Below are 72,089 nucleotides of genomic sequence, written 5' to 3' on the forward strand. Positions count from 1 at the left end.
AATATGCTATTCATTATTTATTTTTTCTTATTCAAATATATTAAAATGTTATAAAAAAATTTACTAATGTTATTCATATGTTCTGCATAACGATAAAAAAAAAAAAGAGAGAGGAGAAAAAAATAATGGAGAAAAGAAAAACTGTAGAAAAAATCAAATTATCAGGAGGATAAAATAGGAAATGCACTTAAAAAGTGCGTTCTTTGATAAATATCAAAGTAGCATATGTCTTTTGGTAAATTTAGATTTCTACATACGTCCTTTGGTAAATTACCGTTCTATGTGATGCAAATGGTGACAACGCTCAATTCGGATGCTTAAGACCTTATGGAAGGGAGGTAAATCACATTAGTGAGTAGCCTTCTAAATGGAATAAATTTATTTTCTAAGTAAATGAATCCTTGGGAATTCAAACCATGCTACTTCTTAGATACAAATCTACTATTCAAGTATCAATTTAATTACGCCAGGAAATGCAGGGTCTCTATGGCAAATGATGTGGTAGGCTCAGATTATGATCTCATCCCATGGGTATAACGAAAAAAAAAAATCTTCGAATGATCTCTTTTTTATATATGCTTTATCAATTTGCAAACTTTCCTTTTTTTTTTCGCACTTGTTATTACATCCACATGTATGGTTTTACATTAATTGGTCAGTTGTTTCACTTTTCGTAAAAAGTTTTTTTATGTCGACAAAAAAAAATTAAAATGGAATAAAAGTGGTTATGCATGTGAAGTTATTGCTCGTCATGGTTATTAAGAGTTAATTGTACTTTCCTGTTTCTCGAGATGAAGATCGTCGAAGTTGTTGAAGAAGATTATGAGTAAGGATGTGCGAGTTGAGATGCACCACGGGTGTAGTTGAGTAATTAGTACTCGGATAATAGATTTATATTATAAAGAAAAAAAATAATCAATCAGGCTAGGTAACGTTGAGTTTGTGGTGATCGGTCTGACCCTACGAAAATTTTCCATTGGTCACCAGGACAGATCGGGAAACGCTCGCATTGGGCAGTCCAGGAGTACAACATCCTTTAGTTGCGTGCCCCTGAGGTGACCGGTCCGGCCCTACGGAAGTTTCCCACCGACCACTAGGGTAAATCGGGAAGCGCTCGTAGCGGGCAGCCCATCATCCTTTAGTTGCGTGTCCCATTTGGAGAAAAAATTCTTACAAATTCGTCATAGCTGAGATTCGAACTGCGGATGTCTGGGTGATAACTTGAATACTCTACCGCTACACTATAGCCCCGGGGCCTGATTTATATCATAAAATGGCAAAAAGGTGATCCGCTCACCCCAGCGCCTCCGCCAGTCCGTCCCAGGACCAATACGAAGAAGGTAAATCATGATAACTGGAGAAGTTAGTGTGTAGTGAGAAAAGTACATAGAGACCAAAAAAATTATGTCCTGATTATCCCGAGATTCAAACTCATATTCTTAAATGGTAAATTTCTACGCACTAACCATTCTAGTTAAACCCGTAGGGCTTGATTTATATCATAAAGGTAAGCATGGCTAGTGGATCGAGATGTGTAGTCAAATATATAGAGTTCAATGATAGATCTATTATAAGTTTTTGGTGGTTTTCATTCATATCATAACGTATAAATTCTTTAAATCTATCCAACACATGTATTTTTGATCTAACATTTATTACGTGTCTGCTAAATTGATGACGTGAAATAGATTAATTTTATTATTTTTTTAAAACAGTATGTTTACAGACATGTATGTTATTTTATTACAATTTATTTATTTTATTTATTTTGCCCCCGTAATTTCTTCTCTCACTATTCAGAGTGGAAATAAAGATACTGTTAGGAGGTATTTTATTTTTGGTTTGTAAATAATAAAAGATAAATTATAATCTTTTCACAATCTGAGATAAAATAAAAAACCATAAAGGCGTGGATTAAACGTGATTATAATCAATGGCAATCCAAAGTGAAGTGGCTAAGACAACTTTTCAAACCAATGGAAATATAATTAAATAAATGTATTTAATTTTTTTTAATCAAAATAAAAGTATACGTTACAACTAAATAAAACGGATGCTATCGAATTTTTGACGATGCATGAGTACTAACTATATCAGGAGTTATCGCGCTATCTGAATTTACTTATGAATGAAATGCCAGATTAGATTAGACCATCTATATTGTAAAATCTAAATACCTAATATAAAAATGTATGAAATAGATTATTGGACAAACTACTGCAGGCAAATGATTCACAGAGAACACAATCATTTGAAGGCATGAATGAACCAATCTCAAACTCGGACGGACTATGAACGAAAAGCAATACATGAATGACTTGGAAAATACATCTTTACTTTAAACTTATCTTGCTCAAATTAGTAATAATGAAATATATGGAACAATTACTCGAATGACTAGAAAAGAGGAAGATAAAAAAAGAAAAAAGGAAAAAGGGTGTCACAGCATTTGCTAGTTCTCTCTCTTTCATTTTATTGATGGTGAAGGTTCTACCCATAAATGAATTCTGGCCGACCATTCTCTCTCTCTTCCCCTTTCTCTCTTCCTCACTCTCTTCTCTGTATGGTGTTCCTCAACCACCCAAAGAAATAAATGGATGCGTGAGTAGACTGCCAAAATGTGAAACAATATGTTAGAATAGAGATATCTACAACGAGGCAGCAGTCTTGGCCTATATAACGGAGACTCCTCTGGCTGTTTTTCTTCCTACAACGAAAAAAATGTATGCTCGACCCATTCCTTTAGCCTCTTAATCTTTGACTTCATCTCTGGGAGGGGGCGCTTGCTGACGTACGTATCAGCATTCAAAATCATCACTTCGGCATCATGCTTCAGTGCATCCACAGTGCGATAGTAGTTGTTTTCAAGTCTCCTCTTGATCGCTTCAAGAGAAAGTGGAACGGGGAATCTGCAAACAACACGATGGGGATGATTAAACTGTGTTTAAATATCCAAAACTTGATTATCAATCATGCCAGAAAATTTGAATGCATCATCACTCGGGTAAGAATGGTAACTTGAAAATTAATAGAAGATCAGTAACCATTACCCAGATAAGGATTTTGAATTAGATGGTCCCCACTTCAATTTGAAGTCATGTGAACCCTTTATCATCTTTCTCTCCAATTTATCATGTCTTACAAAATATGGATCACCAAGCTGAAGGGAGCAAGGTCCCAAACCTTATATTCCAAACATCTAAAACTTACAGACTTTTTAGTCCCAACTCTTTGAGATTAGATACATGAGCTACATCACTAGTAATTTTTAAATTATTTAAAATACCAATTAATTATCAACATCATCATTTCCCATTCTATTGTTTTAACATTTGTTGGAGCAATACATAATTATCTCTAGCTTTTCTAAAAATCTTATATATCCATTATAGCATTTTAATCTCCATGACAGCAGCTTTTTATGTACTTCCCTATTTATCAAACACCCAATCCATACATTATATCGGTCCTAATTGGATAAAACATTATTCTTTTAGCGAAAGTGACATCATGATGATTAGGAAATAAGCTAGAATCTTCTCTACAACATGACATGCTCATTTCTTCTTTTATTTTATTTTTTTGTTTTTTGTTTTTTGTTTGTAATGTAGGTTTTCAGCTATTCGAATCAACTAATCTTGAAGATGACCGACCAGTCCCACTTAAGTTTCCCACCAGCCATTGGGATAAATCGGGAAGTGCTTGCGGAGGTCCATCCAAGCAGTCGTTCTTAGAATCGTTATCCCAATGGAGGAAAATTCCTGTACATTACAGCTGAGATTCGACCTTAGATGCTTAGCTAGGAAGAGGGATTTAAAGATTTGTAAAAATTAGAAGGTTATCCTTGAAAAAAGCTTAACAATTTGTAATATTAGATATACGCCTCAATCATAATATCAATAGAAAGAAAGTATACATGACTCCTAGAATTAAGTGGTGGAAGTTAAAAGATGAAAAACAAAACATATTTAAGGAGAAGGTAGGAGTACATTAAGTGAAATAGACAGTAACTCTAATACAACATAGGATAAAATAATTTCAAAGTTAAAAATAATAGTCAAGAGTGTATTCGGTGAATCAAAGGGGCATATACCACCAAGGAATCTTAATAGTGAAATGAAAAAGTACATGTGAAGGAAAAATGAACCGTCTAGAAGTAATTATATATTTGTAAGAACGAAGAAAACTTAAAAAAGAATATCAAGAAATAGGCTAAAAAAGCAGTGAATTAAGCAAAGCATCAAACTTTTGAACGGTTATATCAAAAATTGAATACAAACTAAGGGAAAAGAGATATTTATAGAATAGTTAAAGTGATTGAGAGGAAGACAAAAGATCTTATCCAAATAAGATATATTAAAGATATATGCAATAGGAAACAAGTAAATAATGGAGAAATAAAAAAGCGGTTAAAGATGTATTTTCATCAACTTTTCAATAAAGGTTTAGGTAAACTTAACTTAGGTAATTTAAGTAAGTCAAATAAATATAGAAATTTAAATTTTTATCATAGAATTTAAACTTCAAAAGTAGAACAAGTTTTAAATGAGATGTAAAATAAAAAAGTCGTTGGAGTTATTGAAGTACCTAAAGAAACAAGGTATTGAATGACTTATAAAATAATATAACATAACATTGAAAACGAAAAAAAAATACATGATAAATGGGTAAGTACTCTAGTTCTCTTATATAAGAATAAAGGAAATGTACAAAAGTATGCAAAATAGGGATATTAAATTAACGAGTCATACTATGAAATTTTGTTAAAGAATAATTGAAAAAAGATTAAGGAGACTACGGTGACTGAAAATCAATGTGAATTTGAAAGGCTGACAATAGAATCTATACATCTTCTAACACAGCTAATTGAAAACTATTGGGAGTAAAAACAAGATCTATATATGATATTCATTGACTTAAAAAACCTTATGATAAAGTCCGAAATTATATGAAGAATTCTAAAAAAGAGAGGCGTTAACATAACATATATTGAACTAATTAAGGATATGTATATCTAACGACCAGAGTGAAAATTTTTGGCAGATTAACTAAAACATTTCCAATAAAAATAGGATTACATCAAGGATCATCTCTAAGTCTCTATCTTTTTACACTAATCATGGACGAACTCATTTGGCACATTAAAAACAAAGTACCATGGTACATGTTTGATTATAATATTTTGATAGACAAGATACGTGAAGGAGTAAATGCTAAACTAGAATCTTAGCGAAAAATACTAAAAGTGAAAGATTTTAGACTTAGTAGAGTAAAGATAAAATATATATAATTTAAGTTTAGCAATATTCAATGTTGTAAATGGCAGTAGACAGTGGCGGTGCGGTCAGTGACCGCTTACTGCCTCGATCGCCTAGGCGGTGGTTGAAATTTTTTATGCATAACTAAGTTTCATTCAATACAATACAATTTATATAAGGTACAAATAAATATATAAATGCAACTAATAAAATAAGTAATGAAAATTTATCAACATATTAATACTAAAAAGTAATATCGTTACTTATACCAAAACTCTTAAGTTTAAAATTAAAGTTTCAACCCAACATGACAACAAGCCAAAAAGTATTAGATTTAACATAACTAATCTTCTAAATCATCTACACATGCACCATCAACTACATCCATAATCCTCTCATCATTGGACTCAAAATCAACATCATCTTCATTTTTCTCCTCCGAGGTATCTAAATCTTCATCAAGTTCTCTAATGGAGATGTTCCTTGTGCCCCTCCTTGATTGTAGCACTTCATCCGCTCCCGAGGCCTCTGCCGCCATTCTCCAACTAAGTCCCGAACCCGACTCGACCTCATCTTCATCACCACTATCAACAAGCCAATATTGAGCTTCACTAGCTTGAGAGGATAGAAGCAAAGCTCCGCCCATTTCTCTTTTACTTTTCTTCTCTATAAGATTGGTATTGAATTTAATATATACAAGATCATTCAATCTTGATGTCTCGAGCATATCTTCTTCTTAGTATGTATCTAAATAATTAGAAAATTATTAAAAACTAATAAAAAGAAAGAATAGATAACATAATTTATGAATTACTACTTACCCCTTCAAATTGGCTCTAATTTCTTTCACATCCCGATGAACTACTTGTCAAAAAGAGAAATCTCATTGCCATTTTTTGTAAGTTTAGAATGCCACCACCATAATTGGACCACCATCCAACTTAAACAAATAAAGAGACAAAAAAAAAATCCAAAAATAGGTAAAAGAGACATGCATGTTAGTGAAATAGAAATAAAAGAAAGACTAAAGAGATGTACCCAGATCAAAGTCATGGTACACATCTACCTTCTCATATGCTGCGACCGTCATTTTTCTTCTAAAGTTTCCGAATTTACTCTTATACTTCAAATAGTGAATTGTATGTCCTCGTCGATAGGAAAAATTCTCTCAACACAATTCAAGAACTTATTCACATAGCATTGATGTCATTTTGTAGCTTGGATCTTTGAAGTAAAAAATCAGATCCAACAAGTAAGCAGCATAATGCAAAGGACTATCTACCCTTAGACTTCTCATCAATAATCTTCAAAATAGAAGTGACATTTTCTTCTTTTTTGAAAGTCTTTCTACTCTCTTCCTTGGCTTGTTTAAGAGCACCAAATAAAAAGACCATTGCAGGCTTTTTGTCACTGTCAACAAGGTATAAAGCTTTCACTAAAGGGGTGAAAACATTCAAAACCAAAGAAACATCATTCCAAAAAGAGATACTTGTTACGATCGCGTCCGCTGCTTTTCTCTTCACACTACTCCTTAATTTTGTGTTGCTCCACTCCTTAATTTTATCATGTACACAGATAAATATTGTTAGGGCCTTTGCTTTCTAACTATTCCTCTAAACTTAAGTAGCTTTCCAATTGATTCAAGAATAAGGTTGATTGTATAAGTCGCACAAGAGGTCTAAAAAATTTGAGGTTGTGTAACCTTAAACAACTTCGTCGTTGCCATATTGTTTGTCGCATTGTCCGTCACTACTTGAACAATATGTTGAGGGTCAACTTTATTTTTCCACATACTCAAAGATATAAGTCTCGGTATGTGCCTCCATGGATTCTTCAATAGAACCAAGAAATGAAGTGCCCAGTTTGCAATTAACACATAAATTCATAGTGTTTCTCCTCTTGCAATCCATCCATGCATCAGTCATAATTGAACATTCATTTTTCATCCACTCTTCTTTATGTTTTTTCAAAGATAATTTGGTTCTCTCAACTTCTTGTTTCAAAATTGGCTCCCTTATAAGATATTGACTTGGAGGTTTGTAGCCCGGACCGAATTTGACCAACCATCTCTACAAATTGTCTAAAACTTAGATTGTCAATTGCATGAAAAGGAATCCCTGCCTCGTAAATCCATCTTGCAACGTACTCATGCACATCATTTGTAAACTTTAACTTCAATGCATCATTAATGTTTTGTTGCCTTGCCTTTGTTAGATCGATTGCGGATGTCCACTTATCAACAGGCCCGAGGTGCTTTGACTTCCTTTTAGAAGAATCTCCCTCCACTTGATAATTTTCATCCTCTAAATCAACACCTATATTTACTCCCACCCTTTCTTCTTTTAGTTCTTCCAACCTTTCTCGCTTCTTATTCTTACTATTTTCAATATAAGCTCTTACTCTTTTTTTGTCTTCATCGGATGCTTTAATGCATGCTTCAACTTGTCCTACAATACCCGCAATATGAAGCTTCATCCGATAAACTCCTCCCTTAATAAGCCTCTTACACATTTTGCATGTGATCCAATCTCTTTTTTCTTTGCAATACAATACTCCATAATCCCAAACAATATCACTAGCCTTTCGTTTCAATTCCACAGCCGGTTGTTTTTCATTTTCCGCCATTAACCTTCAATACAATAAATCAATAATTAAATAAAAGATCAAAAATTTTAAAAAAAATACTTACTGAAAATCTGATTTAAAATTAAAACCTGATTTAAAATTGTATTTTTAACATATAAAATATATTAACAAAATAAATAAATAAAGATATATTAAAAATCTGATAAAAAGCTGATTTACCTTTTAAAAAATTGATTCCTCCTCAAAAGCTGATCCCATTTAAAATATATTAATTTAATTTAACATTTAAAAATATATATATTAAATTAATGGGATAAATATATTAGGCTTATACCTAGGAGTTGATTAATTTTATTAATAAAAAGTCCTAAATTTTTTTAAAAAGTATCGCCGCGCATCAGAGGCATCGCGCACGCGTCGGAGGCGTCGGCGTCGCACAATGCGTCGGAGGCTTCGCACAACACGTCGAAGGGCTCGGACGTCAAAGGCATCGGTGTCGCACAACGCGTCGGAGGCTTCGCGCAACGTGTCCAGGCCAATTGCAACTCGCAAGGCTCGGGAAATGCTTCTGGGCCCGTCGTCAGGCCCGGGCGACATGTCCGAGCCTGCGCAACGGATCCGAGCCCCTTGCCCGAGCCTCACGACTGGTCTAGACTAGTCGCCGAGCCCAGATGACGCCTTCAGAGGAGTCGCAACAAGCTGACGCCTCGCATATGCTATGTCGTTCATGGCTAGCGATACTCTAATCCAAAATATGTAAAAGTCTAATCCAAATGATGGCGGCAGGCGGCAATAGCACGCGGCGACGACGACAGCAGCCAGTGACAGTGACGACAACAATGAGCGTCGCGACAGCAACAGCGGCGGTTCGAGGCGGAAGGTGACGAGTGTTTTAAAATCAAAGTGAATGTTTTTTTTAACCTTAAAACGCCATTAATTTAGCCATTTAACCTACCTTTGACAAAAGCGGGGAGGAATTGGTCCGCCTCACGCCTAGGCGGCCGTCACATCTGCCTTTTAGAACACTAGCAATATTAAACGTAATGAGATAATTGTTAGGATAGGAGATGACGAGTTGTCAAGAACTGAGAGCTTTAAGTATTTATGATCATTTTTGTAAAATGATGGAGAGATTGAGAAATACGTTTTACATAGAATACAAGTAGAATGGTTAAAATGGAGGGGTTAGGTGTTTTATGTGATACCTTTAACACTTAGGCTGCGTTTGGTAGCCTATAATCTACCTTGTAATGTAATTCAGATTACATTACAAAGTCGATTATTTTGTTTGGTTTGATTTAAAAGTTGTAATGTAATGTAATCTGGATTACAAAAGGTAGTGAAGATTTGTAATCTGGATTACAAAGTAAATGCTATGTAATCCGATTACATTACGAGGTCATTGTTTGACCAAAGTTTAAATGCCGAATATACCCCTAGTCTGTTGTCGACCGCCGCCCGCCAGATAGAGGTCACCGGATATTTTTGTCATTTTATAATAATATGAATTACATTCCTTATAAAAAATAATGGACACCAAACAAAAGAATGTAATCACCTTTGTAATCAAAGATTACATACATTACATTACCAAACGTAGTAATGTAATCAAGATTACATTACATTACATTATAAATTTGATTACATTACAAGCTAGATTACATTACACCCAACCAAACGTAGCCTTAAAGGGAAGTTATACAAAACGACGATTAGACTTGTTATGTTATATGACGTTGAATGTTGGGCTATGACTCGAGCATATGAACAGAAGATGAAAGTTAGAAATGAGGATGCTATGGTGGATGTGTGAACATACAAGATGGACAAAGAGCATTAGAGAGAAAGTCGGAGTTGTATCTATTGAGAGAAAACTCCGAGAGATGTTTAAATTGATATGAACATGTACTTAGATGACTAATAAATGCTCTGGTTAGACGATGTAAAATTATAACAAATACACACATCAAACGAGGAAGACCAAAAAAGACTTTAAGCATAGATGATGATAAGGATAGAGCCCAATGACGTAGAACAATCCATATAGTCGACCCCATCTACTGGGATAAGACTTGGTTGTTGTTGTTGTTGTTGTTGTTGTTGAACATAAGCCAAGGGATTTTCTTTGGAGTAAAAAATTTCACTTAAAACAAGTGTTTATGCAAACACCTACAAGTTACAGGTCATAAAATATTATAACTTATGATCCTAAGTCATTTTAATTCAAGTTAAATCACTTCCAAAGAATGAAATATTTTTTTAATTTCTCATGTAGCACATGCACTAACCACCTAAAGGAGCGAAATGCGCCCAATAGGATATACAATCCCTTTTCAAATCCACCTATGAATAAATCTATGGAATCATGATTGGTTGCCTAATTACAACAATAAGCAATATAATAATAAGCTTTGTAAAGCTACCAACAGAATCTTCATCTGATCTGCTAATGGGTTGACGTTAACTGTGTGCCTGACAATCCCAAATTGCATTGTGATGGACCGGAATAAAAAAGAATATACACAAGTACCTTATTGCTCAAATTCATCAACTGAAATTGACCTGGTTGAGTAAAAGCTTAACGGCAGAGAATTTTTGGATTTGCACTATCAATTTCATCATGTGAACATAAGCAAGTAAAACAAGGGAATTGTAGATGGAAATGCCATACCTGTTCAAGAACTCAAATTTCTGAGCCTCCTGACTTAGCTTCTGAACACCATGATAATCCTGATTTAGGAACAAGGATTAATATAAAATGCTCAGAAGACAACATGATTAAATTACTAACCTACAGTTACATCTAGAAGCATGGTTCACCTGATTTCCTATTGACGCATGTTCTATCTTAGCAATAGAATTTAAAAGTTTGTCTCTGGTTGCATTTATAATACAAGGATGTTCCCAATGAGTATCAGCATCGTGAAGTTCCCAAGGACTATGTAAATGCTGTCCAGAAGAATCATCCTTGTACTGTACTACATATCTTTCCCATGGGCTATCTGGAAACTCAGAATCTTTAGGTTTTACAGTTAAGATCCGACCACTCCACCAAGTTCCACCAGATCCATCAGCATCCCTCCACCATACCTGGCACTTGTCTCTGTGGGTCCAGTTCCTTTCAATGGAAGCATCAAAGCGTACTCTTTCCACGAGAAAGTCAGGACCATTGATTTCAGGCAATGTGACTCGGAAAGTTTTCTTGAACCCACAAGATGAAGGATCATTGAATTCAAGGGTGAGTTTGCAACAGCTATCACCAGATCCAGGAAATGAAGCATATTCAAGTTTTTGTACTTTGCAAAACTCGACAGCTTTTAAGCCTTTGATTGATTTCCATGGACCTACTTCAGTTGTAGCATAGCTTTCAATGTACTCACGGTGGCCCTGATAACAGTTGAGCATAAATAAATACCTTATTTGTAACAATGAAAAATCATCAGATAAAAAAATTTACCTGTATCAGATAGGCAACTTTATCACCCTTTTGGGGAATATATCTATAGCACTCCTCATGCTCTAACAATAAAAGCCATGAAAGTTTTCGCAATGATTGATGGCTTTTCTTATCCAAACATCTGAAATCACTTGTAGTGTAGTTCTCCCTTCTGTTTCTTACAGATCTTAAACCAACAGGCATTTTTGATGTTGATTTCCATTCATCAACTAAAAATTGATTACGGGAACCAGATGTAGACTTTCCTCTGCTCGTGGACGCTCCAAGAGAACCATAATTTTTATCATCAAAATTATTCATGCTATAGCTTAGATCATGTTTAGGTGCCCTTCCACCTGTGGATCTTGTTCTGCGAGAACTTCCAATTTTACCACTAAATGGCAATGTTGCCTCATCATGGTCAACAGAATCTGAAGTAGTTTCTTGCTTGGCTTGGACATCAACAATAAAATTCTCCTTCCCCTTGGACAACTTCATCCTCTTATATACAGCATCATACATTTTCCGGCAGGAATTCAAGTCTTTGTCATCATTGGAAACAAACAAACTAGCATTTGTGGTTGTCCATCCTTCTGAATTTTCTGATATATTATTTGATTTGCCAGGGTCTGAACTCTTTCTGCTGGTTCCTTCATCCTCATCAGCAACCAAATCAAAATCTTGGTCAGTTGGGATTGGACTGTCTGAGACAAGCTCATCCTCTGAGCTCCTTGAATTGTTAAGTGCTGTAGATTTTAACTTGGAGAATGAACTATTAAACTCTGGTACTATTCCTCTAGTCTTGAACCGTATCTTTGGGTAAGTCATCTTCATAGTTTTGTCTACCTGAGGATCCACATCAAAACTACACTTGCTACCAAAATAATTTACAGCTTTAGCTGAAACCACTTCATATATTTTGGATGATTCATTAACAACCTTGCATTCATGGTTCACAGGATTGCCATTCTCTGTTTGGTCCGACTCGTGAACACAAATTTCTGCTATATTTCTCTCATGACTATTATCATTAATTTGCATCCTAGAAATTGATGTTTGACACTCATCCTCAGATACAGTATTTCCAATGGTGTCAACTCCAATTGTGTTAGCATCATCTGGGTTTGTATTTGCAGCAGCCCAAGTTATGATGTCGCCTACTCTTTGGCGTTTTGAAGAGCGCTGCTTAACTTCTCCCCATTTAATCGTACTGGCCTGGTGATCCACTGAAAGATGAGGGTGGGAGGCAATTTCATTCTGTGAACTGACTGTTTCAGTTATCTCATTTTCAGGTCTATTATGGCTATTGACAACAGAATTAGTTATAGGCAACGATACAGACAAATTATCCTGTTCAGGGCATTCAGATGTTAAAGTTCCAGAGACAACATGACGTGGCAGCTTAAGGACCAACTTCCTTTTGATTACTGGATTATCCTGTTTATTGATGACTTCAGAAGGTATTGCAGTGTCTTCAAGCGCATCTTTGATGTTTTCCTTCGCCTTTGCACGAGTAGGTGGATTGAATTTCATTGATCTTTCAGACTCAACACTGTGGGTCTTTGAATCTGGCAATGTCGATTCACTATCAGAGAAATTACTGTCTGGCTCATTATCTTCTTCATCTGTAGAAGCACTTGTTAATTTAGAGAAGAAAGTGAGAGCATTCTTCTTAGCAATTCTCTGTGGCCTTGAAGGCTCGGATTTAGAGGCCTTAAATCTTTTCAAATGCCCATTCCGGGACCTCTTAGGTCTGTGAGATTTTGACACAGAAGCGCCATTGCATTCATCAAAGTTTCTTCTTTTTACCCGCCTACCAGATGAAGTTGTGAACTCAGCCTGACAAATGAATAAACAAATAAAATATTCAAAATAAGAAACAGCAAGGAAAAATGAAGTTGGAAAGTGAATCTAACTTCAGATTTGTGTTTTTTCCTTCTAGATCTCCTAAGGATTTCCTTTCCATCGTTATCGTCTCTACTATCGTCGGCACTGATTTCTGCTTCTTCACATGAGGTACTGCTCAAACTTTCTTGACCTGCATGGCTGGAATATTCATCAGTTACATTATATTCAGAATCGGCATCATCACTCTGCATGTCATTTTCAACTTCCCAAGCTATAGCTTCCACAATCTCTGGTAAAGGCTCAACCCACTGCTCTAGATCCACAATTGGTAGTGCTTGAAAATCACCAGTATTAGCATTGTAAGTTGGACCAACTGCAAGTTTCAATGAACTAGGACGCCACTCAATACCCATGATACCTAAGCGGCGTCTTTGATACATGCTCTGATAAGGTTCAGCATATGGAATCATACCTGACAGAAAAATACACTAATTGTGAATTGACCATATGAAGGAATCAAATATAGCAAATAATGGTGACAGGTTGACAGCTCATATCACATCCATCTGTGCAAATGCATACCCGAATCACAGAGAAGATCCTGAATATTCCTCCTGTGGGGTGTAAGTTGGGTCTCCTGAAGTAACAGAAAAGTATTTTTAAAATAGATAGTAAGATGTACAGATGCAAGCAAGAAAACTTAGTAATGAAACAAAAGTTAATAGAATAATTGAAAGAAGAATAGCAAGTGATAATCTCTTAGTGCATGAGGAAATAAAGTGGAACACCTAAGAAATATAATAGCTGATAAAAGTTGTATACTGAGTTGGGGAAAATGGTATTTTAGTGGCCCATTCTAAACTTCCATGCCAAACAAGGAAAGTATGAACAATTGTAAAAAGTAACAAAAACCTCTATAACTGAGAGAATCTTAATGTCAACCTGCAACAAAGTTCATTCCAGTGTACAAAAAGTAAATCAAACAAGTCAATAAATTGGGTTCTTTTATATATCTTCAAAGCCTTGGCATAAATAGAAATGATAACAAGATAAAAATCATTATTTCTATCATTCCCTTTCAAGTTGAAGCATAGATACACATGACGATCAACTTGTTAAGTAAAAGCGGAACAAAGTCTCATCAAATGATTCAGTTAAATGCCAGCAATCTATTATCCTGAAGTATGTGGCTTGTTGATCTCTTTGGACATGACATCACTACGAACTATGTTGTTGACAAATTCAACTAGCTATGTTTGGATAGGGGTAATGTAATCAAGCTTGTAATGTAATTGGGCTCGGAATGTAATTGGATTACATGTTATTGGCCTTGTAATTCATATTACAAAACTTTATTACATGTTATTGCCCTTTTGTAATTCAAAGTACATTACATTACAGCTTTAAATTGTACCAAACAAAGTAATCAATCTTGTAATGTAATCTTAATTACATTACCAAGTTGATTACCCCTCACCAAACATAGCCGTAGTGTGCTCATGAATGTTGGTGAGTCGGTGGCTTAACTCTACAAGATCCAACTTGATGACTTACCTCCTTAGAATAACATTCAACAGATATATTGGATTAATTTAAGCCAAAAGTAATCAAATCCTTTGAACTTAGGAACCAAGAAGAACAAACAACACTTATTAAACAGGATAAAGGATTTGAAATGAGAGAATAACTCTTGCCAATCAACCATTCAAAGTTACTAATGAAGCATAACTTCGCCAGCTAATTGATTTGTTTTCTGTCTGTGTTTCCCCATCAAACCAACAATTATATTGAACTTATACAAGAAACACTCGCTGACATTAAGAGAATTTTAATTTTAGTAATCAATACTATAAAGTACACATTGATGCAACTCAAAGAGTTAAGAGTACAACATAAGACATATATCACTACATTCTCCAAGAACTTTCATGTCGGTTACACCAACTAATGTCATATTGTGAATAAATTAATTATTTTGTTGTGTTTCTAGCTTTATGAACCTTTGAATTAATATATGTTTCTACTTGGGCTTATTTTAAGGTTCTAATAAATTTTACTCAATATCTCTTGCAGAGGCGGATTTTGTTGTGTCAAGTAGCACAATTAAAGAAATTTTCTTGTAGATTATAAAAATTAATTAGCATAGATAATTTTACCTATGGAAACTGACAATCATACCATAAGTAGCATGCCATGTTAGCAATCAACATGCTTAGGCACGCTGTCATGATTTAGAATCTCGTGTGTGTGTGTGTGTATTTTAGCTTATTTCTCCCAAATTCTAATTCTTATAAAAACAAATTTAGAAGATTATAGAAGTAAAATTTATATGAATTCATTCTAACATTCAAGTAAAAAATGAGCTTTCATACTTGTTCTCTATGGTGCATCCATACAGTATAGTATGACAAAATTTTAAACCTGCTGCATGTTGAGTGTTAGCACAGCATACTACTAAAACCACATACCATTCATCAAAACTCTAATAGCGAATGATATACAATTCCACTTCAATTAGTTGGGAGTTGAATTAATTAATTTTCATTCTTAGTTTATCTTCCTCGAAAAAAAGAGAAAAATCTACTAGGTTTAAAATAGGATTTATTCATTTATTTCTATTTTAAAATTCCATCATACCAAATCTATTTTGCTCGAGTCTTATTCAACCAAAAGCCTAAAATGAGAACCCTAAAAAACTCATGGTTCGATCCATTCCATCAACGCCACAATTTTTGTTCTCATATATTTTACTCTCATGAGATCATCAAATAGGCACAATATCTAGCCTTATTTAAAATAGCTACGGAGGCTGAATTCGGATATATCCTTTACTAGATACAAAAAGGTTTGAGCAATGGATATTAAGTTTTTAGTCTACAAAAATGTGGCTATATCCAAAGAGAATATTTTAGACAAATAATTGACATATTTAAACTAGCGTTTCAGGTTCATAGTCCCAAGGTCCAATAGTTCCTCACAGAGCTGCTTATTACACCTAAGCTGGGCCTGGAAGTGCGGTACAAAGGATAGAAAAGCATTAATACACAGATCAATGAAAGATGTGAGCTGGGTATTGCCTGGCCACAGCCTCAAAAAAAAAAACTACCCATGAAAACCTAAATGGTAAACATAAACATTTGAACACTTCAGCCAACTCAATGAATAAGAATGTGCTTTGGCAAAGAAAATGAAATGGAAAAAAGACATGCCTGATCCAGTGCATTTCCACTTGTATCTTGCATAAGGGGTCGATAATCTCCAAGAAAGAACTGTCAAGGTGAGAAATATAGGATTTCAAGTTCTGGCTTTGACTGAACCATATTAGAAAATGAATGATTCACACCTGATCATATTTGGCATCTTTTTGTGACTCTCCCTGACCAGTTGCCACAATAAATATCTGACCAACTTCATCTGAGAGAATAACTGAAGTTCCATCCCTGGTTTAGGACAACAAAAGATTAGAAAAAGTTAAACATTAAACATCTAAAAATCATTTTCATAAAACAATAAAAGAGAATTTGTGCACAAGAACAAAAACAAATGCAACTCAACTACAAAGATATAGAAGTTTACAAGAAATGAAGACGAATTCTGAAGCCAGTTTGAATTGACGAATGAACAGGTCCAAACATTAATCAAAGTAGCAAATGATAAATTTTGACAAATACAGAAGAAACGAATAGAAACAGACCTAATATCAAACAGACAATATGCACCAGCATACCAACTAAAGCATGCTTAGGTTTGTCCATGAAGAAGATGAAGCCTACAATAGCACCTTCCATAGTGGAACCCCAGAATTGGACTCATGGCTTGTTGTTGTTGCTTTCTTAATAAGTTCCAGATGGATGTATTACATCCCTTATAATCATGTTTTCCACTTTCCCTAGTGATAACTTGGTATCCCATATTGTATCAGTCATCTAGCATGCTTTCACAAAATAATTTTGGCCATAATTTATAGCCAATTTGTTATAACATGCTGAAATGAACAAAAATAAACGCAATGACTTTTGATAGTTGGAAGTTGGAATAAACGTCCAAATGACCTTTACAGACCTGTATTGGATGATATACCATCCTATAGTGTTTGGAAGATACTCTAACGAAGAATCTAAGTTAAATAGTCCTACCAATCAACGACCCATATTAGATTAAAAAAACAAAGCCTTGTCACCCAGGCACCCGTGGTTCGATCCCCGACTACGGCGCATTTGCAGGAATATTACCTCCAAATGGGGTGCGCAACCACGGGATGCTGGGCCCACCCACCGCAAGCGCTTCCCGATTTACCCTAGCGGTAGGGAAACTTTCGTGGGGCTAGGCCGGTCGCCCCAGGTTTGATACTACTTGGTTCATCATTTTGAAAAAAAAAACAATCATTTTGAGAATTCAACCAAGAGAAAAAAAACACCATTGACATAACCATAATAAATCAAGTTTATAATGATGTGCAAGGCAATAGAGAAAAAAAAACATCATTAGTACATTTTTAAATACTACAACAATTTTGATATTTGGAAGTAAAACCCTTTATCTGATTTTATAAACCGAGTTTAAAATATTGATTTTGATCCCATAATGACACATGATACAAGCCGTCAAAGGTTGATTGTGCAATTGTGCTAGCAATGCTGAAAGAGGAAGAAGAGAAAGAGAAGAAGTAGAAAGACGATGACACAACCTATTATTGGTGATTATTCTCTCGATCATTATTGATTGAAAGAACAGGTATAGCTGATGGGTAAATAAATATGGGTGGTTGGGTTAATGAGTTACTAGTGTGTAGGGGTTGAGGTTATATCAAGAGGATGGTGTTATAGATTAAAAAATGGACACTTTACTGTTGAACCATATACTGATGGAATGAGGATACAGGTCAGTGGCTATGGCGACTGCATGGAATAGCACTGTAGATCACTTGATGAAGATTGACGACACCAAACCTAGATCTCAAGCAATTGGAGCAGTGTTGTTGAGGTAGCTCTGATTATCCATCCATCCATTTCTCTTTTTCTCATCCAATACAAGTCAAACCATACCCCAAATATTGTGAATATATGTAACACAAGTTCAATTTCAGGGGGCACATTTCAGGTGATAGATAAATGCATTTGAATATATATGCTGATCCCATTTTGGTTTCAGTCTACTAGTGGAGTGGCAAGTTTCATCCTCTCGATGGAAACCCAACAACGTTTTAAACATTGCAACTAACTTACAGTATACTACTTAAAGATACACCAATGTCGTGTGAAATTACTAACAGACGAAAATAAGGTATTAATAGGGAACTGCATCAGTAAAGTCAAAACAGTATAGATCTAAAATTAACTAGCACTGATCAACTCGAATCCATTTAACTTACGGTGAGAATTTCCCATCAACCAACTTGAAACGACCAACTTCATATATCCGCACAGGTGTACCCTCCCATATCTAGTAGCATCAATCCATAAGAGTATAAATGGATAGGATAATAGAAGGAATTACACTGAGTGAGTGAGTGTGTGTGTGTGTGAACAACAACATCAAACACTTACATCCCAGATGATCATTTTACCATCATAGCCAGCACTCATAGCTATCCGTGGATTGAAAGGATGCACATCCAAAACAAACGTCTGTAATCACAAAGTCAACAGAATTAAGAGCTAAATAGTGAAACCTTGGAGAAAGAATTATCATAAAAACAGAAGGAATTTACCATATAAAATTACAGGTAATGGTAAAATAAGTTAGACATGAAATGATTCTCAAACATAATAGGCATAAAAAAGTACACACATTCACATTAAGCAAACAAATTATCAAAAGAAAAACAATAAAAATTGCAAACATGTTCAAAGAGTAATAATATAAGCTAATTTACTAAACAAATCATAAAAGAATCATAATAGGAAACAAGTCAAAGGAAAAAATATATATCATGGGGTTGTTGTCAGGTAGTCAATAAAAATTTGTATGGATCATATTGACAGAAAGTATATCATGGACTAGTTCACTATGCCTCCAGACAACTTAAGGGCATGAGGCAACTAAGGTTTAAAATTTCGACCCGTGCTGAGGTTTCGGTCCAAGACCGGAACGATACGGTTTCGGTATCGTATCGTGCCGTGCCGATACGGTTTCGGTAATTTTATTTAAACATTAAATCAGTAAAAAATATAAAATAATTAAAAAATATATAAAAGAATATAAATTTGATTTAATAGAATTTTTATAAAAATTTTAATTTTTTTTTAGAATTTTAAAGAATTTTTAAAATTTTTAAAATAGTAAAAATAATTTCAGAATATTATTTAAGAAAATTGATTATTTTTTAAAAAATTTTAAATATATTTTTTATATTTTATTGGGATCATTTAATTAGGGTTTATGAAGCCTCTTTAAAATATCACAATTAAATGGGAATTGTTTAATTTATTTAAATTGTAATTTTGCACAGTGTCCCCTGCCCGCGACCTGCGCCCGCGATGCCTCCGACGGTGCCGGAGGCGCCCGACGACACCTCCGGCGACACCGAAGGAGTCTGGCGACGATTCCGGCGGCGCCAGAAGCGTCAGTGACGTTTTTGGGACGCGCTTCAGGCACTGCGAACCTTCCGCTTCTGGCGACGCTGTTCCTCCTAGTGCAACGATTTCTGGTGCGCGCGCGACTCCTCCTAGCACATGACGCACGATGCGATGAAATCGTCGCTTGTCTGGTGCCGATTTCGGTGCGCAGGCGGAACAGTAAGTTTCGCCCGTTCCGCCCGGCACGGAACGAAATTTTTTTCTATGGAGGCAACCAACCTCCTCATGACCTTCAGCTATATCTGCTATCGTATTTGCCCTCAAAATCTAGCAATATTATTAGTATGATATGATCTATGAGAACATAACTGGCCTCAAAGTCTAAAGTACTGGTTCATGCAAAAAGAGCTTAACATGCATCAGAGAAGGTGGATCGAACTCCCAAAATGCTATGACCATAGCATCATTTACCATCTACGAAAGACTAGCGTGGCATCAGATGCTTTAAATAGAAATCTAGTTTTCAAATGTTGGCAATCTTATAGAGGTTGCACAGATGGGCTAGTCATTGCATCTTCATGTTATAAAAGGACAACCCAGTACATGACTCTCACCAATGCAGGATCCTGGGAAGGGTCAAACCACATTGAATTTATTGTACAAATCCTTACACTGCATTGCAAGAGGTCATTTCTACGACTTGAACTAGTGACCACAAGGTCACATGATAATAACTTTACTGTTGCGGCAAGACATCATTTACCATCTACGAAAGACTAATGTGGCATCAGATGCTTTAAATAGAAATCTACTTTTCAAATGTTGGATCTTATAGAGGTTGAACAAAGTCATTGCATCTTCATGTTATAAAAGGTTAGCCCAGTACATGACTCCCACCATTACGGGATCCCAGGAAAGGTCGAACCATATTGGATTTATTGTACGGAGTCTTATCCTGCATTACAAGAGGTTGTTTCTACAACTCGAACTAGTGACCACAAGATCAGGATCACACGGTAATAATTTTACTGTTACGGCAAAGCTCCCCTTCACATGACATCTTCATGTTATAGTAAAAAAAAAATAGAGGAAGTGATGCCTGACTTCTCTTGTGATATAAATGGAGTCCTCTGATGTCATGTTGTGTTCCCAAGTCACATCCAATTAAAGATGAATTGCTAAAAAAACGCTAAGCACTCACATTTTACAATCGACCATGGCAATATGAGTATGTTCAAGAGAGCTTAAGAGGCTGTATTGGTGGCACAAAGAAGAGAGATGTCACCAACTTTTGTACCTAAGAACCACTACTTTTATAGCTAGGTGGTCACTTAGAAGCGATCCATCACGTTAAGTTGACCCAAATAGTTGGAACAAATATGCCTCTTATGACGATACAACCAATGTGTATCAAAATCATACAAATAATGAAAAGAGATGATGATGACATGATATGCTCCTTCGTAGTCATAGATCATGTTAAACTATGATAAAATATATGGAGAGTCAGTAAATAACTAGAAGACATACTTACAGATTAAACAATTAAATTCATAATCAATAATATTTAAAACGAATAAAAGATTAATAAAATAGAGAAAATACTATACTTCATACATACAGATTCCTCATGGCCAATTAATGAATGGAGTAAGCTACCATCAGAAGCATTCCAGACACATATTCTACAATCTGAAAATAGAAACAGTTTATTTTCAGAAAGAAAGACAGAAGAAAAAGAATATATGCGATTAGTGATTGTTCAAAGTTAAGATGGCATGGGAGACTAAAATATGTTTTCCACATGTAACAAGGACTCAAAGGATACTGACAAAATCAGCAATGAAATTTCAATATAACAAAAGTCCTATTTCATAATGGATAAGGACATCCACACTCCTTTTGGTTACTCGAGTTTCCTCAACATATTTAACTATAAAATCCATGTAAATGCCGTTAACATCAATTTAAACATAATGCAATTAACTACCAAAAAAACAGATAAGTATTTCAACTTCTTAAATTTTTTCCATAAAACTATATTAGACTTTGCGATAGCATATGACCTTATATTATCTAATATATTTTTTAAGAAAAGAGAAGAACACTTGGTTACGTTCAAAAGTGGGAATAATAAATTGCAAATTGACTCTCTTATGGTTAGGAAGAAGGATAGAAAGATTTATAAAAATTGTAAAGTCATCCTGGAGAAAATTTAACTACCCAACATAAGTTAGTAGTGTTGGATCTCAAGCATAATATCAATAAAAAAAACATATATAGGACTCATATAATTAAGTGGTGGAAGTTAAAGGATGGGGAGCAAAATATACTTAAGGAGAAGGTAGAAGTATAAGCATTAGGTGAAATATACGGTGACTCTAATACGACATGGGATAAGATGATATCAAAGTTGAAAATAGTAGCTAAAAGTATAGTCAAAGGGACATGCGCCACTAAATAAAGAATCTTGGTAGTGGAATGATAAAGTACAAGAGAAAGTAAAAAAAAAATGAATAGATTATAATAAATTATATATTTGTAAGAATGACAAAAATTTAAAAATATATATATACAATAGCTAAGAAAGAGGCTAAGAAAGTAGTGAATAATGCAAAGAATGAAACTTTTGAATGATTATATCAAAAATTAGATACGAAAGAAAGGGAAAGAGACATTTATAGAATAGTTAAAGTGAAAGAATAGCTAGTGGGATAAGTTTTGGTTGTTGTTGTTATAACACTAAGTTTTAAGGCATCATCTACATCAGTATTCAAAGAATGGTAGAACTGAGGATGCAGTTTCTAATCTGTACACTGACATTCTATATTAAATAGCATCCAATCCCCAGAAACCCCTAATTGTTATGACACTCTTTTTACTGAATTGGATGTTTATAGGATGCACCTACGATGTCGAGTTTTGTAGACCTGCAGTTCAAGACTAATGAAAGATGGAGAAATTTTCTCATCGAGTCAAAGTTAAGAAATGCCCCACAGTAGTTATTTAGTAAGCCAGAAACATTGTTTGTGTTGTGATTTTTTGTACTAGCTGGGAAGGAAAAAGATTATATTGTTATTACTCCATTATGAGAACTAGTACACAATATATAGGACATTGACATGGAATTCAATAACGAATTATGCAGGTGGGACTTCACAGCAAACTCTAATTTTTATATTTCCCACTTAAATATTAACCTTTTCGATAAAAAAAAAATCAATATAAAGTATTAATGTCATAGCAAGAACTTATGGCAAGAACATACCATAGTGAGACCTTATAAAAGGTCACTGCAAGTGTGTATCGCAATAAAAATGTATTTTTAAATTCAAAAACCTTTTATCATTCATAGAGAAAAATATTCTTTTTAAGTTGAAAGATATAGCAACATAGTCACTATTCAATTTCAAATTAAACACCATTTTTCCAGATGAAAATGAACTCTTACACTATATATAAATAAAACTATAACATAATACCTAATAACAAACATCTGATGTGATACTAGTAAATTCATAACTATTAAAATGTCTAATAAATAATACCAGAATCCAAGTTTCAAGCCTCACTGGCTTATTCCTGCAGACTATAGTCAAATCATATCTATTTAAACCATGAGTTATAATACCAAAGATACTTTCATCTACTTGCATGTCATGCAAACCTAACAATCTAGGTGTCTAATAGAACTATTTTCAAAATATGACAGGTAACCAATGAGGTGACAATGTCCAACTTGAAGAATTGGAAATCCAATACAGATATGAAAGAGAGAGAGATGACAATGATGCAAATTGCAAAATATAGTATATCCAATGCATGCAAGGATAAGAAATGCCATGATAAAGACATCATAATGGAACACCATGCTAACCAATGACTTATCATGGCACATGAGGTCAAGAATTGTCTGACCAATGAAACCCATGCAAAACCCACTAGCATTCATCAGAAGTATTTATATCCAGAAAGCTATCACAAAAATAAATAAATAAATAAATAAACCCTTAAGAAATAAGAAGAAAAATGCACACCCATGATAGCAGCAAGCACATAACGATTATCCAAGCTCCAAACTATCATATTAACACCACGAGGAGTTGGTTGATATCTCTGACGAGGACCACCACGAGGTTGGGCAGGCATAGGTGGCATAGGGACTCTAAGATGATAAGCACGAGTCCAGCGCCCAACTTTGCCCTACCAAAGGAGGGAGCAAGGACTTCAGAAAAATGAAATGAAACAAAAACAAGAAATTCAATAAAAGATATGTAAGAAAGGAACAAACTTGTTCCAGAGTTCAATCATTTCTTTTTAATCATGAAAAAAAACTTTTACTAAAATAAAATAGAAAAGTAAACCACGCTGCAAAGTCAAAATTTGGTACTACCATCTGTCAGGTTAACAGTACAAGTAGTGTATTCGAAGCAGAAACATTAATGTAGTCTCGAATATGTATATACACAACAATACAATATCCAATGTTGCTGCAAGTGGTATGAGTTTTTTACCAGAGCAATACATAACACTTGTGCCAATATACATTAAAACAATGACACAAACATAAGTGTGAAAACCAATAAGCAAATCATCTTCTCCCCCTGCCCTTACAGTAATCAGGTATTGATCGTTGACATTGTAGTTACAAGAAATAATTTATGCAAGATTTTGTTTAAACCTAAAATTAAAATCCATTTAAAATTAGAACAATGCTAAAATTCATAGCACCAGTAAAATCTAAATTTATTAACTTTGGTCAACTGAGACCAACTTGCTAGGAATTAAGCCCAAACTGGTAAATTGCAATTTTCTCTTGAGCCCTATTTTAGCCCTCAATGAAATTTGCAAAAATTTGTTCATTATATTAATGAAAGGTAGATTTGATTTAAATGCTTGAACCATGCTTAATAACACAGTCAAAACGTATGGTTCCATTAAATTAATGAAATTCAATACTTATCCGCACAGATAATCTTTCCCGTGTCAATCATCCCATTATCTTGCATGTTCAGCATATTACAATATATGTCAAGATGAATTTATTTGTTATTTTACTTAACTAAAAGTCTAATTTAATTAATTGTCTAATTAATATAACTGAACAGGTTAAATTAAAGAAGATTAAAGGAGTAAATCTCCTTAACGCCTTAACCCATTAATCCCATCTAAATTCATCTTCAGTATGGTACAGAAAAATTCATTCAATTGAATATCTATTTGTTATATTCTTATTTTCAATGTATGTAAATAGTGAATAAGTATTAGAGGAATAAAACTCATGTAAATACATTTCAGCATGCATAAGCATGCTGAGTATCAACATAGCACGATGTTGAATCTGTATAACTCTAGCCAAGAAGAGAAGCACTCATATGAAATGACACTTTAACCCTTGCTCTTAGGTGCATAGTTGTCTTCCCAACTATTTTAAATCATTCATCCATACATGCAACACAATACCAACTTTGTAACATTTTGGTCAAAGACTGAAATTCTGGCGCAGCTCGAAATTTTAAAGTTTGGTTAAATCTATACAAAAAATTATTGTATTCATAAATCAAGGAAACAACTATTTCAACACAATCCTGGGTTCCACAGTGTCTACCAAACTAGATAGAAAACTTAGTAGTTGATTCGTGAACGGTACATACGATGGTAAATACTTGATTCGCAACTTCTTTAACAGATAAGGATAAGAAATTCAAAAAAATACGTTTGAATGAAATAGACAGGAATATATTGATGAAAGTAATTTTGCATGGACCAAAAAATCATTGAGAAATATTTTCCACGAATGATCCAGACAAGTCCACACACCATACAAAGAAGGTTAAGAATTAAAAATGACTAAAAAATTTCCTCACATGAGATCGTCGGGACCTTGGGACCCAAATAATTGCACTGCCATCACGTGAGCAGGTAACAAGGTGGTCATGAGTGAACCTAAAATTTATTTTAAATCTCAGTTAATATGTATACCATGAATCAATTAAATAAAAACAAAGCTTTGTTCAATGTCAAGGCTCAGAACCTCTATGTGATATTACAAAAGGAAAAAAAACGAGAATACCAAAAAACAACAAAAACTAACCAGGAATTCTTAAACTTAGGAAGATTATCTTCTTTCAGAGCATCACCGACAGAAGATCTAGACCCCACAGCACAACCACTGAATAAAAGAAAAGTCAGAATCAGAACAGAAAAAAAAAAAAAAATTGAACTTTGACCAGTTAACTCACCTAAATTGCACATAATTGACATCATTCTCATGGCCACATAAAAGATCCATCTCCTGGTTCGATTGCTCAGGGTCATCCATATTGCTCTTATAAGCATTCCATACCTTCAAAACAACTTGCATGTAAGAACTTGCAACATAAAATTTACAAGCAAAATAAATAAACGTATGAAGAGATAAGACATACCCGAGCATATGTGTCAGAGCTACCAGTAACAAATACAGTTCCATTAGCATTGAATGCACAACAAAGAATCTGATGTGTTTGTTGACCAACACTAGGGGAAGGATCAGTGGTCTTTCCTGCCATTTTAATTCATCATTTTTAAAACTAGGAGTAATATGGAATAAATTTTTGAGAAAAGGAAATTAAAAACAAACCAGCTGAAGTATCTAAAGGCTTTGGGATGTAAATACGTGGCTTTGCACTTGATTGTCTGGCATCCCATATACGACATGTTCCATCATCAGAGGATCTGCAAGATAAGAATCCTCATAAAAAAAAGAAAGCAGAAAGAAAAATAATTAGCATTATTTTGGCATAATAGATGTACTTAAATCTGATTTTTCAGCTATCTAAAAATTGCAATGATGTGCAAATCAACCATCAAATATCAGTGTATGTTTCTCATTTTGGCATAAAATTCAGATTTTTAGCATTATTTTGGCATAATATGTGTATTTATTTCATTTTTTATCTGAGTAACTCAATTCCATCTTTCTCAACAAATATGATCAAATTATAAATTTCAGAAATGCCAAGAAGATGCATAGGAGTTGACCAAAAAAAATATCTCTGTTTAAAAGAACCAAAAAAACAAAACAGTGAAACAAATCATAATCCGAAAGCACGTACGAGAGTAGCTGATAAACAGCAGCTGGTCTGGGATTAAAGGCAATGGCAGTCACAGCTGCAGTGTGCCCTTTCAACACTGATATTGGATGGCCATCAGGTAGATGCCACTGCATTCATAAGCCAGAACTATCAAAACTCAGAAGCATAATACAGACAAATCAGGTAAATACTTATCAAGAAAACAAATTAAAAAGGACTAACAACTCTAATGATAAAGTCATTTGCAGAAGAAGCCACCACAGCATTATTTGAACTCACGGCCAGGTCAGTAATGTCACCCTACATGTATACAGACTAAATTTATAACTTAAAACAAAATGAAATGAATACAAAGAAAAATAAAATCCCACATCTGAATATGAAGAACATAAATGTCGCATCAAAGACTCACTTCATGTCCCCGGCAACTAGCTAGGCAAAATGCAGTTTCCATTGACCAGATCTTTACAAGGCGATCATCTGAACCAGTTATTACATACCGCCCGGAACGATCAAATGTAGCTACAATAACAATTTCACAAATCATTATGTTGCATCAACCTGTTAGAATCAAGAACTACAAAAATAAAAGTGGTTTACAGGCTCATAAAAGCAACTAAAAATAACAGCTTCAAAAATGGATGTAATAATGCAAGAAGTAAAATAAATGGGATGGGACAAAGATATGAGCCTCGACAATAAGACATCTAATCTCACCAGGCTCAATCATTGTCATGCAAGCAATATTGATAATATATAACCATACAAAAAGTTCTAGGTTCCAACGATGAGAAAATTGTCAGTGATAAATAAAATTGTGTAAATATAATAGAAATCATATCATGTTCCATGAGTGTTCAAAATTATTCAAAGGAATAAAAACAAGCAATCCCAGTGTATAATATTTCTATTAATACAGAATCTAAGGCTAGTGCATATGCAATATCCTTGCTTAGCAAAGAATTAGATTTTTCACAAGTAGGTCTTAGCCCAGGTTGCAATGGAAACATTACCATTGCAGAAAGGCTCATAGAAAATGAATAGGAATAATCTATAAATACTAGACAAATACACATATAGGAAGAAATAAAAAAAACTAGGAAAATTAAGCTTGTTTGGATTGGGATGATTCTCAATTTAATCCTCTAGGTTTTTAAAGATACAAGGGTGACCAAGTATCCATAAAGCTGGAGCCCAGTATCTAAGAGAACTGCCAAAAAATTACATGCTATCCTGGAATTAGGGCAAAAATATTTGGGCAGAAAAAAAGGGTCAAAGTGTGTCCGTGATTTAACAAATAAACCCAATTAGAATAATCTTAAATGGATACCAATTACCCAGAACCAATTCTTAAATTAAGGATGGACAATGCAGCCAACTGTATGCAAAAGGCCTATAATTCCCAGGCATCTTGTTCAATGGATATATTAAACTAGGAAATAACATAAAAGAAAAAGGATGCTGCAATGTCTAGGAGCACTCATGATCAGAACTCCTTCCAAAAGAAATACAAAAACCTAGAAACATAAAAGTCGGATTAAATCACCCATCTCAATAATTAGAGGAACAATATTGGCATACAAATGTGCTACCTGTATGATGATAAGTTACTTGCAAAATGAAACTGAACAAAGAGGGCCTGATAAGTATATGCAAAAACCAGTAGAAAAGATACTAGAAGCTAATATGTAAAACATAAATAGAATCCTTATCACTCTAAAATAGCCATGAAATAAATTGAAAATTCCAGTCAATTTTCTAACAATCAGAAGGTAAATCAAACATACCACAATAGACGGCATTCTGATGTCCCCTTAACTTTTTTATGATCTCCATTTTCTGTACCAATGTTGATGGTTTAGCAATTGCATAACATGCTGCACGAATGGATGGAGCGCGATGGTGTTTTGTGAAGCCACCACCTATCTCTCTTAAACTCAGTCCATGAACTTGGCCAGCATGCATATGGGGCCAACGTAGATAACGTGGTAACTTTTTGGAGCATTTGATTTCTTTATCCCTATCAGCTGCATGTAAAAGGAGCTTAAGGGTGAGAGAACTGCAAAATAAAAGATATATCAAAATTAAGTGGAGAAGAGCAGAAAAAAGGTTAACATAAAGCAATGGACTTGTATCTTATGCATTAATTTTCACCCAAAAGGATTTTGATGCATTAAGAAGAACTCAGTAACAAATCAAATAAAATTCTATATACTGAATTTGGAACGTAATGGTGGGCATATCGTTTACATACAGGCAAGAAGAGAGAAAGAACCAGATCCCATTAGCATAGGAAAAACAGCAGCACTTGGAACTCCTCCAATCACGCCAGGCAAAGGAGATGAATTAACTAATAATTGTTTCAAAAGCTTTACTAAGTGGTCCTTTTCAATATGAGGGTACCTAAAAAGAACAAACACTCAAGCTTTGAAAAAAAATAAAAAAGATATTTAGCTTGTCAAGCTAGAAAACATGAACAATACAAAACTATGTTACTCTATAAGTCTATATACCTCTGAGTCAACTTGATATAGCAAAGAGGCAGTGACAAGCCATCGTCATCTTCATCACCACTTGGTGCACCAGAGCGTGAATACCAAGCATGGTATCTTCTAGGTAAAAGTTTGTGCTCTAAAAGCTCATTCCAGAGCTGCCCGTATGTCCTCTTACATGGCCCAGCCGACAAAAAATGCATGATCAAAAAATAAACTTCCCGAATGTCAATCTCCTGTGTCATTCTTTGGTCAATAGAATTGAACTTCTCAAGCATTCTTCTAGAGAACTTCAAAGGTGTCACATTGATAGAAGTTTCATCTCCAGAAGGTTTGCATTTGCTGGGAGCCATCTATGAAAACACACCTTTGAGTAACAAGCAATAAGATATTGATCAGTGAGCCAACTACAGTGAGACCCCCTTCAAAAAATAAAATACAAATAATTGTGACCAGAGTTTTTTGTGCTAAAATAACTACGGATGGAAATTAATCTATATTCACTAAAGAATGTTCAGATGGTTCTATCACAAGTTCCTTCTTCTACAAGTACATAGTAGAAATATATTGAACAAGCAAGTGTTACTCTATCTTTCAAGTTCAAGCACCTATCAACAACAACAACAACAAAATCAGCCAGCAGCCAACTTAACTGTTCTCAGAAGTTACATCTTCAAGGATATGCAACAGACATAAGCAGCAAAGAAGAATGAAACAGAAGGAAAATCATGTAATAGTACCATAAAATTGAGATGGAAATGTTGACCACCAGAGAAAAAAATGAAACATAAATTATAAGAAGTTCTCAGAAGTTACATCTTAAAGGATATGCAACAGACAGAAGCAGCAAAGAAGAATGAAACAGAAGGAAAATCATGCAATAGTACCATAAAATCGAGATGGAAATGTGGCCACCAGAGAACAAAATGAAACATAATTTATAAAAAGCCTAAATGCGAAAAAAAAAAGGATTATGGAACTATTAATGGACAAGAGGTTTGCCAATGAGTATAGCTTTCACTTCCCTGAATGAGATATTTGTTAGTTGTTGCACCCGCGAAAAAAAAGAACTAGGAAATCATCCTCTCATCCTGAGTAGTAAAACAGTCTCATGGCTACTACTCATACTATGATCCATGCTATCATATTTCTTTGGAACTAAATTAAGGCAATTACTGAAGAGGCTATCTTTTTTGGCCTCTTAATTACAGAAATAGAGATGGATCTGAGTTTCTAAAATTCCAAACGTTTTGCTTAAAAGTTCTAACACACATAAATCAGTCAGCAAGTATCTTGATTACTGAAAACAGAAGACATCTCCAACAATCTTATCAGTCTTCGCTATACCCATCCACGTCATAATTAAATAACAGCAAAACGAATAGCATATAATTGTTCTACATGAAATTGAGGCTAAAGTATGGAGTAAAATAGATCTGTAACTCTATCAATGAAAACGAATAGCACAGAGACCTCATCAGCATCAGCGAGTATTCAAAATATGATTAAAATAAACTATTATATGATGATCAGACACTCGACCTGGAGGTACTCTTCCAAGGATGCCCTACAAAATCTACAAAACAACTAACCAAGCCGCATAACTCCACAATGTGAAGCTAAAACCTAGCCTTGCAGAACAAAATACACCGAGAACAACACAAATTTGGAATTCTAGGTGAAGTTCTTACAGATCTGATTACGAAGAAGATGAGGCGAAAGGGGATGAAACGAACTGCAGCAGGTCGGCAAGCGATCTCGACAAGAGATGGGCAGAGGAGATAGGGCTGCTTGGAATAGGATTCAGGGGCCAGCGTCGACGGCGAAGGGGAGGACGGAAGCGAGTAGGGTTTCGCCGGCAAGGAGAAGCGGAAGGTATCGGCGCCTGGCTAGGACACCTTCTCCCCCTCTCAGTTGACGGAAACGGACCCTCCGTTTTGTATTTTGCGTAGAGGATTAGAAGGTTAACAGACGATAATGTATAACAAACGGAGCTACGAATAATTATTCTCAAGAAATGCTTTTAAATAAAAAATCGAAATTAATAAGCTCTGTAAGGACAATTACCAATTTAACATACAAAAGTTGTAACTTATATAAATACCTTCTTTAATAAAACTTTCGAAAAAGCTAATACAAGAGTTGCGTAAATAATTAAATATATTTAATTATATTTAATTAATTTAATATATACACTGAGAGAATAAAAAAAGTAATTTGTTTTTACTTAAGTTTGATTTAAATTGTTATCTATGACTTGAAATTGTTTTATTAATATTTATCATTTATATAACATTTATTTTGTCTAAATTAATAATTTACAAATTGAATATAAAAAAATAACGGAGATTGATAGTTATAATTCCTTTTTAACTAAATGGCATGAAAAGTAATTTTTAAAATTTTAATAATTGAATTTTAATTAAATATTTTGTTTTAAGTTAAAGAAGAGATCAAACTTAGTTATTGATTAAAAAAAATTCTATGGTTGAATTGTGTTTTATCTGTAAATATAAAATTATATTTGTTAAAAATGCTTTAGAAAATCCAATATTTTGCCATATATTAATTGTCTATTGAGTATTTTTGAGGTTAATTGATTATTAATATTAATAGGATAAAAAGAATACGAATAAAAAGGAAACCACATCGTTTAATTCTATACTCCAAATCTGAAAATTTTAGAATGAGAAAGAAATACAACTTGGAAAAAAGTTAATGAAACACAAAATCTAACTAAACACGCGATGGCTAATTTGGTGTATTAACTCTATGGTTAACTTTATGGCAAGGGAATAGCCAATTTAACTTTGGAAGGCATTAAATGGTGAATTTTAAAACTAAATAATTATGTTAATTTGGAAACAAAATAACATTGATGTAACTCTTAATTTCTATGAATTATACAAATTAGAACTAAAACTAGTGTGCATTTTCTATGAATTTATCATTTTTAGATGGATGATGAATGATATGGTAAGTTATGAGCAGATCTATGTTAGGACCAAAATGTAGCTAGAGGGGAGGGGGGTGAATAGCTCGGTGCGATCTTCGTGCTTGACGTTGCTTGTTTCTTCAAAAATGTGCAGCGGAAATATAAGAAACACTACAATAATGCGCAACAATCTATAGGTGATGTGATAGTGAAAGTCAAAGTGAGGTAGCGGTCAAAGTTAAGATGAGGTGACGGTCAGAGCGTCACGTGCAATGGGGCTTAGCTCCTCTCACTCCTTAGCGTAAGACCTTCAATACGAGGACGGTTAGTCTGAGAGCCGGTCAGATTTGAGGGATCTAGTGCTTCATTTGTGTCCATTCAATTTATAGCTAATCGGCCCAAGTGCCGATCGGACTTATGGGACCTACCGCCTATTCTGAACACATCTCTCAGCAGACGGTCGGGCGACCCCAGAGTTAGTCGGATTTCCAAGACTATAGTCGGTCGGTCACGACGCTAGTTGAGTTTATGAGGCTCAACACCCTCTCCTCTTATATATAAGGCAAATGTATGAGATAATTCTCAATACAAATCTAGTCGAACATAGGGTCGGACGGACTCCCAGGTTAACAGTTCAGGGGTAAGTCTCATAATATATGGCCGATCGATCCAAAGTACTGATCAGATCTTCCAAGGCTTTACTCCCCCCTCTTCAAAAATATAAATCACAATATACAAGCAGTCAGCTAAAGATTTGGCCGAGATATCGTTAGGGGACAACATTGTCAGGGAATGACAACAACCCACCAAAAAATAACAACTACTTATCAGAGAATATTCTACTGTTATATTATATACGTGCGATGGAGCCTTCCTCGAAGGATGGCTATACATCTTCCATCACCCAACATTCTGACGACATATTCTCTCAACCTCATCATTGATGGCAGAAGTTATAAGAAGCGATTCATATACCGGTAACAGAAAATTCCTTATTACCTCATTATTGCAAAGGTTATAAGAGGTGATATAAAAGGGGATTCTCTCCGTTGGTGAGATATGCTCACATTTTTGCTCACGCAATATATTTTTACAAACTTGACATCACGCATCTATTGTTCTTCTTCTGCACCTTTGCCCATATACCACACTAACTTGAGCGTCAAAATGGCTATGCCAGGGACCCCTCCCTAGCTCTTGCTCAAATATTCCCTTTTGCTCTCTCTCTAGTGTGTGTAGAGAGGAAAAAGGAGCCCTTTTCTCTCCAGTTAAAAGTCTACTTCTAGTCAACAGCAGAGCCACGTACCCAGCGTGCCATCTCCATCACTTTCAAACAAGATCAAAGTTAACGTCGTCTATTGGAACTTTCATCTGAAACTAAAATAAGGAGATGGAATAAGTTGGACGACTCATAATCGTCACTTTATAACAGGAAGATTTGGAATTACTCATGTTAGATCGAGACGCACGCGAGAGAGGGGTGAATCACATGGTTTTTAAAAAACTTTGTTTTTCGATTTTGAAATCAAAGTATACACAGCAGAAGATTTAAACACACAAATAGAAAATATGAAAACATGACTCGATCAATTTTACTTGGTTTGGAGTCTTTAGCTACTCCTACTTCAAGACTCAGGTCTCATGGACCTATCGATGAATAATCCACTAAATACCTCTTCTGAAACTGCTGGAAGAGGGGTTTGAGTGCAAAAAGAATCAAAGCAAGTGTAATACGTTATACTTTTCCTTTTGCAGAAAGTAAGTACAATATTTAACTTTGTTACCCAACACTTTTGAAGATGATTGACTTAATTTCAATGTTAGATGTCTCCTCAATAGTATTCAGGCACAGAAACATCGTAACAAAGAAATAGCAGGAAGCTGGAGCAGTTGGAACTTCAAACGAACATATAGAAGCTTGTAGAAGAGTTAATGTTGAATGCTTGGTCGAGCAACACTTTTATAAGGTGTGGAAGACACCTTCCATAGGATTGAAGGCGCCTTCCATAGGTAAAGGTTTATCCCAGAAAGTGTTGATCCTTGTCACCAATGAAGTTAAATTTTATCTGATAGAAAGCGCCTTCCATAGTGCCGAAGGCGTCTTCTGTCCCATGGAAGGCGCATTGGGTATTGTTCATCCAAGATAATTTTTGCTTCTTTTATCCTATAAAAGTGTTAGTCAATAAAAAATATTTAACCTGCAAAACAAGATTAACACAATAATAGTTATGATTAATTTATGACTTAGACTCTGTCCACGAGACTAAGATCCAGTTAGGGTCTCAATTTAAGTTTTCAAAATGGACCTAAATTGGGCCGACACCTACTATCCCCTCAACCAGGATGCTTCTTCACTTAGTCACTCTCCTCCGACGACTTGCCTTCACTTACCGAGTGTCGACTTACCTTCTCGACATCCAATCTAACACATTAGGTCTTCCTATAGGAATCGTACATCCGGACTTTGCCAACTGGGAATCAAACATCTCGATCTCCTGCCAAAATCATGCATCCGAACTTCTTCCTGCTAGAATCTCACATCTGGACTTCACAAATCGAGAATCACTCATCCCAACTAGACTTCATGCCTGGTGTCGGGTCCCATTAAGTTAGTCAACCTGACACACTCGATAACAAGATTAGATCAACAACAAATCTAAATTTAATCCATTTGTCATTCATCAAAACTCATGTTTGGTCATTGGTGACAAATGCACCAACAATCTTTTCCTTTTTGATGTAATAATAACCTAGGTTAAAGTTAGAAAAATATACAATAAAAGCAAATAGAAATAACATGATAGCAAAAGGCGAATACACTCGCCCCAGTGCCCCCGTCAACTCGTCCCAGAACCAACACGGAGGAGGTAAATCACGGGCGGATACTAGCCTTTGGAATAGTAACTAGCACATAAGGGAGACATTTACCTCGGCTTTGTCGAGATTTGAACCCCAGATCTCATGGTGGCAACACCTCATGCGCTAGCCACTAGACTGTCCCGAGGGGACAACAAATAGAACTGACATTATTCAAGAGAAAAAAATTAAGTAATTTTAATTTTTTGTTTTATTCCCTTGATCATTTTAGGATTAAGAATTTCAAGATTTAATGTCTTTTTCTTACTTAATCTTTACCCTCCCCTTTTGACATTCATAAAAAATAATACAGATAAACATAGCAGATTATAATAAAACTTTAGTAAGTATAGAGCTTAAAAAAATCTACAGGTTTTATAGGAGAGAGGATGTAATATAATTTTAAAAGAAATTCTCAAACATTTCAAAAGAGTTTCAAAACGTGAAAAATATTAATTTACTAAAGCAAATCATTTTACAAAGCTTAAACTATAAAAGAAGTTTATAAATCATTTTGCAAGATATAAAACACTTTAAAAAAATGTTGTATGAATATTATAAAATAATTTAAAGTATTTTCAAAGAAATTTTACTAAGTAAAATAATTGTGAAAGAATAAATTTGTGCAAGAGTTTTCTAAACTTTTCAAAGTGTTTGAAAAACATCTTTTAAAGTATTTTGACAAAAATTTTCAACATTTTCAAAAAATATATTTCAAAATATTTGTTAAAAAGATAGTTTGTTTGAAAAATACTTCTTAAAATTTCAATTGTTCAAAGCTCCCTTTAAAAAATTTTACAAGGAATTTGTCTAAGTAAAATAGTTTATTTTTCAAAGTGGAAAAACACTTATTTGAAAAAAAAATATGAATTTTTGCAAAGCAAGTATTTGAAAGTATTTTTGCAAAATATTTTGAAAGTGATTTTTACAATAAGTAGTAGGAAAAGAAATAAATTATTTTAAAATATCCTCCTCCTAAACTTGATACATTTAAAAAAATATTCATCTAAAAATTTAGCCTTAAGTGTCTAACTATTAGTTACTAATTAACTATCAGAAGATAGCAGTGTTCACTGTTGAATCCTGTGATAGTTTTGATGTGATCAACCAAGTTGGTTAGGTCCTGTTTTGTGTTTGATCCATGTGTCTGAGTGTGCAGGAGCTTAGGAGCGCAGGAAGTCGAGCGGAAGACGCAGTTAGTGTGAAGGACGGCACAGGAAAGGAGCCGACGGGCTCGGTGCGTCCGAAGGGCGAGAGAGCTGCGGAAGAATACACCAGTGGGCGAGAAGAACGTGCGCAGCGTTCAAGGGACGTTAAGCCGGGGAGGAAGGCTGCTCAAGGAAGGCCGGAAATTGGGTTCGGGTGAGCCCTATTTCGATTGGCCGAAATCACTCAATCGCATGGAGCTATAAAAGTCAAAGCAAGGCGAAAGGATGTTGGAAATAGAGCTTAAGGCGCCTCAAGCCAGTACTGGAGGTGCCTCCACCTTGGAGGCGCCTCCATCTGCCTTGGAGGCGCCTTCAGTCTTGATGGAAGCGCCTTCAACTGGTCAAAAGTGACCGTTTACGCTGCGGATAAAGTTTTATCTGCCCACTTGCTGGAGCCGCCTCGGACCCTCGAGATCAGATTTTCAGAGGCTATTTAAATGCCCCTAGAACTAGGAATTCAACATCAATTGAGTATTCAACTCTGTAACAACTTCCTAGCAATAGTTCTGAGCCGTTAGTGTGTAAAAGGCTTCTCCGCCTTCAGCAAAGGAGATCTTCTACTGCGCTTTTCTTACTGCCCTGGATTAACAACCCTCTTGGTTGTAACCAGGTTAAATTCCTGTCTTCTTATTTCTTTATTACTTCATTATTTTGTTTACTATTGCACTATTTGAGTTGAAAGTACGAGGAGGGTATAGTTTTAATTTTTCAGAAGCAATTCACCCCCCCTTTTGTTGGCCTCCGCTGCACCTACAATTGGTATCAGAGCCAGACCGCCTCAGAAGGACTGACTGCCGACTGAAGCACAACGATCAAGACGATGGCCAGAGCAAATATTCATCCCCCGAAGTTCGACGGAGACTTCACGACGTGGAAACGCCAGATGGAGGTATTCTTTAAAACCGACTTCGATATTTTACTAACTATGAAATATGGTTTTGAAGTTCCAAAAGACAAAGAAGAGCATTAATGGAGCAAGAAAGAGCAAGCCGAATTTGTCGCCAACAGAAAGGTAGAGTTCCACCTGCTTAGTGTGCTGCCACCACAAGAGGTAAGTCGGATCGAAAGCTACAACTCCGCGAAAGACCTCTGGGAAAAATTCCTCGAGCTTCACGAAGGTACCTCGGAAGCTAAGCTAGCGAGACGCAACATCCTCCGGACCCAGTTAATGAACCTTCGGATGAACCAAGGCGAGAAGATAGCGCAACTCCAAGTAAGGATCAAAGAGCTGATCACGCAACTAACCAATCTTGGAGAAGAAGTAACGAACCAGGACTCAATCCGGTACGCGCTCAACCCCTTCCCCAGAACTCCAGAATGGGCGTCCTTAGTAGATGCATATTACATCTGAGGGTGAAGCGCTACTGGACTACTAACTTAACATAATTAGAGTTGTTCACATGTAAATATCAATACATAAAACTCTCTAAACATGCAATTAGTGACAGCGAAAAACTTAAACAACTCATCCTATCATATTCACAAGCATATGTTCACAACTAACACTACGTATCAATCTAAACATGCATGCAATAATACTACAACTCAAACAATAGAACTATTGTACATGGCAATTAAAAGAAAGAATTCTAAATACATAAAGTCACTCTGATAATAAAATCATCAACATGAATAACCAACTTCAATAGTCTAAATACAAAGCAATCTTAATAAATTTCTAAACTGAGTCCCAAGGCTTCTATAGTCCAAACATCACACATCCATCTGCACCTCCTTGTCGCCTTCCTTCGTTATAGTTTTTCCTTTCCTTTTTCTGCAGTAAGAGGAAATGCAACTATAAGCAAAATTGCTTAGTAAGCGCTATCTAACTCACAAAACTCGAATATGCATGTAACTGAAAGAAATCTAAAACTGAATGCTCAGGAAGAAATACTACTCATGCTCATCTAACAGCAAAAGAAACATAGCATACTGAAATACTAAACATGTAAGCAAATCCAAACAACATGTCAGCATATAAGAAAACTAAACTTGTTGAATTTTAAACTTATGTGAAGTTTATTTCACTTGTTTAAAATTTATACTTTTATACTTTAAAATAATAATCAATTATTTCTTGGGCCCAGGCGTAGTACCATTGCGCGCTCCCTAGTAAAACTGAGGTAGCGAGCCACCAGTTCTACAAGGGTAAAGACCTTGGTCTTACCAGGGCCAAGACCTCGGAATTGGTCACCTGGATTTGTTTAACGACAACCTCGGAAGTCGGGTACTAGCCTCTTAAAAATAAAATACTTATTATTTGTTTAGAACTCTTAGAACAAATGCCTCGGCATTTCTTCGAGCACTTGGCGTGTTGCTGATCCAAATTCTGAAATTTAGGGATCCTATTAAGACCTTGGGCTTGCTTTACATACAACTACTCATAAGCCTAAAAGAAAACTAATAGGCACAATACCACTCCACTGTCTACTCATTTACACGCTTGATTTTATTTATTGCAGCAAGGAAAAAAAACCAACTGAGATGCTACAAAATGAAATTAAACTACATGCTCCAAATCTAAATCATTTCTTGCTCATTACCTAGCAACCAAAACTAAATCTGCAGGGATAAACATAAGCCGATCATGGCCATTAAGGTAACAAGGAAAACCTAAATTTGTGCTACTAATCATAAAGCTGTAGAATGAAATGCTATTTATAAGAATTGTAGAATGAAATGCTAACTATAAGGACTGTTCTTTTCGATGCATAGCACAAACCAAAACAAGTAGTAAAGCTGTTCGTGTCCAGTTAATTGCAAAAGAAACCAAAATCTGCAATGCTTGGATATCCTCAAGATGGGTGGTAGCCCAGGAAGGAAGATCTCTGGCATCAGCCCATCATAATCTGCCAGGCACTGTTGTACTCGCCAGTAACTCAACCTTCTGTGGCTAACTTCACTTTGATGTAGTAAAGTATATAGATAACGCCCATGCTTCATCTTATCTAAAATCTGATATAGAAAGTTGATTAGTATTCTTGGCTATCGAATTGAAGTGGTTCCTTCCGCTGTGATGTCAACACAATATTTTTTTCCTTGACTTGAAGGGTATATGTATTCTTCTGCCCATCATGGAATAACACTAGGATCATACTGCCATGGTTGTCTAATACATGAGATACGTACTATGGTCACCACATCACATTGTCAAAATATTTACAAATTGAAAAGACAGAGGCATCACGATCTACTGTCTTATTCAGTTAGGATAACTTGTATGGTTTAGGATAACGGTCCGCTTTTAGCTGTAATTTTTGACAGTCTCAAGACTGTTTTCACAATCAAGTACTGGCCGATGATCTTCAGAGACTTTATCATGCATGGTGTAGGAAGTATGAAAATATTGGTTCTCAACCAATTTTCCTCCGAATCGCCCTTGGGAGTTAGCAGACTCTTACGAATGACCAATGTCTCTTGGTCAACATAAATTACCCTACGTATCGATTACAATCTCGGCCTATAAATTGCCGGGTCTCTTTTTCCATATCTTCAATCAATAGACTTTTTCCTATTTGATTAGTAGGGCGTTAGCCTTGTGTCTTTGTTTGCCACAAATCATAACACGTGACAGAGCATTAGGATCAACTAATGACTCGAGCGTAAAGACTTCACGGGAGGAACGTGAGCCTCGAGGGCTAACGGATCGATTGTTTTGGTCGCCTTACCACTGGCTTTGATTTTGTTGTTTGCTTAAATATATTTCATCCTCTCTTTGATCAGCACAGCCCGCTTGGGCGCTTGGCCATCGCACTTCGCTTAAGTCTTGGACCGGGTCGGAGGTCGCGGGTTCGAACCTCGGCCGAAACTCTTTTATACTTAATATTTTTCTGTTTTCTATTACTGCTTAAGTTTATTTCGCTATATATTTAATCAGCACGGCCCTGCTGGGTTCCTGGTCATCCGAGACAACTTAAGGCTTTGCTTAACCGGAGGTCTCTGGTTCGAACCTCGGCTCAACCTCTTTATTTTTGCAACTTATTTCTTTTGGTAAAAATACCAAATGAACTCCAAAAATTGTATAAAAATACTCTAAAAATTTCTAAAAATCTCTAGAATATTTATAAAGCATCTCTAAATATTTTTAATTATTATTAGGACTCGTAATGAGGAAATTTGGGTTGTTACACTTCTTGTATGTTCTTTTTGTCCCTGTCGGCCTTTTCCCATTGATCCCACTGGTTAAACCACCGTGCCTTTCGTTTTCCGGCTATGGTCAGTTCCTCTGACCCTTCTCCCGGCCTCTGGTACCACAACATGGAGAGTCAGTTCGACTCGGGTGATACTGCCGACCTGATAAGTGCTTTCAATCTTTTCCCCGACCATGAGCTAGTTTTAGCCGAGCCGTCTGCCCGACCCCACGACCCGTCGGCCGACACTGTCACCTTTTTCCGAGACCAATTTGTAGCGGGCTTTCGATTTCCCATCCACCCGTTCATGATAGAGGTCTGCAACTACTTTCGCATTCTGCTCGCCCAACTTGTCCCTAACTCCTTTCGGCTACTGTGTAGTGTAGTTGTGTTTTTCCGAGTGCACAACATTCCTCTAAAGCCTCAAGTTTTCCATTACTTTTATTATCTGAAGCAGTCCGAACTAGGTACCTTTTTGTTTCAGTCTTGGATCGGCCTCATCTTCTTTGATAACATGTCATCCTCCAATAAGCATTGGAAGGATTACTTCTTCTTCTTGCGATTCCCCGAACCACCTCCCTTCCGGACCCGATGGCAGACTGCTCTGCCTACCCAACCTGACCTGAAGCGGTATAGGACCGAGCCCTTCTTCTTCTTGCGATTCCCCGAACCACCTCCCTTCCGGACCCGATGGCAGACTGCTCTGCCTACCCAGCCTGACCTGAAGCGGTATAGGACCGAGCCCGCCTACCTCTACGCAGCCAACCTGCTGGCCGGGCTGAAGCTGGATATCCATAAGCTGCTCCACGAAGGAATGATGTATATGTTCGGCTTAAGTCCGACCCGAACGAGGCTTCCGGGCGGCCCTGGTAAGAAATAACTTTTTCCTTTTTTCTTTGGGTCTAACTGATTTCTTCTTTCTTTCTCGCAACTGCCACTATGATGAAGTCGGTGGCGCTCGACATGCTAAAACTCAAGGCTGCCGAGATAGAGGCAGCTACAGCGAAGGAGGCGGAGAAACTTGGTCTCGCTCCGGCCGGCTCTCATGAAGGCGAGAGCGAAGAGGCGCAGACGGCAGGTGATGCGTCTGCCGCTCGGACTGCCACTAACGAGGCGGCGGGAGAGACCGCCCCGTCAGGTACTCAACCGGCCATTCAGACCGAGGAGGGCGGGTCTTATGGTGATGAAATTCCATTGTCTGGGTGCAAACACCGCCGAACGGGCACACCAACCAGCTCGGCTACCTCAACTGTGCATGTGTCCGAGCAAACAGACGTTCCCCCTCTATTGGCTCATGCGACGGTGGAAGCGCTATCTTCCGACCGACCCCCCTCTCAGGACGATTAGCCTTCTGATCCCATCACTGTCCAGCCCCTTAGCTCACTCCCTTCTGCTCAACGGAAAATCAGACGATCTCTTATCCATTCTGATCTGGTCGGCCAGTCCTATGCCCCTTCAGCGTCTACTCAATCTACCCCGGGCGGGCGCAGGATTATCAAGGCTATACTCCACCTATCGACGGAGGAATATCTGCAGGCGGCCGCACGGCCGGCGAGTCCCGAACACCAAATAACCATCCGGGGAACCCTGGCGAAGGTCTGGGAGGACGCTCGGGCGCGCATTGCTTTGATGCTCCCGGGGCTGCTCGGCAACAGCCACATACAACAGGCCACCGGGGTAACTCTCATCATAACCTCCACTTTTTCATTTCCGTTCGGCGCTGACTTTTTTCCCTCTGATCTTGTTGCAGTATTGAGTGGAAAGCATTGCGGTAAGTAACCGCCTTGCGTTTTTAGAGGAGGAGTTCAAGAAGCTCAAGGTTCTGGTGGGGCTCCCCCTCCAGGCCCCTCTTATGCAGAGTTGAAGGCGGACCTTGACAAGACCAAGAGACTGCTGGAGGCCGAGCAACACAAATCTTCTGACCTGCAGACTGTGGCGGATCAACTCAAGACTGAGGTTAAGACATATGACAAAAAGATCGAGCAGGTCAATACCAGAAAAAACATGGCTATCTCCGATCTGGAGATAAAAAACACTAAGGCCCGGGCCCTTGCGCAGAGGGTCAAGGAGTTGACTGACCTGCTCACCGCCGAGAAGGCTGGTTGCTCAGCGGAGGTGATCGCTCTCCAGGGTGACCTGAAGACCTTTTAGGATGCTCTTGAAGCCTCTCGAGCCGCCCTTAAAGAATATCAGGAGGCCAAGCCTAGCCGGTTCACCGTCATGCGGCAGAACTATATCCGTTCGGAGAAATTCATAGAGAAAGCTTGGCTCGGCTTGTCCATGCATTTGAGTTGGTTGTCCTTGCCACGGTTAATTATCTGAAGACAGTGGGCCGCCTCCCTGAAGACTTCACCATTCTTATCCGTGACCATGCCGGGCTTCTTACCACGATCCCTAATGATGTCTTTGATTATCTAGAGTGAAGTCGTTGATATGTTCTTGTCGTTCGAACTATTTTAATATATGTACTCGCCGTTCAGCCTATTTTGATTAATGAACTCTTTCTAGGCCTTCCATTGCTTGTTCTCTTGCTGTGTATATCCGAGCGGGTTACTTGTTCCCTCGATCGCTATTAAATTTGTGAGAGCTTCGTCTTTTGATCTTTGAGCTGCTGCTCGGCAATCGAGTCTATGATCGTCTCCTTTCCAGAGGACCCATGTTAGATTGAAACGATGTGAAGGTGGAGCTTTATAGTCGTCGCTCGACCCTGGGGTTTAACGTCGCTGCTCGACGATGTTCAGGCCGAGTATTTATAGCTGCTGGTTCAGCTCTGGCGTTTAACGTCGTCGCTCGATGATCTTCAAGCCGGGTATTTATAGCCGCCGGTTCGGCTCTTACGTTTAACGTCGCCGCTCGACGGTCTTCAGGCCGGGTATTTATAGCCGTCGGTTCGGCTATTACGTTTAACGTCGTCGCTCGACGGTCTTCAGGCCGGGTATTTATAGCCGCCGGTTCAGCTCTAGCGTTTAACGTCACCGCTTGACGGTCTTCAGGCCGGGTATTTATAGCCGCCGGTTCGGCTCTGGCATTTAACGTCGCCGCTCGACAGTATTCAGGCCGGGTATTTATAGCCGCCGGTTCGGCTCTGGCGTTTAACGTTGTCGCTCGACGATCTTCAGGCCGGGTATTTATAGAAGCCGGTTCGGCTCTAGCGTTTAACATCGCCGCTCGATGGTCTTCAGGCCGAGTATTTATAGCTGCCGGTTCGGCTCTTGCATTTAACGTCACTGCTCGATGGTCGGGTATTTTTAGCCACAGGTTTGGCTCTGGCGTTTAACGTCGCCGCTCGACGATCTTCAGGCCAGGTATTTATAGCCGCCGGTTCGGCTCTGGCGTTTAACATCGCCGCTCGATGGTCTTCAGGCCGGGTATTTATAACCGCCGGTTCGGCTCTTGCGCTTAACGTCGCCGCTCGATGGTCTTCAGACCGAGTATTTATAGCCGTCAGTTCGGCTCTGGCGTTTAACTTCGCCGCTCGACGGTCATCAGGCCGGGTATTTATAGCCGTCGGTTTGGCTCTGGCATTTAACATCGTTGCTCGATGGTCTTCAGGCCGGGTATTTATAGCGACCGGTTCGGCTCTGGCGTTTAACGTCGTCGCTCGACGGTCTTCAAGTCGGGTATTTATAGCCGTCAGTTCGGCTCTAGCGTTTAACGTCGCCGCTCGATGGTCTTCAAGTCGGGTATTTATAGCCGCCGGTTCGGCTCTAGCGTTTAACGTAGCCGCTCGATGGTCTTACGAGTTGCCCAGTTGTTCAGCAATGATCTTGCAATCCTTTGCTTTTCGATTTTAACCCTGCAGTCAAAAGGCGTAGGGAAAAGAATAGATACACGACACTAAATACATCAACGAACCTTTCACCCAGCTCGGTACGACTGGAGATAGTTCACAGTCCATGGACGTTCCAATCGCCGCCTGTCTTCATCTTCTAAATAGTAAACTCCAGAGCGGAGCTTCTCCACGATCTTGAATGGTCTAACCCATGGAGCCTCTAGCTTGCCAACGTCACCGACCGGTTTCACCTTTCTCCATACTAGGTCACCGACCTGAAAGGATCGTGGGATTACCCGCCGGTTGTAGCTTTGCCTCATTCTTTGCCGATAGGCCGTCAGCCAAGCGGCCGCCTTGACGCGCGTCTCATGCACCAAGTCAAGCTCCAGTTGTCTCCACTCGGCGTTGTCTCCGTTCGGCGTTGTCTGCGTCGTACTGCTGCACCTGGTCAGATTTTATTCCGACTTGGACGGGAACGATTGCCTCGCCCATATACACCAAGTGGAAAGGCGTGACACCCGTCCCCTCTTTCGGCGTATTTCGGATTGCCCACAATACATCTGGAAGCACGTCTACCTAGCTGCCCCTGACGTGGTCGAGTCGAACTCGGAGAATCCATAGGATCTCTCGATTGGCTACTTCGACTTGCCCATTGCTTTGGGGATAAGCCACTGAGGTGAAGACCTGCTGGATGCTGTATCCTTCGCACCACTCTTTGAGTTGCTGACCGACAAACTGTCTTCCGTTGTCTGAGATGAGCCGACGCGGGATGCCGAACCGACAAATAAGGTGTTGCCAGATGAACTTCTTGACTATCTATTCGGTGATCCTGGCCAGCGACTCGACCTCTACCCACTTGGAGAAGTAATCAATGACTACGAGTAAAAACTTCCGTTGACTGGTTGCCATAGGGAAGGACCCCACTATGTCCAGGCCCCACTGGTTAAACGGGCAAGATACCGCGGATGTCTTCATTTCTGCCGTCGGGTGGTGTGAGAGATTGTGGTACTTTTGGCAGGACAGGCAAATGGATACGGTTCGAGCGGCGTCCTCCTGAAGGGTCGGCCAAAAGTATCTAGCCAGTAAAATCTTCCTTGCTAGCGAACGACCGCTCGGCTGTCCACCACAGGAGCCTTGGTGTACCTCCTGCAGTATGTAGTCGATGTCTTCCAGCCCGACACATTTGAGAAGCGGTCGGGAGAAAGCTTTCTTGTACGGCTGATCTCCAATTAATGTGAATCTGCCTGCTCGCCTTCTCAGCAGGTGAGCCTCTTCCCGATCAGAAGGAGTAGCTCCTGCTCGTAGAAACTCTATCAGCACCGTTCTCCAGTCACTGGGAAAGATGGATCCCTCCATCCGGTCGATATGGGGCACGAGGGACATTTGCTCGATCGGTTGCTGCATGACGATCGACGATATGGAGCTGGCTAGTTTCGCTAGTTCGTTTGCCGCTTGATTCTCCGCTCGGGGTACCTTCCTTATAACCACCTCCTAGAAATCAACTTTTAACTTTTCGAAGGCCTCGGCGTAAAGCCTGAGCCGAGCGTCGTTGATCTCGAACGTTCCGGAGAGCTGTTGGGCCGCTAACTGCGAGTCCAAATGAATCAGAACTCTGATGGCGTCTACGTGCCAAGCGGCTTGCAGCCCGGCTATAAGAGCCTCGTACTTGACCTCATTGTTGGTTACTCGGTAGTCCAGCCGAACAGATAGCTGCATCCACTCCTCTTTGGGGGAGATCAGTAGTATTCCCACTCCACTCCCTTGCCGGTTAAAGGACCCATCCACGTACACCTTCCAGGCGACTTCGGGCTCAGGGATCAGCCGTCCTGATGCTTCTGGATTGAGGAGGACCCTGCTCAACGGGCTGTTGGTCATTACTATGATGGTATGCGCGAGAAAGTACGGACGGAGCCTCCGAGCGATGAGGACCAGTGCAAAGGTGAGTTTCTCGAGATCAGTGTAGCGGGATTCAGCGTCTTTTAATATATGGCTCAAGAAGTATACAGGCTGTTCCTCGCCGTCCGACCTTACAAGGGCCGAGCCGACCGCGTGATTGGTTGAGGATAGGTAAATCTTGAGGGGTTCACCAGCTATCGGATTGGCTAGCACTGGTAGGGGGTTGAGATAGGCTTTGAGCTCCTCGAACGCCCGATCGCACTCCTTGTCCCATTGGAACTTTGTAGCTTGGCGCAGGATCTTGAAAAATGGTAGGCTCTGGTCAGGCGGTCAATAGACTTTGAAATGAACCTTGATAGAGCTGTTATCCGGTCGGTAAGACGTTGTACCTCCCTTAGGTTTCTCGGTGGTAGCATATCCTGTAGTGCTTTAACCTTGTTGGGATTAGTCTCAATACCCCGCTCGGTCACAATATATCCCAGGAAAGGTCCGCTCTTGGCGTCGAACAGACATTTTTGGGGGTTGAGCTTGATCCCGTACGTCCGTAGCGTATGGCAGGTATCCTTTATATCTGCACAGAGATCAGCAGCCTGGAGCGATTTAATCAATATATCGTCTACATATACCTCCATATTGCACCCGATCTGTCGCTTGAATACTTTGTTCATAAGACGCTGGTAAGTGGCCCCAGCGTTCTTTAAGTCGAATGGCATCACGTTGTAGCAGTAGGTGTCGTCCGCTGTGATGAACCTAGCCTTCTCCTAGTCCTCACGAGCGAGCGGCACCTGGTGGTATCCCTGGTATGCATCCAGCATACATATTAGCTCGCACCCGGCGGTTGAATCTACCATCTGATCGATTCTAGGCAGAGGATAAAAGTCCTTCAGGCATGCTTTGTTCAGGTCCCGAAAGTCGATGCAGACTTTCCATTTGTTGTTTGGCTTGGAGACGAGCACTACGTTCGCGAGCCAGCTCGGGAATTGCACCTCGCGTATGTGGCCGACCTTTAGGAGCTTCTCAACCTCTGCTCGGATTATTTGATTCTGTTCGGCACTGAAGTCTCTTTTCCGTTGCCTTACTGGCCAGGCGTTCGGTCGGACTTGGAGCTCGTGATGAACTACACTTGGGGAAATGCCGGGCAGTTCGTGCATCGACCATGCGAAGACATCGTGGTTTTGTTGAAGGCATTGGATGAGCTCTTTCCTTTGTTCCTCCTCCAGGTCAGATGCTATGAAGGTGGTGGCCTCTGGTCGGCAAGGATGAATCTGCACTTCCTCCTTTTCCTCATAAACTAAAGTAGGAGGTTTCTCGGTTATAACGTTTACCTCGATTCGGGGTGTCTTCCGTGCGAATCTGGCTTCAGAGCGGACCATTTCCACGTAGCAGCGTCGAGCTGCTAGCTGGTCTCCTCGGACCTCTCCTACCTGGTCCTCGACGGGGAATTTTATTTTCTAACAAAAAGTAGAGACGACCACCCGAAACTTGTTGAGGGCGGGGCACCCCAGGATCACATTGTAGGTGGAGGGGGCGTCTACCACGATAAAGTTAGTGGCCCGCATCCTCCGGAGCGGCTCTTCTCCCAGTGATATGGCTAGTTTGGTCTGTCCGATCGGCAACACCTCGTTTCCTGTGAACCCGTACAGTGGGGTTGTCATGGGCAACAACTTGGCTCTGTCAATCTAGACTTGGTCGAATGCCTACTTGAAGATGATGTTGACCGAGTTGCATGTGTCAATAAATATGCGGTGAATAGTGTAATTGGCTATTACCGCTTTGATGATGAGAGCGTCGTCGTGCGGTTCTTCGACTCCCTCAAGGTCTCTCGGACCAAAGCTAATCTCGGGTCCGTTCACCTTCTCTTCGCTGCAGCCCACAACGTGGATCCTTAACTGCCGAGAATGCAACTTCCGGGCCCGGTTAGAATCCTCGCTGGTGGGCCCTCCTACTATGATATTGATCTCCCCCCGAGCAACGTTGCTTCTATTTTCTTCCTCTCGTGCGGATGGTCTAGCTTGCTCATGAGAGGTCCGGGGCTGATCACCTTGATGTGGCCGCTCGGATGATCGCCTAACTTCTTGTCGCCTGTCATCCCGGTGTCGATGCCGCTGGTTGGGCAAGGGCGATCGACGGCGATAGTTTCTTAATGTCAGCGAGACAATTGGGGCGAACCCTCTACAATCGCGGGTGTTGTAGCTGGCCAACTGGTGTAGGGAACAAAACATGGGAGTCTATACCTTTCCCTTCGGCCTCGGTCGTTTGGCAGCCACGTGTTGGACGGCGTGTGACTTGGCCTCATAATGCTGTCGCGCCCCCTCAGCTTGGGGCCCTCTAGGGGGTTGGTGGCCGATAGGTGGCCTCCTTTCAGCTGGCACAAATGGTTCTGACGACACCTCCTTCCTTCTGGTCGCTTGTGCTTCCTCCACGTTAATGTATTCACTCGCCTTCTTCAGCATATGGTCGTAATCACAGGGCGGCTTTCGGATGAGCGAACGGAAGAAATCCCCATCGACCAACCCTTAGGTGAAGGTGTTCATCATGGTGTCGGATGAAACTGTCGGGGTGTCCATGGCTGGCTGGTTGAATCGCTGGATGTAGGTTCAGAGAGTTTCTCTGGGCCCCTGCTTCATGGAGAACAGGCTGACGCTAGTCTTCTGGTAGTGCATGCTGCTTGCGAAGTAGTGGAGGAACACCGTTCGGAAGTCCTTAAAACTCCGAATCGATCCGTCTGGCAACCTCCAGAACCATCGTTGCGCCGAGCCGGACAGGGTAGTGAGGAAGACCCGACACTTAACCCCGTCAGTGTATTGATGTAGAGTAGCGGCGTTATCTAACTTATCGAGATGGTCGTCCAGGTCAGTCGCACCACTGTATTCTCCAATCGCCAGGGGGCATAGTGCCTCGAGAGCGGATCCTACAAAATCGCCTCTGAGAACTGGCGATTGATCCGCTCGGGAGAAGAATCGGTCCGAGGCGCCTTGCCTTTCTTGACGTCCCGAGCGGGAGCTTCATCGGATGATCCTTGGTTGGCCTGGGCGAGCTCAGAGGGAGTCTGGAACAGAGTCCGATGGAATGGAATCGGGGCAGGTGGCACCTCTCCTGGCGTGTTGGCCTTCCCCTTATTCTGCGCCCAGGTAGAAAACTGCTCCGGGCGATCTTCCAACACCGCTCGACCACCGGATGCCGAGGTGGCCTGCTGCGCAAGCCGCTCGGCTTGCGCCTTCTGCTGTTGTTCCACTATTTTTGCCGCTCACGCCTGGATGAGTGCGTCGAGTTCGTTTGGAGAGAGCGTCACAGTGTGTGAACGTCCAGCTTCCTCCATCTTCTTGGCTTGGATTTAAGTGCGTTCCCACAAACGGCGCCAATTTGATCCTGTCCGAGTGCTGAGTCGACGGTTGTTGGGGACGTGGTGCTCTCGTTGACTCCGTGCAGGCCTGTGAGTGATGTAGACCTCCAGCAAGAACCTGCAAGCACAAAACTGAGTCGGGAAGGGGTTCCCGGCGACGACCCTCCGACGCTCAAGTCAGCCTCCGGCAACAAGAAATTGAAGTAGAATGACGAGAACTGTAACTATAGTGATGAATCGCGTATACCTCCGTTGGAGTCTGAAGGCCCTTATATAGAGCTTCTCAGGGGCGTGTGCACGCTCCCCGAGACATGCACGACCCTCAAAGCATACCTGGAATGGGCGTGTCAGAAAAGCGTGTCTATCCCCATACCTCAACAACACGAGCATATCTCTGAAGTGACAGTGGGAGTTTCCACCGTACGATTCTTTACCTGACCGTGCCGCCAACCATGCCGCTTGTCGATGATGCCTGCCCCGAGGAAGATATTCCCTCCTGCTCATCTTGTCGTCTACAAGACTGAGTGGGGGTCCGCTCGGCTGTGCCCCATACTGCTGAGGGAGTGACCGAGCCGAGTGGGAGGCCCGCTCGTCCCCTAGTTCTTCATCCTGCTCGCGCTGCGCCGCCCGTAGTCGAGCAATGTCTTGTCCGGCCGAGCGGGGACTCTGCTCGACTCCTGAGCGTCGAAAACCCAACGTTGAGCTGGGTTGTCGCGCTGCCACCCGGGCAGTACGCCGGCCGCTCGGCCGAGCCCGGGATGTTGACCGTGCTGCCTCTGACCCCCACGTGTCATTAGCCCCTCTACCATCTGGGTCCCACTTTACCCCTGGATCATTGTAAAAATGCTATATTTGAAAAAATATGTTTGCAAAACTATTTTCGAAAGATTAAGTTAAAATTACAAATTTTAAATTTAACTATTTTTAAGTTAAAACACTTTTTGAAAAAGATAAAAGATAAAAGATAAAAGCTTAAAACAAAAAATATCTTTCTACGTGTCTAGTTTAAAACTTCCCCAAGTCAATCTGACTTACATTTGTAAACTTCCTTGCATTTTAAGTTATAATTTGCTCTGCATTTATTCTTGATGAATGTCAAAGGGGAAGGGTTAGGTTTAAGTTTATTAAACAATAACATTTAAAACAAAGCTAATTTAACAACCTTATGCTTGCTTTTACTTGCATATGTTTTTCACTAACTTAAGCAAGTTATCATTGCATCAAAAAGGGGGAGATTGTTGATGTGGTTAGCACTAACGGTCTAACTCAAGTTTTGATGAATGACAAAATAGGTTAAGTTAATTTTGTTGTTATCTAACACTCTGATAGAGTGTGCAGGAGAAACCTAGACAGGTCGACGGGCTGACCTGATGTCTGGCATGAAGTCCAGCTAGGTCGATGGACCGACCGGATAGCTGGCACGAGGTCTAAATGGGTCGATGGGTTGACCGGACGTTTGGCACGAAGTCTAGCTAGGTCGACGGGCTGACCGGATAGTTGGCACGAAGCTCAAACGGATCGAAGGGCTGACCAGACGTCTGGTAGGTAAGTGAAGGTAAGTCACTGGAGGGGAGTGACTATGAGGACGCATTCCCGAGAAGGGAACATTAGGCGTTGATCCGACTTAGATCTATTTTAGATATCTAAATTGAGATCGTGACTAGATTCCGGTCTCGAGGAGACGGAATCTAATTACTATTCTGCTTATTTATAAATTATGCTAACATTATGTTTTGCAGGATATGATTTATACTTGCCTCGGGCTAACGTTTTCTTGCAGGAAGAAGATTGTAGAAAACAAGGGTCCGGGCACCCGGAGGTAACTTTTATCCATATCGTCACTTCGCCACGTGGAGATCACTAACTAGCTCAGCTACGTCACATTCAGGGCGCCTTGGAGGGATCCGGGTGCCCTGAACCTCCTATATAAGGAGGGTGAAGGCTGAAGCAAAGGAACAACTAATGATCTACTCTCCTGTGCTCCTGCGACAATACGAAGACTCTCCGACAAGTGCTATTTATTTTTCTGTCTTTCTTTTATTGTCGGGTTTATCTTTTTCTATATAATTCGTATACTTAATTTGTAATAACTATTCGAATTATTAGTGATTGCCCAACAAAAGCACTCAGCGAGTGCGGGCCTTGGAGTAGGAGTCGTCAAAGGCTCTGAACCAAGTAAATCGACCCTTGTTAGCGTTGTTATTGTTTTTACTTTTCCGCTGTTTACTTGTTTAAAAGTTTTAAATCGCTATTCACCTCCCCTCCTAGCGAAACTCATCGATCCAACAGAACTAAGTTCTCCAGTCTGACCGGCTATTAGGTTTACTAGATTATATCCTAAGCTGTATTATAATAGTGAGAAATGATATGTCCTCTAAGTATGAATGACATTACGTCCAACCAGCTGTATACTGAGAGTGCTTTTATTGGAAAGTGGGGAGCTAAGCCCTAGGTTCGTCCGACACTTTAGATTGAGCAGCCATATGTAACAAGACTTGCCCTTGAGCTGTTATACTGAGATCTAAAAGTCCGACCGGATATCATCTTGATCGGTTGTATGTTAGGAGATATTACCTTTGTTGTGTGTTGAGAGAATACTTCTGGAGGATGGTGAGCTAAGACCCGTTTGCCCGACCAACATTAGGGTCATTCGAGTTTATCTTATATATCTTAGCACCAAGTGGATTGATAAATCCTCTCAGTCTGACCGACTATAGGGTCGACCGACCATATATAGAGAGACTTATACCCAAATAATGGGGAACTTAGTCCCTTTAGTCTGACCGGTTACTGGGCCGGTTGGCTTCATTCTGAGAGCCTTAACGTTGAGTGAGGAGCTGAGTCTTGGTGAGAATAATCCATTCATATACATCTATTCTGACTTTGACTACCACCTCACCTTGACTTTGAGCACCACCTCGCCTTGAGTTTGACTGACATGTCATCTCTGGGTCCACTTACAATACACCGTATCATTAGTGATAACACGAAGGCTAAGTTATCGAGTCTTACCAAAAGAACAAGGAAGCGTCGTTCGGACGGGGATTAGGCCGAACAGGTAGAGAAGACCCTCGTGTAGCAAAGAGGAACATTGAATTACAGGTCGACCAACCTTTTTGAAGCAAAAAAAAAGGGCGAGTCACGCTTGAAGTCTACCAGATCGATAATGGGAGGAAGGTCCAATTGTCATTCTGTCAGCCAAGAAGTAGTCACAGGTAGTTGAATGAATAAGAAATAGAATTTTCATCCCTTATTAGAGGAGGGAAGTTTCTTGAAGAAAACTATCTTGGGGCGTGATTGGAACATGAAGACCCAGGTTCATATTTTTTAGGATAAGAAAAGCAGTGGAAGTTGCGAGGGATCAAAGGAATACCATATAGACAGAACAAAATGGTCATTCCGCACATGGTGCGGAAGGCAGTGGGGTTAAGTTGTTGGAGGGGGATGTTGAAGTAGCGATCTATGTCAGACAAGAAGCAGGGAATTGGAAAATGTAGACTCGCAAGAAGTTGGTTGTTGAAAAAGGTGATATAGCCAGGAGGAGGGTGATGAGGACAGTCTTGAGAGGTCAGAATACTAATTTGAAAATTTGTAGGGATTTCTAGGGATAGATGAAGAACCTCCAAATCACAGTTGATATGGGTTAGGTTTAATGGATCCCTGGTGAAAAAGAGAAAGGAGATAGCAGAGTTAAGGAGATAGATCAATATTGGCCGGGATATACCTTAAGAGAGGAAGGCCGATCCCAGCCAGATAATACCTTGATGAAGGAAGACCAACATCGATCGAGATATCCATCAAGGGAGGAAGGCCAATATCGACTAAGATATACCTTAAAGGAAGTAAGTCAATATCGACCGATATATACCTCAAGGGAGGTAGACCGATATCGATCGATATATACCTTAAGGGAGGCAGATCGATATCGATCGATATATACCTTAGGGGAGGCAGGTCAATATCGACCGATATATACCTTAATGAAAGTAAGCTAATATCGATCGAGATATACCTTAGGGGAGGCAAGTCAATCTCGACCGATATATACCTTAATGCGAGTAAGCTAATATCGACCGAGATATACCCTGAGAAGGAAAGGCCAATATCGACTAGGTTTAAGCGTGCAGGATAGATAAGGCAAGATGATCTGAAGCAGTACGATTAGGCATGGACTGGTATTAGTTAAGTATACATGATCGCCCGGGAATCAAAAGATCTAAGGCTTTATAGAATTGGTAGTATATTATTGAACGATTAGTGGAATGATAATAATAAACCGACCGAACAAGGTCTGGGTTTAATATCCGATCAATATAAAACATAGTATAATACCAAGTTGTCTACGACATGATAAAGACAGGATGAACAGGTAGACTTATAATTAATTTAATGAAGATATCTGTATGTGATTGTATAACAGGTTTACCTATTTGGCAGGAAATGTGCTTCTAGACTTTTCTGCAGGTGCTAGACGACAAAGAAGGTACATCTGGGGTAAAAAAAAGATTCCTTAAAAGCTATTAACCACAAGTACGCAGCTTACGTCATCTCATAACAAACTCTAACAAACCGAGGTCCACTTCATGACTACGGAGGTTATATGAAGTGGTTAAAAGGGGGAATCCTCTCTATTGGCCAGGTAAGTTCACATTACCGCTCACATTCACAACCCTAGTTTTCAACTACTGTTCATCTTATTTTTCTTCCTTTTTTGGCCCACACGAAAAGAGATCACTGACTTAGGCGTCGGAGGGCCTAGCCAGGGATTCCCACCCTGGTCTTAGGTCACTGACGATAGTGTTGGTTGGTCTCTTGTGCGCAGGAAACCTTGGAAGCTTCGGATCTCGATTTTCTTCAGTCAGATTTCTCTCTCGTCATTGGATCTTCGCACAAGGAGGGCATTCTGTGACTCTATTCTTCCCGATCTGTTTTAGGTTTCTCGGATTGGTATTCAGTCAGGTATTATTCTTCATCAGCAGTAGGTTTTTCTCCCAGCTTTCCATTTTGTCAAGCTTCTCAGACAGGATCAAATTTGACGTCGTCTGTGGGAACTTCACCTGAATCTGAGACTACAAGATGGAAGAGGCTGGAAAATCAAATCTACTCACTATTAGTCGCGAAGATCTAGATTTTCTTATTAATACTCATGTACAGAAAGCTTTGCAACAACAACAACAATAGCTTCAAGCTCATACTGGGGCTACTCTACCGATAGCTCATAATCCAGCAATTTCGACTACTGAGCACCAGAAGGGAAAGGAGCCAGAAGAAGAAGAATATGTATATTTCCCTCCAGCTACAGCTTCCCCGATTAGGCGTCTCGAGCTTTCCTTCGTACTCCTTTGGAATAGGGAGGACGAAAGCCTATATTTCAAGAATCCTCTGGCGAAGCACCAGAAAGAGAAAAGCGCAAAGTTAAGATGATAGCTAGTGATAGCTCGCCGGAAAGAATCATTTCTCCGTTCTCTCAAAGTGTACTAGATGATCCGCTTCCCAAGTCGTATCAGAATCTTCAGATCGGCGAGTACACTGGGACTACAGATCTGAAAGATCACTTGTTAAAATTTGAGAATGTAGCACTACTACAACAATTTTCTGATGGAGTGAAGTGCCGGATGTTCCTCACAACACTCGGAGGAGCCGCGCAGCGTTGGTTTAAGAGATTGTCAGAAAAATCTATCTGAAAGTTCAAGGACTTCAAGAAGGTTTTCCTACACTATTTCTCTAGCAACAAGAGGTACCATAAAACTCCTTGGAGTCTATTTTCAATTAAACAAGCATCTAAAGAGTCCATTAGAGCCTATATCAAAAGGTTTAATCAGGTAGCTATCGATGTACCCAACGCTACCACTGAAATATTAGTAAGTGTTTTTTCTCAAGGTCTGAATGATAATGATTTCTTTAAAGATCTGGTAAGAAATCCTCCTGTCAATTTTGACTCCTTGATCGAGCGTGCCACTGAATTCATTGGAAGAAGCTCAAGCTGCTCGCAGGAAAGAAGGCACTACTTCTTCTCCTACCCCTATTAAGGAGAAGGCTCCTGCTCCTGTCCCTCCACCTAGGGGACCTCGAGTAATTCGTCCACCTCATCGTCATCCAGAATATCGTCCGCAAGCAGTACAACACGTGGAGATGCAATAAGAAGCACCAAGAAGGTGGTGCACATACCATAAGACCAGCAGTCATCATACAGAGGACTGTTTTGTTTTGAAAAATAAGAGAGCGAATAGGGATCGTTATCAAATGCAAAATTATTATCGGCAATAATACCCTAGACAGCAAAGTCCGCTCAAATTGGAATATCGCCCGGTCGAGCCTCAACAAGGCGCATTACCAACCCCGGCCGGCACAAGCCAGACGCCCGAGAAAACTCAGCCTGATGTCATGACTGCTCGGCAAGAGTAAAACAGGAGCAATGCCACTCGAGGCAACATTAATATGATCGCGGGTGAGCCTACTGATGGATATTCCAACAGGGCCAGAAAAACACATGCACGGAGACTTGAGATACATGCCTTGGGGTGTAGCATGGAGAGAGCAGCTGGTCCCGAAATCAGTTTTGGACCTAGAGACCTCGAGGGGGTAGAAATGCCCCATGATTACGCATTAATAATCAAGGCTGTGATAGCCAATTATGCTATCTCTCGTAGCTTCATAGACACCGGTAGTTCTGTGAATATTATCTTCAAGAAAGCTTTTGATCAGCTGCATATTGATCCGAGCGAACTTCAACAGATGGTAACTCCTTTATATGGATTCACTGGTAATGAAGTACAACTGTTAGGTCAAATAAAATTGGTCATATCTCTAGGGGAAGATCCTCTTATGAGAATAAGAAGATCCTACTTTATGATGGTAGATGCTCCCTCCTCCTATAATGTGATACTAGGTCGGCCGACCTTAAACGAGTTTAGGGCGGTCGTTTCTACTTTCTGTCAAAAGATTAAATTTCCCGTCGATGACCAGGTCGGGGAAGTACTGGGTGATCAGAAGACAACCCAAAAATGTTATATAGAGATTGTCCGAACTGAAGCTAGCGCTACTCAAAAAATCCAAAGAATGGAAGTTAATGTCATTCAAGAAAAGTCATCTGTTCTGGTTTATGAAGAAAAGGAAGAAGTCCAGATACAGACCAGTCGACCTGAGGCCACTACTTATGTCGTGGTCGATCTTGAGCCTACATTGAAAGCCGAGCTGGTTCAGTGCTTGAAGAAAAACAATGATGTCTTTGCCTGGACACCTAAAGAAGTCATGGGTGTTTCCCCTTGGGTAATGGAGCACTCTTTGCATGTTTTCCCAGATGCCCGGCCAGTCATGCAAAGAAAAAGGAATTTCAGTGCAGAACAAAATCAGATCATCAAGGAGGAAGTGACTAAACTCATGAAGGCTGGTTACATTAGGGAGGTACAGTTCCCTAGCTGGCTAGCTAATGTGGTCTTGGTCTCTGAGCCAGGTAACAAATGGCGGGTGTGTATTGATTTCCGTGATCTCAACAAAGATTGCCCGAAAGATTATTATCCGCTGTCCCGGATCGATCAATTGATAGATTTTACATCTGGGTGTGAATACATTTCTATGTTGGATGCTTATCAGGGTTATCATCAGGTCCCCTTAGCTAAGGAGGACCAAGAGAAGGGATGTAGAGGAGACCTGCAAGACATTGAGGCAATATGGGCTCAAGATAAACCCAGGCAAATGTTTATTTGGAGCAAAGGGAGGAAAATTCTTGGGCTATATGGTGTCCGAGCAGGGAATAGAAGCCAACCCAAGCAAAGTCAAAGCTCTGCAAAACATGGAACCACCACACAACATGAGGGAAGTTCAAAGACTCACCGGCCGGATTATAGCCTTATCTAGATTTATTTCAAGGTCGGCCGATCGTAGTCTCCATTTCTTCAAGATACTTCGGAAGGCTAACAAATTTCAATGGGACGAAGAATGTGACAAAGCTTTTCAAGAGTTGAAAGACTATCTGTCTACCCTTCCTGTATTGGCTAAGCCTGTAGTAGGAGAGACCTTGTGGGTATATCTCTCGGCTAATGAAAATGTTGTAGGCTCTGTGTTAGTCAGACAGGAAGGGAAAGAGCAACACCCTATATATTTTTCTAGCCATTTATTAAAAGGAGCCGAGTGTAGATATACTACCCTCGAAAAGTTGACTTATGCATTAGTGTTGACCGCCCGGAGGTTACACCCATATTTTTTAGCACACACAATTATTGTGTTGACTAACAGTACTCTCGAGCGGGTGTTGCTTAACCCGGAGGCATCGGGTCGATTGATCAAATGGACGACCGAACTTAGTGAGTATGACATACAATATCAACCTCGCTCGGTCATCAAGGCACAAGCTCTAGCAGATTTCATTATAGAAGTTCAAGGCCTTGAAGAAGAAAATACTTGGAAAGTTTATGTAGATGGATCCTCAACCAGACAAGGTAGTGGAATTGGTGTTCTCCTTATATCTCCAAGGGAAGATAGACTTCAATTTTCTGTCAGGATAAATTATAGAGCCACTATCAATGAGGCAGAGTATAAAGCATTGATAGCCGGATTACAAGTCGCTCGGCATATAGGAGTAGCCCGAGTTCTCATCTATTCTGATTCTCAGTTAGCATCCCAGCAATTATTAGGTAACTTTGAAATTAATAATGATAGGCTCAAGTTATATGCTGAGGCATTTGATAAATTGAAGTCTCAGTTTCAAGAAGTAAATATACAAAAAGTTCCTCGATCCGAAAATCAAGTAGCTGATGAATTAGCCAAATTGGCCTCTGCTATAACACCATGGAATCTAGATCGGCCAGTGGAGCAGACCCTGTTAATATCTTATATCGAGACACAGGCTGACGCAGAAATACAAGGTGACTGGAAGACACCAATCATATTATATTTGCAGCAAGACATTCTTCCAAATGATGTAGAACAAGCAAGGATATTTAAGAAGAGGGCGGCTCAGTACACTATGATAGGGGAACAGTTATATAAAAGAGCTTTCTCCAGACCTTTGCTTAAGTGTATTGGTACAGAAGATGTACAATTTATCTTGCAAGAGGTTCATCAAGGCTCATGTGGTAGTTATATAGGGGGGAGATCATTAGCTTGCGGAATTTTGCTAGCAGGATATTTCTGGCCTACTCTACATGAAGATGCTAACAAATTGGTAAGAACTTGCATTTATTGTCAGAAACATCAGAATATTCCGCATCATCCTACGCAATTATTAAGAACCTCTATAGTCTTCCGCCCCTTTGATCAATGGGGCATGGATATAGTGGGTCCGTTTACTATGACAACTGCCCAAAGAAGATTTTTATTAGAAGCAGTGGATTATTTCTCTAAATGGGTAGAAGCAGAACCACTTGCTAGGATTACTGAAGATGCAGTTATTAAATTCCTATGGAAAAATATCATATGTAGATTTGTATTCCTCATAAATTAGTTTCTGATAATGGAAGACAATTTCAAGGAGACAGAATCTTATATTAGTGCAAAAGTTATGGTATTATTCAAGCATTCACCTCTGTGGCGTATCCACAGAGTAATGGTCAAGCAGAGGTAACCAACAGAGAAATTATAATAGGTTTAAAAACCAAATTAGATCATGTCGGGGGTAGTTGGGTAGATGAATTACCCAGTGTTCTTTGGGCGTATCATACTACACCTCGAGAAGCTACAGGGATCACTCCTTTCCAACTGGTTTATGGGGGTGAAGCAGTAATTCCTATTGAGGTGGGAATAGAATCTGATACAAAACAGTTATATGATGAAGATAATGTTGGACGACGACTCATGGAGCTGGATTTGATAGAGGAAATCAGAGACAAAGCTACAACTCATCTCACCTCATATCGACAACGAATGAGACAAAATTATAACAGAAGAGTTATCCCAAGATTTTTTCAAGTGGGAGATCTAGTATGGAAACGTGTTAAGTCTGTTAGGGATGTCAGCAAGTTAGCACCACAATGGGGAGGACCTTACAAGGTGATAGAAAAACTGGCATCAGGTTCATATTATCTCTAGGACACTGAAGGAAGAACTCTTGAGCGTCCCTGGAGTGTAAATCATTTACAGCCCTACCGAACTTAACAGGCTCATATCATTCAAGAATATGTCTAAGAGAACAAATCAATATTACTTGAAGCGGTTTCCCTGCGAACAAATGACAAGTATGCTCATAGTTTATGTACTTTATTCAACTAAATAAATATAATGCAGGTCAAATATCGCCCAAGAAATAAATATGGCTCAAACAACATGATGATTAGTAAGCAAACACTTCTAATTTGTTCAAGCGACCGTCAATTGGGTGCTTTAAGGAAGAACCTATCAGTTTTCCTTAAGAAAATCTCAAAGACATTAAATCATCAAAAGGTTAGTGCAAGCATTTTAGTTTTACACAAAATATAGTCGATCAGGAAATCTCATGAAGTAACTCGAACGGGTCTTCATGGGAGGAACCGGAGACTTTAAACTATCATAAAAGTATAGTCGATTGGGAAATCTCATGAAGTAACTCGGACGGGTCTTTATGGGAGAAATCGGAGACTTTAAACTATCAGCAAAGCATAGTCGATCGAGAAATCTCATGAAGTAACTCGGACGGATTTTCATGGGAGGAATTGGAGACTTTAAACTATCAGAAAAGCATAGTCGATCGGGAAATCTAATAAAATAACTCGGATGGGTTTTCATGCGAGGAACCGGAGACTTTAAACTATCAGAAAAGTGTTGGATCGAGACCGCGCTAGAGGGGGGGGGGGTGAATAGCGCTCGCGGCTATTTCGTTCGATTATCGGAATCGTAAAACGTAAGAGTTAATGCAGCGGAAATTAAGTAAAGAGACACAGACACGAAGGAGTTACTTCGTTCGGAGCCTAAGGCGACTCCTACTCGAAGGCCCGCGATCCTTGATCGCTTTCCGTGGGCAACAACTATAAGCTCGTAAAATGTACAATAAGATGTTACAATTGAAAGAATTAAAACAAATTATACCGACAACAATAAAGTAGCAGAATCTGAAGCTCCGGGTTGTCGGGGACTTGTAACAGCACTTCTGGGCGTTTCTAGAGCAGCTTGTAGCGTAAGGATTGCTTGGAGTTCATTGTTTGAAGCTGCTGGTCGAGACCCCTTATAAAGGGGGTTAAAGGCGCCTTATACTGTTCATCAAGGCGCCTTGAACGAGCCGAGTCACCCGCGTGGATCAGCACGGACCTGGTCGAACTCTATCAGGTTCAAGGCGCCTTCAGCCTATCCAAGGCGCCTTCAACCTCCGGTCCAAGGCGCCTCCAGTCTGCTGCGCTGGCCTTTTCCTGGCTCGCACCCGAGGCGCCTCCAAGCTCCATGGAGGCGCCTCGGCACTGTTCATCCGAGGTCTTTTTTGTACTTTGGTCCCTGCAAGATATGTTAATCCCAAAAATACCCTGCAGCACAAAGTTAGCACAAAAACAATGATATAACTATTGAAATATTTAACAGTCTCTTGACTGTCCGAGTCTGACTTCAGGTTTCCTACCGGAAACCCTAGGTCGACCCGACGCCTACTGTTCCCTCTACGGGGAACGCGTCCTCACCTACTCCACTCAGGAGATTTACCTGTTGCCAGTACGATCCTCCAGATCGACTGGACTTTTGCTCGGCACTCGATGCTTCCGGACTTTCTGCTGAACATCCGCTTCACCGGCCAGTTCAGACTTTCACCTGGTTCGCGACACCAGGACTTTCCACCTAGGGTTACCACCCCCTAGGACTTTTGCCTGAAGCCATCGACCTGCCAAGGCTTTCCGCATAGGGTTACCACCCCCTATGACCTAGGGTTACCACCCCCTAGGGTTTTAACTTGTCTAACCGCAGTTAGGACTTTCCTGAAACACTCAGCAAAAGCTGTCAGATAACAAAGCACCTTAACTTTGAATTACTTTGCCATTATCAAAACTTAGGTTCGATCGTTAGATGCCTCCCGCACCAACAATCTCCCCCTTTTTGATTATGGCAACCCAAATTCAAAGTTAAGAAAAAAACATGCGATAACAAATAGATGCATTAAGTTTTAACCAAGCTTAAGTAAGTAAACTTTAAATGCAAGTATAGTTAAGCTGGAAACTTTTAACTTTGTAATACTAAACTACTTTTAACTTTGTAATACTAAACTCCCCCTTAATAAAAGCCCTCCTTTTTGTTTTTTGAATTTTCCTACTTTTGAATTTTCCTACTCTCCCCCTTTGCCATATATCAAAATATACCAGTGTGAAAGAAGTTTGAATTTTTCAGAAGAGCAAGTTAGTTTGATGCTTAACTTTTTAAAGAGGGATAAGAGTAGATGAAAATTTATCACCTTTTTAAAAACCTGAAATTTTTAAACACTAGTAATACTTAGAAAAATTTGAAATAGCTTTTATAACACTTAGCTTTGTTATAAATAATTTTCATTGTTTAAGTTTTTGCTAAGTGAAATAAAAATTAAAAAATAAGAATTTTTCTTTTGAAACATTGACTTAGCTTTTAATTTTCATTGTTATAGAAATCACTTAGCTAAGCCTTTTGCAAACTTGACTTTTGAAGGAGTCTTCAAGGGTGATTTTGAAAAGATGTAAAAGTTAGAAAATGTAGCTAAAGTTTTAAGTATTTTAGCTTAAAAACATTCTCAAGTTGGAAAGATATTTAGTTTAAAGTCTTTTGTTAGCAAAGAGGGAGTAGCTAAATGTTTAGTTAAGTTAAATTCAGTTTGTCGTTAAGTCCAAGTATGAGTCAAGTTAATTAAATTTTAAATTTGATTTGATTAGGTATCAGAGCCCTAAATTACAAGCATGCTAAATCTAAATATTTCTATTTGAAAAGTTTTTTTTTTCAAAAGATATTTAATTAAATTTGAAAAGCTCTTCAATAGAAACTTGATAATTAGTTTGACTCCGTTCACTCCCCCTTAACTAATGCAAACATGAATCCCTATAATGAGTCCTAGAGTCCTAGAGTCCAAAAATATAATGGGTCTTTTATATTTTGTTGAATTTTTCATCTCACCCATTCTAGGTTTTCAGGCATGTTTGGCGTATGAGTAAGTGTCAGATAAAATAAACTTTGTCAATTAAGATTATTGAAAATATAAGTTTGAATTTCAAATTAGTAAATATTAAACTTGAAGATTATAGTGAAAATTAATTGGAGTTAACATTTGCAGTCATATTATGATTTTGAGAAGAAAAGATTTTTAAACCCTTTTAATATTTTGAGATTAATTGAATAATATTCTGAAATTAATTGATTAATATTTTGAAAAAGTTTAAATGATTTTGGAATGATTTTTCAAAGATTTTGAAATAATTTTAAAATGATTTAGAAATGATTTTTCAAAGATTTTTGAAATTAAGTTTAAAATGATTTTGAAATGATTTTTCAAAGATTTTTGAAATAAATTTTTAAAAGATTTTGAATAATTTTAAAATGATTTTGAAATGATTTTTCAAATATTTTAAAAGATTTTAAAATAATTTTAAAATGATTTTGAAATGATTTTGAAAGATTTTTGAAATAGATTTTTAAAAGATTTTGAAATAATTTTAAAATGATTTTGAAATGATTTTGAAAGATTTTTGAAATAGATTTTAAAATGATTTTGAAATAATTTTGAAAGATTTTTAAAAGATTTTGAAATAATTTTGAAAGATTTTTGAAATAGATTTTTAAAAGATTTTGAAATAATTTTGAAAGATTTTTGAAATAGATTTTAAAATGATTTTGAAATAATTTTGAAAGATTTTTGAAATAGATTTTTAAAAGATTTTGAAATAATTTTGAAATAGATTTTTAAAAGATTTTGAAATAATTTTGAAAGATTTTTGAAATAGATTTTGAAATTAAGTTTTAAAAGATTTTTGAAATGATTTTTAAATAATTTTGAAATTGATTTTCAAAAGATTTTTGAAATGATTTTTTAAATAATTTTGAAATTGATTTTCAAAATATTTTTGAAATGATTTTTAAATAATTTTGATTTTCAAAAGATTTTTGAAATGATAAAAGATTTTTGAAATGATTTTGAAATTAAGTTTTAAAAGATTTTTGAAATGATTTTTAAATAATTTTGAAATTGATTTTCAAAAGATTTTTGAAATGATTTTTAAATAATTTTGAAATTGATTTTGAAATTAAGTTTTAAAAGATTTTTGAAATGATTTTTAAATAATTTTGAAATTGATTTTCAAAAGATTTTTGAAATGTTTTTTAAATTTTGAATTGATTTTCAAAAGATTTTTGAAATGATTTTTAAATAATTTTGAAATTGATTTTGAAATTAAGTTTTAAAAGATTTTTGAAATGATTTTTAAATAATTTTAAAATGATTTTGAAATTAAGTTTTAAAAGATTTTTGAAATGATTTTTAAATAATTTTGAAATTGATTTTCAAAAGATTTTTGAAATGTTTTTTAAATAATTTTGAAATTGATTTTCAAAAGATTTTTGAAATATTTTTTTTAAAATAATTTTGAAATTGATTTTCAAAAGTTTTTTGAAATAATTTTGAAATTAAGTTTTAAAAGATTTTTGAAATGATTTTTAAATGATTTTGAAATAATTTTGAAAGATTTTTGAAATAGATTTTAAAATTGATTTCATTAAAAACATGATATTAATTACGAATTTAATTTTGAATTTGAACTTTTAATTCCTTAGTCATCTCACTCGATCTAAATTGTCAATCAGGGAACCCTATAATTGTTGTGAGATGAATTATGGTTGAATTTTGGGGTAAGGTTTAACTTTGTGTTAGATTTAGGTTTAGCTTTGGGTTCAACAAGTACGCATTCTTTGGATAAACTTCTGGGCTATGGTGAGTCACAAGGAACTCATTAAAGTAACCATGCCTTCGAGGTTTCCCAAATAGTCCTACCCATTAAACTTAATACTAAACCCTGGTCTAACTAGTTAGGATCCACTTAAGGGTAGCTTCGGTCAGTTCCACTTGGCCAAATGCACCAGGTCGAAGACATATCTTCCTAGACATGCGATGCCCAAGTTTCCCTAACGTACTATCATCCAAAAACTTCACCAGTACCGTGGGTCAAGTTAAACCTCGCCCATTTATCTAACCTTAATTACCCTACCGGGTAGTCTACTCTTGTTTACCCATTCCGGGTAGATTAAGTTCGGTTACCCAGTCGGGTAATTTAGTTGGGGGTGCCAGCTATTCTGGATCCTTCTTCTATTGACTTTTGAATTTTTGAATTTTAATTTAATTTTAAATTTTGAATTTGTAATTTGAATTTTGAATTTTGAATTTTTGAATTTTATTTTAATTTCGAATTTAGAATTTATAATTTGAATTTTGAATTTAATTTGGTTTGATTAATATCGTTTTTCTTTTTGCTCCCCCTGGATCATGGCCTCGATATTGTCTATCGAGGTAGTGTATTTGATCCTTCGGAACCCAGTATTGGCCAAGTCCAACTTGATTGATCAATTTGGACTTGGGGACCCATGCTTGGACTACCTTTATATTATTTCTATTAACTAATGATAAATACGATTTGTATTTCGTTTTGGTCTTAAATCCAAGTCCGGCTTTGTTGTAAACGACTCGCTGTTTTCCAAGAATCAGATCCAGATTCTTGGAACCCAAGGTGAACCGTTCCAACGTGTTCTTGAGTTCTTTAATTTGAGCTTTCAGATTGGAATTTTCTTCCTCAAGTTGTTGGACTTGAGTTGAACTTCCAATTTGAACTGACTCAGTTAAAGAACTCGAGTCAGTCGCTTCCTTAAGGGTTGTTACCTCCTTTTGGAGCGACTTAACCCGAACGTTGGATTTAGCCAACTTCTTAAGCAAGTATGGAATTAAATTTTGCGAGTCATCTAAGCTAATACTAGACATTAAAGCACTTACAGTGGTTTTGGGTCCTTCTGAAACGGATACGGATCCGTGGCTTCGCTCGGACTCGGTGTCTGATTCGCTCTCGATTTCTGAATCGGACTCGAACTCGGACTCTGTTTCAACAACATGTGCTAGTACTGGTAGAGCGAGGAGGCTTGCTTGTTCTTCTTCATCGGATTCAGATTCGTCTGATGACTCGGACCATGTTGCCTTTAACACTTTCTTCGTCTTTTTCTTTCTAGCTTCCTCTGTCTTGCTTGTACCTGCAACCAATGTAATACCTTCCTCGACCGAAGTAGTATCATACTGTTCATCTAATTCAAATAAATCGTCTATTAAATTATGCTTACTTACTTCGGTACCTTCGTGTAACTGAATCAGATTCTCCCACAGCTCCCTGGCGCTTGAGAATGGGCCGGCGCGATTCAGCTCCTTATTCGTTAAGCCACACTGAAGTGTATACGTTGCTTTTGCGTTTGCTTCTACCTTTTTGATAAGGTTCGCGTCCCAGTTCTCGAACGGTAGTGGCATGCCGGCGCTGTCAGTTGGTATTTCGAGCCCGGTCTTGGTGATCATCCAGACATCAAACTCGGTTTGTAGGTACGACTCCATTCGGCCTTTCCAGTAGCCGAAGTCTTCTCCGGAGAAGAGCGGTGGTCGAGTGGTGCTATAGCCTTCTTGGAGAGCCATTGAATCTTGCACGAAAAAATGAGCAAAAAACTTGTCCCAGGACTTAATCCTGGATTAGTAGTGTGGTAGAAGGATAGAAAAAGAAATTTACGAGTTTCAAGAAAAAAATAATAAAATAATAATAAAATATTATTAAAAAATATTTAAAAATATTATTTCAAATTTTGTCAAATTCAATATTTTATCAATACTTAATAAATCGTGAAAGGATGAAAATGTATTTTTCGAAAATAATTTTGGAGGGAAAAAACGAAAATAATTTTTACCCTATAAACACGACAAAGCCACAAAAAAATGCTTGAATGGTGGTTGCACCAGTTCAAAGCGACCCCGCTCTGATACCAATTGTTGGATCGAGACCGCGCTAGAGGGGGGGTGAATAGCGCTCGCGGCTATTTCGTTCGATTATCAGAATCGTAAAACGTAAGAGTTAATGCAGCGGAAATTAAGTAAAGAGACACAGACACGAAGGAGTTACTTCGTTCGGAGTCTAAGGCGACTCCTACTCGAAGGCCCGCGATCCTTGATCGCTTTCCGTGGGCAACAACTATAAGCTCGTAAAATGTACAATAAGATGTTACAATTGAAAGAATTAAAACAAATTATACCGACAACAATAAAGTAGCAGAATCTGAAGCTCCGGGTTGTCGGGAACTTGTAACAGCACTTCTGGGCGTTTCTAGAGCAGCTTGTAGCGTAAGGATTGCTTGGAGTTCATTGTTTGAAGCTGCTGGTCGAGACCCCTTATAAAGGGGGTTAAAGGCGCCTTATACTGTTCATCAAGGCGCCTTGAACGAGCCGAGTCACCCGCGTGGATCAGCACGGACCTGGTCGAACTCTATCTGGTTCAAGGCGCCTTCAGCCTATCCAAGGCGCCTTCAACCTCCGGTCCAAGGCGCCTTGAACTCCATTCAAGGCGCCTCCAGTCTGCTGCGCTGGCCTTTTCCTGGCTCGCACCCGAGGCGCCTCCAAGCTCCATTTTTTGTACTTTGGTCCCTGCAAGATATGTTAATCCCAAAAATACCCTGCAGCACAAAGTTAGCACAAAAACAATGATATAACTATTGAAATATTTAACAGTCTCTTGACTGTCCGAGTCTGACTTCGGGTTTCCTACCGGAAACCCTAGGTCGACCCGACGCCTACTGTTCCCTCTACGGGGAACGCGTCCTCACCTACTCCACTCAGGAGATTTACCTGTTGCCAGTATGATCCTCCAGATCGACTGGACTTTTGCTCGGCACTCGATGCTTCCGGACTTTCTGCTGAACATCCGCTTCACCGGCCAGTTCAGACTTTCACCTGGTTCGCGACACCAGGACTTTCCACCTAGGGTTACCACCCCCTAGGACTTTTGCCTGAAGCCATCGACCTGCCAAGGCTTTCCGCATAGGGTTACCACCCCCTAGGGTTTTAACTTGCCTAACCGCAGTTAGGACTTTCCTAAAACACTCAGCAAAAGCTGTCAGATAACAAAGCACCTTAACTTTGAATTACTTTGCCATTATCAAAACTTAGGTTCGATCGTTAGATGCTTCCCGCACCAACAAAAAGCACAGTCGATCAGGAAATCTCATGAAGTAACTCAGACGGGTCTTTATGGGAGGAACTGGAGACTTTAAAGTATCAGAAAAGCATAGTCGATCGGGAAATCTCATGAAGTAACTCGGAAGGGTCTTCATGGGAGGAATCGGAGACTTTGAATTATCAAAAAAGCATAGTCGATTGGGAAATCTCATGAAATAACTCGAAAGGGTCTTCATGGGAGGAACCGGAGACTTTAAACTATCAGAAAAGCACAGTCGAACGGGAAATCTCATGAAGTAACTCGGACGGGTCTTCATGGGAGGAACCAGAGACTTTAAACTATCAGAAAAGTATAGTCGATCGAAAAATCTCATGAAGTAACTCGGAAGGATCTTCATGGGAGGAATTGGAGACTTTAAACTATCAGAAAAGTATAGTCGATCGAGAAATCTCATGAAATAACTCGAAAGGGTCTTCATGGGAGAAATCGGAGACTTTAAACTATCAGAAAAGCATAATCGATCGAGAAATCTCATGAAGCAACTCGGACGGGTCTTCATAGGAGGAATCAGAGAATTTAAACTATTATAAAAGTATAATCGATTGGGATTATATTGTCAATGTAAATTCAGAGTTATGCGGATTTCTTTATAAAAATTTTGGTATTACACTCCAGATCAAGATTCAAGGTTCGAGGGGAATTTTGTATATGCATATAATCTTACAAAATTACATTCCCTATCTGGAGTCCCGATCATATGAAGCTCTTTATTTAAAATTACTCGGAATGTTATACTCAACTAAAGCACAAGAATTCCATGAAGTTCTTTATATAAAATCACTAGGAATTACATGCTCTTCTGAGATATTACCGATGGATGAATTTATTCAAACAAGGTTTAATTCCAAGGAATAAGGGAGGAATTCTTGAACGAGATAGTACTTATTCTTAGTTCTTAGAAGCATTTCAAGGGAAGCAATATCAAGCTAACACAAGCCAGGAAAAACAGGTAAGTACCAAATTTTCTCTTAACATTGCAGCTACTTAATTACAGATCTTTTAATTACCAGTCTCTTCATTACAAGTCTTTTCATTGTAAGTCTTTTAATTATAAGTCTTTTTAAATACATAACCAGGCTTACTCAAAATGACTCGTTAAATCTTCGGATAATTCTTTGTTGAGTCTGCGACAGTTTATGAATAGAGGAGGAGGTTCTCTAGGTAGATAACCGCCCTCTCTCAGTTGTTGAAGAATCTCTACCACAGAATTATTTAAAGCCCCTACAATTCGACGAACATATTCTTTAACAAACACTGGAGACCTTAGATAAGTTAGGCATCTCTCTTCCCATCGGTTTTCCTCATGCTCCTTATAACTTTGAAATTCAGCCTGTATTTTAGCAGCTCGATCTTTAAAAGTGTCTTTCTCCAATTTAAGATGTTCCAGTTCCTTTCGAAGCGAGGATATTTCATCATCCTGGGCTTTTCTTTGTTCTTGCTCTTCTAGCAAAGTAAAATCTCTTGAGGCTGATTATTGAGCCTGATCAGAAAGACAGACATTATGAAGCCTCTCTACTTTCTCTAAAACAAGGCTTTTATGAGAAACATCTAAAAGGGCTTTGTCCTTCAGAGTAATTTCCATCCGCAGACCAGAGTGTAATCGATCCACTTGTAACTCTAAGGTTCTCCTTTCGAGCTCTTTGTTTTTCAATAATTGTTGTAATTATTTTTCATAGCCTCTATTTGTTGATCTTGTGAGGCTACTTTCTTGCGTAATTGAGTGAGCTCAGTGTGAGAAGGAGGGAGATTGGCTTGTAATGTCTCTACCTGAGCCTTTAACCTGCCATTTTCCCTTTCTAAGGCAATGACTAACTGATCCAGATGAAGACTTGAGGTGAGAAACTAAAAACAATAATACATTTAATGAAAGCAATAAGAGGTTAACAATATATAATGAAAAATACTTACAGCAACAACTTGGCGACTATGATGATCGGCACGGCTGGAAATACTAGTGCCTTTCAATAATTCTTGACTATGCAACCAAGACTCAAACATTGGGCCTTGCAGTTGTAAAAAGCCATAATCCGGAGGGTCAGAAGTTTGTCCCATTTGAGAGGGAAGACCCATAGTCTATCTAAATAAAGGCGTGGAGGTAGAAGGAGAAGAAGGTCGTGTGGAAGAAGAAGGAAGAGAAATAAGGGGAATAGTAGAACCGGGAATGATAGAGGATGAGCTAGAAGGGAAAGAAGTAGTGGAAGCGAGAGCAGCAGAAGAAGAACTAGAGGGGACGAAAGGTGGTAATGCAAGAAGAGTTGATTCAGTTGTTGAAACACGGATTGTTGGTGGCCCTGGACTTGGAGAAGATCTCCGACAAGGTGTTCGTTTAGCTCGTGGCCCAGAAGCCAGAGGAGGCAAGGCCAATGCAAGAGGCTGAGAGGATACAGAGGGGATAACAGTCATCTCAGAAGCAGAAAAAGCTGAAACAATAACAGAAGAGGAGGGGATGAGTAGAGCCAGTCTCATCATCCTAAGAGAAATATTGGAGATAATGTGGGTAGGGGACATGGGTGTCTTACCTCTCTCAAAAGAAATAGGCGCTGGAACGAGAGGACCTTGTACAAAGGTACCAAAGAGGTCGCTAAAAGGAACATCCTAAGTAAGCTTGGGTTTCTTGACTAAGGTAATAAAAGGTTGTTCCTCTTCCTCTTCCATAGCTGCAACAACTTCTGCTTTTTGCTCTTCTTTAGACAGCAGACCCAAGGTAGAGGAAGTAAGATTAGCTTGATGAGCTTGTAGCCATTTTTCTCCGAGATTATTTTAAAAAGATTTAGTCATAGTAGGGTTCTTGTACATGAAAGCCGAAAGAAGAGCATCAGCTGAAACATAAGAATTGGGTGTCATTATAGAGGACGGTTAGCAACCAATTGATAAATACAGTTCAAAATGTTTAGATATACCAAAAGAGACATCCAGGGGAGTGTCAATGTTACTTATTCCAAAGGGAAACATCAAGCCCTCCACAATCAAGGATGGTAAGCTGAATTTTGCCCCCTTCAGTTTGGATAAAGCGAAAGAAATAGAGGGATCATTGAGTAGATTGTCAGTACCAGGAACTGGAGGAAGATCATATATCCATTGGATAGGAAAAGGGGGAGAAGAAGGGAGACGTATAAAGAAAAATTTGTGACGCCATTCCCCTTGAGGAAGAATTTGGTTGAACAAAATAACCTTAAGACGAGACTGAAATTTGAAGACACCGATATCTACTTGGCACGGAACGAAGAAGTGATGGAAAAGACGAGGGGATAGGGGAAAATCTAGTAGTTTAGACACCCAGACGAAACCCATAAGGATAGAAAAAGACTGAGGGATGAATTGATTAAGGGGAATATTAAAGTAGATACTAACAGTAGGAAAAAAGGGATGAAGAGGAAATAGAAAACCTTGTAGAACTTGGTCCCAAAAAATAGATATACACCCCAGAGGAAGAAGATGTGGGCTATCTTGTGGGGTAGGGCGAACTATATAGGAAGGAAAACCATAGCTCATTTGTAAATCCACCTCCTATGTTTCCATAAGATCGGAAGCGCAGGAAAGGAACCATGCAAGGGAAGAAGTGGTCATGGCGGAACAACAGAAGGGAAGCAAACAAAGAAGAAGGTAGAGATATTCAAAAAGAAGAAGAAAGCATCTCAAACCTCTTTCTTTTTTCCTCAGGGCCTTATACCCAAAAACCCTTAAACAGAAGAGGAAAAAGAAATGGAAAAAGGAGAAACCCGAAAGCATAAGGGTATATAAAATAATAATATCAACGGCAGTTTGCGTAGAACTTAAGTATAAAAGTGGGTATAGAGAGAGAGTATGAATTCAATACGGAAGAATACCCGGAATCATAACCGTCATAAAGAGGTAATGTCATCAAAGGATAAAATCGAATTCAAAAAGAAGGATGAATTCCAAGAAAAAGATGTTAAGTTTGGTAATCTTCCTCGAGAAATGTGACCAAGTTTTTCTCGATATAGGCTTGATTCTTAAAAGAATCAAACAAATATGGAGAAAATCGGTCGGGTACTAGATTGATAAAATATTTTCAGATTATCTATTTGAGTAAAACAATAAATCCGGACAGTCATACTGGACCGGATGAGATTTAGTTAAGTATAAGGCATCAGTCGATATGTTCCCGCCTAAGGGTATATCGACCAGGTATAATAAATCAATTGATATCGAAATTAGCATATCAAACGGGACTCGATTAGAAACTACCGGACGGGACTTGTAAGCATAAGTATGAATCGGTCGGTTACCATAGACCGACCGAGATAAATACTATTCTAATATATTGATTAGAGATTTATAATGGTAAGTCAGGTGGCACTCGCTATAATGAATCAGATGAAATTTGGTTAAGTATAATGCACTAGATGATATTCATAAATACAAGTATAAATCGACCGGTTATAATAAACCGAACGATATTAATAATATTACGACAGGCCACACTAAATCGAATGGGACTTAGTTAACTACAAAGTACCGGGCGATATTTGTAAACACTAGTGTGCATCGATCGGTCACAGTAGATCGACCAAAACGGAGGATATTATAGTATAGTGAGTGAAGTTTTATAGTGGCAAGCTAGGCGA

At 38.7% G+C, this 72,089-nt stretch overlaps 2 protein-coding genes across 4 annotated transcripts; one reads left to right on the top strand and one right to left on the bottom strand.

The window, feature by feature from the left end:
* Positions 1-2,310: 2,310 nt before the first annotated feature.
* On the bottom strand, positions 2,311-31,168 carry LOC122000903 (bromodomain and WD repeat-containing protein 1-like). Of its 3 annotated transcripts, none has more exons than XM_042555403.1 (24): positions 30,906-31,168; positions 29,236-29,567; positions 28,977-29,125; positions 28,510-28,749; positions 27,135-27,244; positions 26,945-27,022; positions 26,744-26,850; positions 26,269-26,363; positions 26,075-26,190; positions 25,889-25,992; positions 25,741-25,818; positions 25,514-25,592; positions 23,684-23,849; positions 21,268-21,338; positions 18,675-18,755; positions 18,500-18,570; positions 16,472-16,568; positions 16,338-16,397; positions 13,711-13,765; positions 13,197-13,600; positions 11,302-13,119; positions 10,665-11,231; positions 10,516-10,574; positions 2,311-2,909 (listed from the first exon to the last, which is right to left on the bottom strand). In XM_042555403.1, the coding sequence occupies exons 2-24, from the start codon at positions 29,565-29,567 to the stop codon at positions 2,708-2,710; spliced, it is 5,139 nt and encodes a 1,712-aa protein (XP_042411337.1). In that variant the 5' UTR covers positions 30,906-31,168; the 3' UTR covers positions 2,311-2,707. The 3 variants fall into 3 exon arrangements, with proteins under 3 accessions (XP_042411337.1, XP_042411336.1, XP_042411338.1); XM_042555402.1 differs by having other exon boundaries at positions 29,236-29,581; XM_042555404.1 differs by lacking the exons at positions 28,510-28,749; positions 28,977-29,125; positions 29,236-29,567; positions 30,906-31,168 and having other exon boundaries at positions 26,744-26,869; positions 27,135-27,172.
* Positions 31,169-41,282: 10,114 nt separating this feature from the next.
* On the top strand, positions 41,283-42,494 carry LOC121999180 (circumsporozoite protein-like). The gene is made up of 2 exons (XM_042553898.1): positions 41,283-41,545; positions 42,140-42,494. Exons 1-2 carry the CDS (start codon positions 41,283-41,285, stop codon positions 42,492-42,494), a joined length of 618 nt encoding a protein of 205 aa, XP_042409832.1.
* The last annotated feature ends 29,595 nt before the right edge of the window (positions 42,495-72,089 follow it).

This window comes from Zingiber officinale, chromosome 7A, assembly GCF_018446385.1.
Source record: "Zingiber officinale cultivar Zhangliang chromosome 7A, Zo_v1.1, whole genome shotgun sequence".
NCBI classification, from domain to species: Eukaryota; Viridiplantae; Streptophyta; class Magnoliopsida; order Zingiberales; family Zingiberaceae; genus Zingiber; species Zingiber officinale.

What these genes read in the sequence shown, in the direction of transcription:
- LOC122000903 (XM_042555403.1), bottom strand. Translation starts at nt 29,567, where the DNA reads ATGGCTCCCAGCAAATGCAAACCTTCTGGAGATGAAACTTCTATCAAT. An exon ending in TCAGAATGCCGTCTATTGTG is followed by an intron (nt 27,245 to 28,509) that starts GTATGTTTGATT and finishes TTGTTATTGTAG; the next exon opens with CTACATTTGATCGTTCCGGG. An exon ending in GCCTTTAGATACTTCAGCTG is followed by an intron (nt 26,191 to 26,268) that starts GTTTGTTTTTAA and finishes TTAAAATGGCAG; the next exon opens with GAAAGACCACTGATCCTTCC.
- LOC121999180 (XM_042553898.1), top strand. Translation starts at nt 41,283, where the DNA reads ATGATGAAGTCGGTGGCGCTCGACATGCTAAAACTCAAGGCTGCCGAG. An exon ending in GATGAAATTCCATTGTCTGG is followed by an intron (nt 41,546 to 42,139) that starts GTGCAAACACCG and finishes TTGCGTTTTTAG; the next exon opens with AGGAGGAGTTCAAGAAGCTC.